The 72089-nt window shown below is 40.7% G+C and overlaps 1 protein-coding gene across 2 annotated transcripts; it reads left to right on the top strand.

The window, feature by feature from the left end:
- The first annotated feature begins 17178 nt into the window (after window positions 1-17178).
- On the top strand, window positions 17179-45284 carry znf598 (zinc finger protein 598). 2 transcript variants are annotated; one of them, XM_072268630.1, is made up of 12 exons: window positions 17179-17483; window positions 21104-21216; window positions 21778-21907; window positions 25242-25453; window positions 26110-26327; window positions 30377-30473; window positions 32533-32717; window positions 34093-34162; window positions 34610-35343; window positions 38034-38184; window positions 40031-40175; window positions 42239-45284. In XM_072268630.1, exons 1-12 carry the CDS (start codon window positions 17271-17273, stop codon window positions 42584-42586), a joined length of 2616 nt encoding a protein of 871 aa, XP_072124731.1. In that variant the 5' UTR covers window positions 17179-17270; the 3' UTR covers window positions 42587-45284. The 2 variants fall into 2 exon arrangements, 1 of the variants encoding a protein (XP_072124731.1); XR_011887246.1 differs by lacking the exon at window positions 38034-38184 and having other exon boundaries at window positions 42239-42325.
- The last annotated feature ends 26805 nt before the right edge of the window (window positions 45285-72089 follow it).

Genomic DNA, 72089 nt, shown 5'->3' with positions numbered 1-72089 from the left:
GGGGGGGGGGGGCAGGTGGAATCTCATTGAAACCTAATGATTATTGAAAGGTCTGGGTGGAGTGAATGTGGAGAGGATGTTTCCTATAGTGGGGGAGTCTAGGACCAGAGGTCATAGCCTCAGAACTGAGGTATGTCCATTTAGAATGGAGAAAAGAAAATTTTCTTTTGCGAAAGGTTGGTGAATCTGTGAAATTCTTTGCCACATATGTCTGTGTAAGCACACCATTGAGTATATTTAAGGCGGTGATTGATAAGTTCTTGATAAATCAGGATATCAAAGGTTACGAGGAGAAGACAGAAGAATGTGGGTTGAGAGGCATAATAAATCATCCATAATGGAATGGCAGAGCAGACTCTTTGGCCTAATTCTGCTTATGGTCCTGTTATAATCAAAGATCTGACCATTGTGGAGGTAGCCAGCTTCCAAGAGTGAAGCAGGATACAGGAAAACCACTGGGAGGGTAGGTGTTCCAGAGCGATGGCCAGGTGGAATGCACCAGTCTATCTGTAAATAGGCACTGAATCATAGACTCAGGAAGTAACAGATGCATGTCATTAATGAAATGGAAACACCAGCAGTTCTATTCCAGGAGGTCAAACTTAAAGTAAAAGATAAATCTACTTTGAAAGCTAACATACCACCTCAAAAACTAATCTAAGAATTCAGGGGAGATTTCTGAATAGAAGATTTGGAATTAAGAATTTGATTTATTGTCACACGATGTGAGATACAGTGAAAATCTCATCTTGCATACTGCTCATACAGATCAATTCATTACACAGCGCATTGAAGTAGAACAAGGTAAAACAATAACAATATAGAATAACGTGTAACGGATACACAGAAAGTACAGTGCAGGTTCTCAATGCGGTTTTTGAAATTACTTGGTTAAGAGACTGGGAGTTGTGAAAAAATTATACCAGAGTATTTTCTGGATAGATAGCATAAGTTTGATGAGTTGAGTCTCAACATTTAAAAAATACATGGGAGACACAAGAGATTCTACAGATGCTGCAAATCTTGAGCAACACACACAAAGTGCTAGTGGAACTCAGCAGGTCAGGCAGCATCTATGGAGAGGAATAAACAGTCGCTATTTTGCGCTGACACCCTTCATCAGGACTAGAAGGGAAGGGGGAAGAGCACACTAAGGTGGGGTGGGGTGGGGGAGGACAGGAATCCAAGCAGGTATGTGATAGGTGTCTCCAGGTAGGGGGGGGGAGGTGGGATGAATGAAATGGTGTAAGAAGCTGGGAGGTGATAGGTGGAAGAGGTGAAAGGCTGAAGAGGGAATCTAACAGGAGAGAACAGTAGACCATGGAATAAAAAGAGGGAAGTGGAGAACCATAGGGAAGTGATGGACAAGTCATGGGGGGGGAGTGAAGAGAATGGGTGAGAGGACCACTAGAAGGAAGGAAAACAAGAGGGTGGGAGTGGGGAGAATAGAGTGAAGCAGTTACCAAAAGTTGGAGAAACTGATGTTCATGCCATCAGCTTTGATGCAGTTTGGGGGACCACTATGGTCGAGATTCTTCATTCTGCCTGCTGCAGGAGCCAGGATCTGCTAATAGGTACCCATTTCAATTTGACTTCCCATTCCCATACCAACATGTCTGCTAATGGCCTCTTCTGCTGCCACAATGAGGCCAAATACAGACTGGAGGAGCAACACTTCACAGTCTCCACCTGATGGCACGAACATCAATTTCTGGTAACCACTCCCTTCTTCCTCCTCGCACCCCGCCCCTTTGCTTTCTCTTCTGATAGGGCATTCTGATAGCTCTCTGACCCCCTTCTCTTCTGCTCCCTCATGCACATTACTTGTCCATCACCTCACTTTGGTTCCCTCACCTTCTTCCCTTTATTTTATGATCCACTGTCCTCTCCTATCAGATTATTTTTTCTTCAGGCCTTTACCTCAGCCCTATTCCCTCCCAGCTTTCACAAATCATTCCCTTTCAACCCTCTCCTCTACCCACCCACTGTCCTCCTTACCTGGAATCACCCATTACCTGTCCCCACCCCTCTCCTTCTTATTCTGGCTTCTGCTGCCCTTCTTTTTCTCTCCAGCCCAAAAAGTTAACAGTTTTCCCCCACCTTCTTTTTCTGCTTTCTGCCCCCTTCCTTCCTAGTCCTGATGAAGGGTCTCAGCTAGAAACGTCAGATGTTTATTTCCCTCCATAGAAGCTGCCTGACTTACTGAGTTCCTCCAGCATTTTGAGAATGTTCCTTAAAAAACTACACCACTGCCCCTTCATGGCAAATGACTGGTACTGCAGCTGACTAACAATATTATTTAGTGACTGCAGCAATATTTTCATGACTAATATAAGATCATTACCAAAAAATAAATGAGAAATAAAGTGATAAACCGACAGTCCAACTTGGAAAAGAGGGTTCTCAAGGATCCTCGTGCATGCAAAACCATACTTGAAGTAGCTGAATAAAAAATCCAAAAATGCACTTTCTTATGCACCAGGGCCAAATTGAACAACTGGATAAAGTTCACAGTTGTGCACCGCTGATTTATAGTCCTTGGATTACAGGATGAGAACAAGTAATCTTTTTTTTTAAAAAAAGTTCTGAGAAGACTTGTTAGGCTGTCCCTTAGGATCAAGGATGATTGTTTTTTCCCCAGGCTCCTTTTGAGAAGTGGAATATCCCTGCATGTGAACTTTTTAACATGGAGTAGCTACCAGCTGGTTCTTGACAAAGTGAGTTCTTGGTCCAACAGCTAGAAGGTCCAAGCAAATTGGACCCAAGTTCTGTTGGTCAGACTTCAGCAGAAACATGCCTTGAGCAAACAATGACACGGACAAACACAGGAATGTGATTTTGCGCAGACCCTTTTCCTTGAACCTTGCCCCTGCAACACACAGACCTGATCTCCTCCTCCCTACCTCTACGTCCTTTCCACTAGCTACCTAACTTTCAACTCCTATATTCAAGCCCTGACCTGTTCATCGCTTGTTTACAATGGTCTAATTTCCAGATGCATTGTTTTTCTTGTTACACTCCCCCAGTTTGCCTTTCCAGAAACCTAATGCAGCAGCTAATGAGATGTCTCACTCCAGTGTAACCTGGCATGACATAATCTGTTAAGTTTGGCTCTCAAACATCAGGCAAAAGGAACAGGCAGATTTACACAAGCAACTGCATCAGATATTTTCATTCTTGTAATCTCCTTATTTCTACTTTTTAAGCTCATTATAGGGCTCTGGTAAATTAAGATATTACTTATGCACTATCACTAATATTTTATTTTTATGTTCTAGGTGCATGCACTACACAATGCATTTGACATGTGTTTATGCCAGTGATTCATTAATTGGCTTCTCCCTTCCACTTTCCGAAAAATAAAACTCTGATACTCATTTCCTGTCTCACATATTCTATACTACTCAGGCCTTTAGTTACAGAGACCCCGAATTCTGGAATACATCCTTATATTTTTCTGCCTTTTTTCCACTTCAAGGCCCTCATTAAAATCTGTGTCTTTGACCAAGCTTTTGATGATCTGCCTCCACATCTCCTTCCACAGCTGGATTCTGGAACATTTTACTAGGTTCACATATAGAGAGGCCACAGGAGCTCCCTGATATACAAATATTGCTTAAATCTGTATGTTGCTTTGTTTGCAAGTTGAAACATGCCAATAATATCTTTGCCTGGTGGCATTTATCCAACTTCATTGCCTAATTTTGCTGATATTGCTGAGGACACGGTGCGATAGAGCAGTGTAAGAAGTGCATGGAGTAAAGCCAGATCTAACATATAGAGAGGCTTTGAGGAAAGAGAAGCAGAATAAACGGTGTAAAGGTAGTAAGGTAGAAGGTACCTCAATGCAGGAAGCATCAGGGACAAAGGTGATGAACTGAGAGCTTGGATACATACATGGAATTATGATGTAGTGGCCATTACAGAGACTTGGTTGGCACCAGGGCAGGAATGGGTTCTCAATATTCCTGGATTTCAGTGCTTTAAAAGGGATAGAGAGGGAGGTAAAAGGGGAAGAGGGGTGGCATTACTGGTCAGGAATACTACAAATGTTTTACAACGACAGAAAGGGTGGGTAATGTAGCAGGATCCTCTTTTGAGTCAGTATGGGTGGAAGTCAGGAACAGGAAGGGAGTAGTTACTCTATTGGGGGTATTCTATAGGCCCCCCGGTAGCAGCAGAGATACAGAGGAGCAGATTGGGAGGCAGATTTTGGAAAGGTGCAAAAATAACAGGGTTGTTATCATGGGTGACTCTAACTTCCCTCATATTGATTGGCACCTGATTAGTTCCAAGGGTTTAGATGGGGCAGATTTTGTTAAGTGTGTCCAGGACGGATTCCTGTCACAGTATGTGGACAGGCTGACTTGGGGGAATGCCATACTAGATCTAGTACTAGGTAATGAACCGGGTCAGGTCACAGAGCTCTCAGTGGGTGAGCATCTGGGGGACAGTGACCACCACTCCCTTTCCTTCAGCATTATCATGGGAAAGGATAGAATCAGAGAGGACAGGAAAATTTTTAATTGGGGAAGGGCAAATTATGAGGCTATAAGGCTAGAACTTGCGGGTGTGAATTGGGATGATGTTTTTGCAGGGAAATGTACTATGGACATGTGGTTGATGTTTAGAGATCTCTTGCAGGATGTTAGGGATAAATTTGTCCCAGTGAGGAAGATAAAGAATGGTAGGGTGAAGGAACCATGGGTGACAAGTGAGGTGGAAGATCTAGTCAGGTGGAAAAAGGCAGCATACATGAGGTTTAGGAAGCAAGGATCAGATGGGTCTATTGAGGAATATAGGGAAGCAAGAAAGGAGCTTAAGAAGGGGCTAAGAAGAGCAAGAAGGGGGCATGAGAAGGCCTTGGCGAGTAGGGTAAAGGAAAACCCCAAGGCATTCTTCAATTATGTGAAGAAAAAAAAGGATGACAGGAGTGAAGGTAGGACCGATTAGAGACAAAGGTGGGAAGATGTGCCTGGAGGCTGTGAAAGTGAGCGAGGTCCTCAATGAATACTTCTCTTCAGTATTCACCAATGAGAGGGAACTTGATGATGGTGAGGACAATATGAGTGAGGTTGGTGTTCTGGACCATGTTGATATTAAGGGAGAGGAGGTGTTGAAGTTCTTAAAATACATTAGGACGGATAAGTCCCCAGGGCCTGACGGAATATTCCCCAGGCTGCTCCACGAGGTGAGGAAAGAGATTGCTGCGCCTCTGGCTAGGACCTTTATGTCCTCGTTGTCCACGGGAATGGTACCGGAGGATTGGAGGGAGGCGAATGTTGTCCCCTTGTTCAAAATAGGTAGTAGGGATAGTCCGGATAATTATAGACCAGTAAGCCTTACGTCTGTGGTGGGAAAGCTGTTGGAAAAGATTCTTAGAGATAGAATCTATGGGCATTTAGAGAATCATGGTCTGATCAGGGGCAGTCAGCATGGCTTTGTGAAGGGCAAATGGTGTCTAACAAGCCTGATAGAGTTCTTTGAGGAGGTGACCAGGCATATAGATGAGGGTAGCGCGGTGGATGTGATCTATATGGATTTTAGTAAGGCATTTGACAAGGTTCCACACGGTAGGCTTATTCAGAAAGTCAGAAGGCATGGGATCCAGGGAAGTTTGGCCAGGTGGATTCAGAATTGGCTTGCCTGCAGAAGGCAGAGAGCCGTGGTGGAGGGAGTACATTCAGATTGGAGGATTGTGACTAGTGGTGTCCCACAAGGATCTGTTCTGGGACCTCTACTTTTCGTGATTTTTATTAATGACCTGGATGTGGGGGTAGAAGGGTGGGTTGGCAAGTTTGCAGATGACACAAAGGTTGGTGGTGTTGTGGATAGTGTAGAGGATTGTCGAAGATTGCAGTGGGATATTGATAGGATGCAGAAATGGGCTGAGAAGTGGCAGATGGAGTTCAACCCAGAGAAGTGTGAAGTGGTACACTTTGGAAGGACAAACTCCAAGGCAGGGTACAAAGTAAATGGCAGGATACTTGGTAGTGTGGAGGAGCAGAGGGATTTGGGGGTACATGTCCACAGATCCCTGAAAGTTGCCTCACAGGTAGATAGGGTAGTTAAGAATGCTTATGGGGTGTTAGCTTTCATAAGTCGAGGGATAGAGTTTAAGAGTCGAGATATAATGATGCAGCTCTATAAAACTCTGGTTAGTCCCATTGACCTGTACCTGCGGCATAGCCCTCCACTCCTTTCTCATTTATGTACCTGTCCAAATCTTCTCCGTGGATTGTCACCTTGTCGTGGTGGAGAAGCTTGTGTGATCCTGTGATCCTGAGAGCGATGCCGTCTGGAGCTATGCTCCTGGTAGGGTCAACCATGGCGGTAAGGTCGAGGGTGAGGTCCCTGACAAAGAACAATCCAGCCAAGACCTCAATGGTGGAACAGGCGGACAAAGTTACTTCAAACTGAATGGCTGTGAAGGTGGATGAAGGCTGCAACAAATCCATCAGCTCCAATCGTCGTGGTTTCCATGCCATTGGAATCAGTTGGTTGATTTGTGAAGTATTGTGTGCTTCTTGGGGTGCAACATCAAGTACACATTAAACAAATACACTCACAGTCGTCTTCGCTCTGTGGGCCACTTGATCAGCAGGATGAAGAACATCATCCTCAACCTCGAGGGATAGCCACGACAACGACCACCTGTCCAAATTTATCTTAAATATCACAATTAAACCCGCAAACACCACGTGGCAGCAGCTCATTCCACACTCACACCACCCTCTGAGAGAAATAGTTACTCCTCAGATTTTCCTTAAATATTTCACCTTTCACCCTGATCTCTGGTTCAGATCTCACTCAACCCGAGGGGAAAAAGCCTGTATATGCATTCACCCTATCTATACCCCTCATAATATTTGTATTCCTCTAACAAAACAAATATCCAGGTTCAATTCCTCAAGACCTGGCTGCAACCAAGTAAATTTTCTCTGCACTCATTTAAGCTTATTGATACCTTCCCTGTACATAGGTGACCAGCTCTGCAAACAATTATCTAAATTGGGCCTCACCAACATCTTGTATAGCTTCAGTATAACATCCCAACTCCTGTACTCAAGGCCCTGATTTATGAAGGCCAATGTGCCAAATTTTCTCTTTACGAACCTCTCTATCTGTGATCCTACTTTCAAAGAATTGTAGATCTGTATTCCCGAGTCTGTTTCCTCCACTGCACACCTTAGTGCCCTACCATTCACTGTGTAACCCTGGCTTGTCCTTCCAAAGTGCAACACCTCACACCTGTTCGCATAAAATTCCATTTGCCATTTCTCAGCCTATTTTTCCAGCTGGTCCAAATCACTTAACAAGCTATGACAGCCTTTGTCACTCCAGTAATGGTGTTATCTACAAATTGGCTGATCTTCACACTCCAAATGGAATATAGCCCCTAGCATGCCTGCTTCATAATTGCATTCACAGGTTCGGCCCAGAATAGACCTTTCGAGATGCTGACACTCAGGAACTTGAAGCTGCTTAACTTTCCACTGCTGATCCCTCAATAAGAACTGTTGTGTACTCTCCCGATTTCCCTTTCCTGAAATCCAGAATCAATCTCTTAGTCTTACTGACTTTGATTATTGCAACACCATTCAACCAGCTGATCTATCTCACTGCTGTACACTTCCACATCACCATCTAAGATTCTGTCAACAATAGTTGTGTCATCAGCAAATTTACAGATGGTGATTGAGCTGTCATGACTGTATACAGAATAGAGCAGAGGACTAAGCACACATCCTTGACGTGTGCTTTTATTGATCGTCAATGAGAAGGAGATGTTATTTCTGATCTGCACTGACTGTGGTCACCACATGAGGATGTCAAGGATCCAGTTGCAGAGAGAAGTACAGACACCCAGGATTTGAAGCCTGTTGATTAGTATTGAGGAGATGACGGTATTGAACTCAGAGCTGTAATCAATAAACAGCAGCCTGATGCAGGTATCTCTGTTGTCCAGGTGGTTCAAGGCCAAGTGGACAGCCAGTGAGATTGCATCAGCAAACTGCAGCGGGTACAGGTCCTTGTGTAAGCAGGAGTTAATCCTAACTATGACCACACTCTCAAAGCACGTTATCACAGTAGATGTGACTGCTTCTGGGCATTAGTCACTGAGGCAGCTCACTCTGATTTTCTTGGGTACTGGTCTAATCGATGCCCTTTTGAAGCAGGTGGGATCCTCCAACTTCAGCAGTAAGAGTTTGAAGATGTCCTTGAAAACTCCAGCCAGCTGGCTGCAAAATGTTTTCCGTGCACTGCCAGGTACACCATCGGGCCTGATGCCTTACGAGGGTTTACCCTCTTGAAACATGTTCTTATATCAAACTTTGAGACAGATATCACAGGGTTGCCTAATGCTGCAGGGATTCGCACAGGAATAGTTTTATTCTCTCCTTCAAAGCCTGCGTAAAAAGCATTCAGCTCATCAGGGACTGAAGCATCATGGATTCTTATGATGTTAGGTTTCGTCTTATAGGAAGTAATGGCTGCAAATTCTGCCTTGGCTGACATGTATCCAATTTCATCTCTAACTGCACAGAGAATTGCTTTTTTTACTCTTAAAATAGCCTTCCAAAGGTCACACATGGGCTTCTTGTAGAGTTCGGGATCACCAGTATTTAACACCACAGATCTATTCCTAGCAGATTGCAAACCTTCGGGTTCATCTATGGCTTCTGGTTTGGGTATGTCTAGGACTCTCAAAGGCACACATTCATTCACACAGGTCTTGATGAAGTCAGTGGCAACTGTGGCATATTCATTCAGATCCAAAGACAAATCCCATATGTGGTCTAGTTCACTGATTCAAAGTAGCCCTGTAAGCACTTCGCTTGATATGAGTGTGACGAAAGAGGGTTACAAAAAGTACACATAGACTAAGATGTTAACCGTCCTGTGCTGGCACCGGTGGGATCAGCAGTTGATCTGCCACCCGTCTTCAGGAGAAAGAGAGAGAAGGAAGAAAATGGAGCAGCATTTGGAAATGTTAATGAAGAGACAAGAGAGTTTAACGGAAGGAGACACCGGTCTGAGAACTGTCAAGATCGGCTCCTTTTTGAACCCTGAACTGTTTGAAGTGATGGACAGGCGATACCCGAGCAGGGGGATAAAAAGGGACAGGTTCGCTAAGGCAGGACACACACGACACCACGAGGTAACGAGACCCTGGAAGCGGTGCGCCTCCCACAAGTCGGTGGGTGTTTTGGAGGGCTGATTGCAGGACCAAGCCATAGACGCACAGGGTGGAAAGGTACGATCGGCGGGAACCTGGTGTGTGTCCGCCCTTGCCTGGGTGCCAGGTTCACTGCAGAGGAATGATCGTATCTGAAACAGAGGGTTCACAGTCAGTGACCTCAGAAGACATTACAAAGGGCTCACCCGAAAGCTGACTGTGAGGAACATCGAAGGTCTGTTTGGAATCCAATTTTGAATATTCATTCTCTACTCTCTCTCTCTCTCTCCCACGGCACGGCAGTGATTACTGTGAACTGAGCTGAACTCAATTGAACTGAACTTTGCGTCACTTTGAAACTGGTCATTTACCCCTAGACGACGATAGAGCTTGATTGATCTTATTATCCTAGTTCTGTGGACATGTGTGTTTATCATTGCTGAACTGTTGCATTTATTATTCTTTCGATCAGAGTACTGTGTTGCTTACTTCTTTAATAAAACTTTCTTAGTTCCAGTAATCCAGACTCCAACTGAGTGATCCATTTCTGCTGGTTTGGCAACCCAGTTACAGGGTACGTAACATGAGGTACTCATCTCTGGTGCTGAGGTCCTCAGTCTCTAGCTGTACGCCGGGAGTAGAAGTACAGCTAGGTGATTGGACTTGCCAAAGTGTGGGTGTGGGATAGCATGGCAAGCATTCTAGATGGCGGTGTAACAGTGATCAATTGTGTTGGCTCCTCTGGTTGAACAGGTGATGTGTTGGTGGAAGTTCGTCAGAGACTTCCTCAAGCTGGCCAGGTTGAAGACTCCACAATGGTTGGGAATGATTTGTGCCTGCTGATCACGGTACTCAGCTCCTTCAGTGCGAGCCTGACAATAGCCATGGGTGGAAAGTACACCTCAACCAGGATGATGGCAGAAATCTCCCTCGCCAGGTAGAATGGATGACACTTGACACAGTGATACGCAGGCAAGATGGCACTGGTGAACCATGGTGACATGTTGTTGGCTTCTTACAAAACTTCTAAACATAGCTCTTTCGAACTACTTTCATGTCAACCTGCAGCATGTAATCTCCCTTTAAGTAATGTACTTTTAAACCGTCTTAATGAACTAGCGACTTCACAATCTTCTGAAGGATTTGGCAGACTTAATTCTCTGGCACACTTTAAACGGACGAAGATACATCGCCATGGCTGAAAGAGAGGAAGGAGGGGAGGACTCCAAGGCAGACTAAATCAAAGGGGCATGAAACTTCCTTTATCCAGCATCTTGTTAGCAAATGCACAGTCACTGGAGAACAGGACTGAGGACCGAAGATTAAGATCACTGTATCATAGGAAATGCTGCATTCTCTGTTTCATGGAGATATGGTTCACTCAGGACACGTGGATACATCGATAAAACCTAAGGGCTTCTCAATACACATTTGGACCAGACTGCTGATTTGGAAAAGCAAAGATGGTGGTTAGTGGTGGCGGGGGTGGGGGGGGGGATCTGTATTTCATAATTAACTCTTTGTGGTGCTCGGACACAGAGGTCTTGTCACACTCTTGTTCCCCCATCTGGAGTATTTAATGATCAAGTGCTGATCATTCTACTTACCAAGAGAGCTCTCCTCTATGATCCTGACCGCAGTTTACTTACTATCAATGGCCAATGTTAAGCAGGCATTCAATGCATTGAGGGCTCCCATCAGCAAGCAAGAAGCAGCTTACCTCAACATCTTTCAAATCAATGTCAGGTGTTAACTCCAAAACATTAAACTAATTAGAAGGAAAATATAGAAGTCCGAAATGTGATTCTAACTTCATGCTTTTACACATATGACCTGGTGGTGTGATGACGTATGTCAGTTACATACTTTTACATATAACCCATAATGAATTATTTAAATGTAATGCCCTGGGTAAGATTTTTACTGCTATGCTGTGAGGTATTTTTATTTTAGCAGTTTTCTGTAAAAGCATTGTGTCCTGCCAGAAAAAGTGTCTTGGCTTCAGCTAAAGACCCATGTTGCCCACCTCAGGAATGTTTTGTCAGCCAGTCAGAACTGGCTGGATATGTGTTGGTACTTTCTGTCCAGTGGGATGTGAGAAAAGATTTCAGAGAGCTGGGCAGGATGAGATTTCTGGAGCCAGGTTTGGGGTCTTTTGGCGGGAGGTGCGGAGAGAAGAGCACAAGGGAAGACACCTGGAGGGTCCCATCTGAAGGGGAGACCCCAATGCAAGGAGTGCTTTGTCTGATGAAGGGTTCCAAGAAGGGACATTCTACTTGTGGTTAATGATGGGAATTCAGTGTTGTGAGTAAAGTGATACACCCAACTGCTGCAGAAACGAGCTCCAATGTTTATGTGTGCATTTAGACTGGTTAACTGTAATGGGCCCTTTTACTTATTTTCTTTTCCTGTTAATTGTTTGATTAAGATGAAAACTGGTAAATTTACTTTCTGTGTAATTTTATACTGTTGTACAATGTCATTTCTTGGTGAACAATAATTATGTATGGGCAGTATTTACACAACATTTGCTGCAATCAACATTCCTTAATTGGAAAATCCCAACGCTGTAGTTTGGTTGAACCTCAAATCATACCGACCCTAGACGTATTTTGCTTATGGAAGGTGGCCTTCTCACCACTGACTCACATGGCTGTTGGCAGAGTTAGCTAACGAACCAAGCTGGTAGACGAGCCCCAGTGAGAGGGCGGCATAAACAAACAAAGAATGTTTAATCAACAACATATTTACAATATTACTCTAATATTACTGAAATATTAAATATATAACACTCCTTCCTGCTTAGCTCTGAACTCTAACTCAATATAAAATGCATCTCAACTATTTACAGTACACTGTATAATACAACTACTGTGCTATATACAGACATCCACAGTTTAGTAAATTTTAAGTTGTCCTATTCTGGCCAATAGACTTAATCACTATGGAGGATTTCTTACTGTTATGGGATAACAGGTTTCCTGACAAGGGAGGTCACTCTGCTTGGCAGGTGAGACTTGCAGCTGTGAGAACAATCTCAGGTTCTGGGGGATTCTCCGTGGTGGTTGTAGGAGTTGACTCTGAGACTGCAGGAAGTGGTTCTGACAGCTCCAGATACTTTTCTTCTTCTTTTCTCTCTGGGTCTGCTTCAATCCCTGCTTTTCTCCTGGCCCTGGCTCTTTTCTCTCTTTATCCCACTCTTTTTCTTTTTTATGTTTCTTCTCTCTTTCACACCTTTCTTTTTCTCGCTCACGTTCTTTCTCTCTATCCCTTCTCTCCTTTTCAACTTAGTTTATTTTCTCCTCTTCCTTTCTCTTCTAGCTTCTTGTATCTCTGAATTTGCTGATTTCTCAAGAAATTAGGTTTCGTTTACCCATGTCCATGGCACCATGTCATCCTCCTCTTTCTTTTCCTTTTCTTCTTTCTAGGATGTGCATCTTGATCTTGGAAAGGATCATTTAGTTTTTTCTTATTAAGCCTTCTATTGCTCCTTTTATGATCTGATCTCTCCCCTTGATTTCCTCATCCACAACATCATCTGATGAATCCTCGGTTTTCCTGTCTCCATTTTCTCCTTTACACTCGACCACTGTGATTAGGAATGCCTACTGTTCCATGCCCAGATCCCACTCCAGGAAATCTGATCACTTGTCCATCCTCCTCCTACCTGCATATAGGCAGAGACTATCATGAGCAAAGCCCTCCCTACCATTGAACACATCTACATGGAGCGATATTGCAGGAAAGCATCATCTATCATGAAGGACCCCCACCGTCCTGGCCATGCTCGCTTCTCGCTGCTGCCATCAGGAAGAAGGAACAGGAGCCTCAAAACCCACACCACCAGATTCAGGGACAGTTATTACCTCTCAACCATCAGGCTCTTGAACCAGAGGGGATAACTTCACTCATCCTCACTCACCCCATCACTGAAGTGTTCCCACAAGCTGTGGATTCACTGTCAAGAATTCTCCATCTCATCTTCTCAATATTTAATGCTTATTTATTTATTATTATTTTTTTCTCTTTTGTATTTTCACTGTTTTTTGCCTTTTGTACATTGTCCATCGTGTTGGGTGCGGGCCTTTCATTGATTTGATTGTATTTCTTGTATTTACTGTGTAATGCCTGCAAGAAAATGAATCTCAGAGTTGTATATGTTGACATACTGTTTATGTACTTTGATAATAAATTTACTTTGAACTTTGATGTTGAACGTCAGGGGAGCAGGACTGAGACAGAACCGCAACATCTCAATGATAGATTTAAATAATTTAACCTCTTCATCACATAGGATGATTGCATTTCTTACTTTAATGGCTAGAAGATCCATTTTGTTGAATTGGAAAGAGATTAACCCTCCTACTGTATTTCATTGGTTTTCACAAACTATGGTGTGTTTGAATTTGGAGAAAATTAGAAGTGTGGTTTATGACCCTTCCATTCAGTTTGAAAAAACTTGGAGGCCATTCATTCAGCATCTTCATTTGATGTAATTTGATCATTTCCAAACTTGTTTTATCTTTCTGTACTGTTGGTGGAGAGGAATGGAGTCGTCGACACTAAGGTTTTCTTCTTTCCCATTTTTAAGTTGTTAGTACTGCCCAAGTCTTTTAGTTTAGTTGATGAATTCTGCTTTCCTTTGGGGATGGGATTTGTTTTTTTTTGTTTTGTTTTTTTTTCTTTTTCATGTTTTTTTTTCAGTTTTTTTTTTGCTTTGTATTATCCGTTGTTAGTTCTATATGATTGGGAGCTTTGTTAATTTACACTATTTGGTTTTGCAATTACTTTTTTAAGTGTAACAATATATCTCCTACTATTTGTATTATTGCTATGTTTTGTTTCTATGTTTTGAAATTAATAAAAAGATTGAAAAAGAAAGAACCGCAACATCTGTGCACCACAATGCGTTAATCATGAAGCAAATGCCACTGCCTCTGCCTTTACCTGACACTGCTGTCCAGTCCATGTGGTGGAAGGTGAAATCCTTGAGCTGAAACGTTGTGTCCAGGGTGCTGGGGGTGAGCCACGTCTCTGTAAAGCAAATTACACAGCAGTCCATGATGTCCCTTTGGCACTGCACTCTTGCTCTGAGTTCTTCAATTCCATTTTCCAGACTATATTTTAGCCACGAGGATGGTATGGAGTGGGGGCCTCAGGCCATGCGTTTCAATTTTACCTGCAGCCCCGGTTCTGAATCATCTATACAAAATGCTCTGATCATCCATATAAAGTTGTACACCTTTATCAATATCCTGGTCACCTCTAGCTGCAAAGACTACAATCATTTTCCTATCTGTCAAAAAGATTCCAATATATCCAAGTATTCATGTCACACCAAATCCTACTCACACATGTCCCCCCATCCTATATTGCTTCACAATTGCCCAGAACAAAACAAACACATCTATGCATTTAAATCTTTAAAAAAGATTTAATCCACTCTTTAAAAAAGGAGGAAGGCAGCAGAAAGGAAATTATAGACCAGCTAGCCTGACCTCAGTAGTTGGGAAGATAATAGAGTCAATTGTTAAGGGTGGGGTGATGGAATACTTGGTGACACAGGACAAGGTAGTACAAAGTCAGTATGGTTTCCTTCAGGGAAAATCCTGCCCTACGATCCTGTTGGAATTCTTTGAGGAGATCACAAATCAGATAGATAAAGGGGATGCAGTGGATGTTGTACATTTGGACTTTCAGAAGGCCTTTGAGAAGGGGCCAAACATGAGGCTGCTTACCAAGTTAAGAGCCCATGGTATTACAGGAAAGTTAGAGTATTGGCTGATTGGTAGGAGGCAGCAAGTGGGAATAAAAGGATCCTTTTCTGGTTGGCTGCCAGTGACTAGTGGTGTTCTGCAGGGATTGGTGTTGAGACCATTTCTTTTTATACTGTATAAGTGATTTAGATAATAGAATGGATGACTTTGTTGCCAGGTTTGCAGATGATATGAAGATTGGTGAAGGGGCAGGTAGTGTTGAGGAAACAGGTAGGATGCAGAAGGACTTAGACAGATTAGGGGAATGACAAGAAAGTGGCAAATGAAATACAATGTTGGAAAATGCATGGTCATGCACTTTGGTAGTATAAATGAATGTGCGGACTAATTTCTAAACTGGGAGAAAATGCAAATATCTGAGATGCAAAGGGACTTGGGAGTCCTTGTGCAGAACATCCTAAAGGTTAACTTGCAGATTGAGTCGGTGGTGAGGAAAGCAAATGCCATGTTAGCATTCATTTCACGAGGTCTAGAATACAAGAGCAGGGATGTGATGCTGAAGCTTTATAAGGCACTGGTGAGGCCTCATCTTGAGTATTGTGAACAGCTTTGTGCCCCTCATCTTAGAAAAGATATGCTGGCATTGGAGAGGGTCCAGAGGAGGTTCACAAGGATGATTCCAGGAATGAAAGGGATGTCATATGAGGAACGTTTGATAGCTCTGGGTCTGTTCTCGTTGGAATTCAGAAGGATGATGGGGGAATCTCGTTGAAACCTTTTGAATGTTGAAAGGCCCAGACAGAGTAGATACGGGAACGACGTTTCCCATGGTGGTTGAGTCTACGACAAGAGGGGACAGCTTCAGGATGGGGGGGGGGGGAACGCCATGTCAAAACAGAGATGCAGAGAAATTTCTTTAGCCAAAGGGTGGTGAATTTGTGGAATTTGTTGCCACATGCAGCTGTGAGGGCCAGGTCATTGAGTGTATTTAAGGCAGAGATTGATAGGTTCCTGATTGAACATGGCATCAAAGGTTACAGGGAGAAGGCTGGGAACTGGGTTGAGGAGAAAAAAAAAGGATCAGCCATGATTAAATTGTGGAGCAGACTCAATGGGCCAGATGGCCTAATTCTGCTCCTATGTCTGATGGTCCTATAAATCTTGTCATCACATTACCCTCAAATATCAATTAACTTCCCCAAATCCTCTTCTTGTGAATGCTCTCACCCCATCCTCTCAACAGAATCTTATAATCTGTCTCTGCACTCAATTAACATGTATCACCCTGCCCACTTCTTCTGCCACCTGATTCCATCAGCCCATCATCCCCTCACCTACCAGCCTCCATCCCAGCCCCAATCCTGCTCATACTGCTATATATCTATTATCTTTCCTCTTCATTCAGTCCTGGTGCAGAGCCTTGACACAAAAGATTAAGTACATGGTTTTCAAGCTTATTCCACCCCCAAGTCTGTTTTGTAAAGCAGCAATATAAATGCTTCACTATATTGGGATCTTTTTGAAGGATAGGAAAATAAAGCAGAGAGTATAGTATTATGATGTGTGCAACAGGAGGACACAGATAGTCTCTGCTTTATTATTTTGAACATTATTGTTACTTATATTAATATTCTGTACTTTATTAGTTAATTTTGCACACTGCTAAAGTGTTTTTAAATGTTGCTGCTCTAACAAAAGAATCTCCCATTCCGGATAAATAAAGTACTTATTACTACCGCTACTATTATTATTTTTGTTGTGATTCACAGCATCAAACAAACGTGAAGGTCAGAAAGTGAGAAATTGCTTATTTTTAGCTGGGTGCAAGTTTAAGAGGCGAGAAGATATTTGTCCAAAGTGCGACTAAACGTAGGAAAAGTCAGCCATGGTCAAATTGCATCGAAAAAGTTACTTGCAGAAGCATCACGTGCGCATGGTATCAGGCATGACATTCACAAGAAAAACATAAATAACGTTGACAGAGTGCAGAAGGGAAAGAATAGATTTTGCTGATTGTGCGACACATTATGACTGTTAACATGCAGTATGAATGGGTTGACAGTCATTGCTCCCTGCAATTGGGAGCCATTGCCTCATCCTGTTCTACTTTTCCTTTGCCCCACGTGCCGCATCCATTAACCCCGGTCCCCGGCTCCCGTTTCCCTCCGGCCCGGAGCAACAGACCACCGGCGACCACCCCCCGCCCCGCGACACCGCCGGGTGCCACATTCCCCGCAGAGCGCTCGCGTGCCGGCTCGCGTCACGTGTCGTGCGACGTCAGTTCCTATGCGTGCCGGTGGAGGTGACGTCAGTGACCGGGGAAGGGTGAGCCGGTAAGGAGGCCTCGAGAGAGAGAGCGGGCGGCGGCGAGTATGGCTTCCAACAGTCAGGGTGCTTCGAAGGATCGTGCCGCCCCAGCCTTGGCAGGGCCCGGGGCCGACAAGAGCTGTGTCCTGTGCTGCCAGGAGCTGGATATTTACGCCGTGGGCAAGTGCGATCACCCGGTCTGTTACCGCTGCTCCACCAAAATGAGGGCCCTGTGTGGGCAGAAGTACTGCGCCGTCTGCCGTTTGGAGCTCGACAAGGTAATGGGAGGGAACGTGGCTTCGCGGAGGGAAGCAGGGAGAGTTGGACCTTAGGGGGAGTTTAGGCACCCCCGGCCCCCAGCCTCCACCGGCACAGCATCGGGGCAGAACCCGGCGAGCCCACAGAAGGGCCTCGCTGGTGGGTGTGCGCATGCACCCCAAACCCTGGTTTGGGGCCCGTCTACTTGTGATCCTGGGCGGGTGAATATACGAATCTGGGAGAGAGAGAGAGTCTGCTGAATGTCTTTTGTTTTTACATTATTCGGTACTAAGTTGTCTTTCTTTCAAGTCTCCCGCACCGCGATCAATGCGTTGTCCTGCACCGAGGTCACTCCCTTTCTATGCTGTCATTTGGAGGCTTCTCGAATATGGGAAGTGGAGGTGTAAATTTAAAACGATGTTAAAGTTCTCTGGTGCTCAGGATGATTAAGCCTATTTCGTTCTGGCATTAGTTGGTTATTACTGGTAATCTCTGGATTCTGAGCTCGTTTATGTTCTCTTAAGCTTGTCTCCTTGTGACCCGCAACTTTTTGAAATTAACTTGCGTTGTGTAACGTGTCCAAGCGCAGTGTCATATTAACCAGCATTGCAACATGCCCAAGTACATAGTCAAATGTTTGTAATTTTTGGGCTTTTCGTTGATTCTATATTGAGTATCTCCAGCAAGAAAACGAATCTTAGGGTTGTGTATGGTGACGTATATGTACTTTGATAATAAATTTACTTTGAACTTTTGAACCTTGAAGATTGACGGATTTTGAGTTTTTCGTTTTCCCAGCTAGAGTAACATATTGAAAACCAAAAGGTAGGCTCTTAATGTTAAGTTTTGCATTACAACTTTAAATCGGCTGATCATATAGAAGGGCAATCTATCGCAATGGTGTGTTTATTTTTAAATTTCATTTTTTGATGCTGTGAACTTAATGCTTTTTTTTTTGCACCTATCCCCATTTGGACTGATGCAGACACCATAACAGTGCTCAAAGTTCACGCTATATAGTTCCTAGTGGGACGTATGGTGCTTTTTTTACAGCTTGAAATATCCAAATATCAGTTTATCTGCTGACTTAAAGCTACCTCATATTCCGCACTGGAAGATTGAGTGGAATAGCCAAGTAGTTGGAGTTATAACATCGTGTAGCATGTAAATGGGCCATTCAGCCCAATGTGTCCATGCAGACTAGTGGACATTAAATCCTTCTCCCAGCACCTGGTTCACAACCTTCTTTGCCTGAGTGATTCAAGTGCTCATCTAGACACCTTAAATGTTGTCAGTGCCCCCCCCCCCATTTATCATCTTCAAGCAGTGGTTTCGAGTGTAGTGAAGATCTTCCTCATATCCCTTCTAAATCTCTTCCCCCTTTGACCTACCAGCCTTCTCCTTCCCACCCTCCCCCCACCTTCTTAAGAGACCCCTTCCCTCTTCAGTCCTGACGAAGGGTTCCGGCCCGAAACGTTGACTGATGGTTGCCACGGATGCTGCCTGACCTGCTGAGTTCCTCCAGTGTGTTGTGAGTGTAGCTATATTCTCTAATTTTATTTGCCTCTGATATAGGAGGTTTCCTGCAGTCTGCCATATCTATACTGCTCATTTTTATGTAGCTTAGTCATGTCACCTTTAACTAACTCAGTTCCAATGAAAACAGTCAAGTTTCTTCAGTTTTTCTGAACTGTTCTATCATGGGCAACATCCTGTGGATTATCTTCTGGGTCCTCTCCAATGCTATCTCATCCTTTTGATAGCATGGATATCAGAACTGCATGCCATACTTCAGCTGGGGTCTGACCAGTGTGGTTTCCCTCTTTGATTCCCTGTCAAATGAAAGCCAGTATTCCATATGCCTTTCTAACCTATGTTCTGTACGTAATTTGCTCTTTTTCAAGGAACTATTGACATTTACTCCAAGGTCTCTATTCCTTGATACTTTCCAAGAATTTGCTATTCATTCAGTGTTCCTAAAATACATCACTTTGCATTTGTCTGAATTAAACTCTATCTGCCATTTTCTGGCCCATTTTGCCAATAAGCTGATCTCTCTGCAGCATAAAATGACCTTCCACTCTGACAGCAACTCTGCTGATCTTTGTGTCATCTGTAAACTTGTTGATGGTGCCTACCACCTTTTTCTGCTCCCTTTCTTGAAAAGGGGATCAATTTGCTGTTCTCCAGTAATCTCCATATTTGTGTTCAGTGAAGATATATAAGTCTCAGCTGGAGTCCCAGCTCTTCTAACTTCTTCCTCTTGTAGCAGCCTGGGATAAATTACATCCAATCCCGGGGATTTATCCACTATTAAGAGATAGAACATTTGTCTCTAATGGTTCCTATTTTTGCACTAGGTATTCTTTTGCCTTTAACATAATCATAGGACACTTTCACATTTACTTTAATACTGTCTGCTGATTTTTTTTTTTGTTACTTGTATTTGCCTTCCTAATTTTTTAAGAACCTTCCTATACTTTTGTGCTCTGGGCTGTCCTGTCATTCATTCCCTCTATCTCATGTTTGCTTTTTCTTTCTCCATCCCTCAACATCCAATGTTCCATGCACTTGTTATCCCATGGCTATTACTATTACCGGAACACATTGGCCTTGAACTCTTGCTATTTCTTCTTTCATTGTTTCCCATTATCCAGTTACAGATGTATCAGCAAGTAGATGCTCTTTACCAGTATATGAATTTCAGTTCTGTATTGAATTTGAAATTTTTAGTTGGCAGGTACAAAATGTAAAAGCTACTGTTGCTTTTCTGTAAGAGAGTAACCTCCCAGTTAATTGTAGAAAGCATTTGGATGTTAATTTGGAAATATTTGCCATGGTATTTTCTAGAATACAGAATAATGCAGAATGGTGGATTTTTTTTCTGTCATTGACATCCATTTATGGCCGAAACTCTATTCTGACCAAGCAAGTTTTGGGGTGGCTGGAAAAGGTTTGGGGGTAGGGGTTTATAAATCTAAAGTAAGCACCATATGCCTGGCAAAACGAGACAAATCATGGATCCTGGTGTTGTAATCTCCTAATCTTTTTTTTCAGGTGGGCTTGAAAGATGTCTCATAAATTTACTTCAAACCCTAGAATAACTGATAGACATGTACTGTATCATTTTTGCTTAAAGTCTAACATTTCTTTCTTAATGTATGATGTCCAAAACTAAGTATTTTTCTAGATAGTTGTAGTTTTTGTTATGAGCCTCTCCAGTACTACTCTCCTAGATAACCTATATGGTAAACCACAGAAGTTCTGAGATTTCGTTTAAAAGAAAAATACAGCAGAATCCAGAAATATTACGGAGATTAGTACTATTTTGCCTCAATTTTCATTGGGCTCTGTGTTTGGGTACAAACATAACTAGAGTTTCAAAGTTTATTGATGCCAAACAAGGGTATTGTTGATCACCCATGCAGCAAAGTGAGCGACCCCAACATAGGCTGTGAAACTACTTGATGTTTGATGTTCTTTTGGAAATAGATTGAACGTAGTATATCTGGATACTTCTGAACCAATTTACTGTAACAGTGCTGAGTAGAGATGAGCTCATTTTAAAAAAATTCTGCAAACCCAGTCATTGTATTTATATTTATAGTAAAAATACTAATATCAATCATGTTCTTTGCAGGTTGTATTCGTGAATAAAATTGCTCCATTTTCAACAATAGTAACTCATCAATTCCACCATGAAAAGAAATATGGCATTTATATTGCTGATGGAAAGATTCATACCCAGTTCAGGTACTTCAATTTTCTTTTTTTTTTAAAAAAACTAGTATACTAGTGACTCTCCAGCAGTTTCTAATGTTGGTCTTTTATTAAGATTTTTCATGGCATTTTTATGTGGAACATGCCAATTTTTGTTAATTCACTTCAGACACTTTCTCCTAGCATATTGGATCTCATGGAGGAGAAAATGAGCAGCACATAACCATAAATATTTTTAATTTAATAAAAATAAGCTGAAAATTGAACGTTAATTTTATGGTGTTTGGACCTTGCAGCATGGTGCCCAGGCAGTCTACATGGTTCAGAAAAAGAAAGTACATTGTGTGTACTTGCAGCTTGCCTTTATCAGTTGCTGATTTGGATTAGTCAGATATTACATATTAAAACATAAGTACTTCCTGACGAAGGGTCTCGGCCTGAAACGTCGACTGTACCTCTTCCTAGAGATGCTACCTGGCCTGCTGCATTCACCAGCAACTTTGATGTGTGTTGCTTGAATTTCAAGCATCTGCAGAATTCCTGTTGTTTACTTTATGTTCAATGTTTTCTGTTTTATTAATTTATTTCTAATAGGAAACTCCTGCAGCATGACTGTGCAGTATGTCTTGAGTCAAGACCCTTCAATACTTTTGAAGAACTAGAACATCACATGAGGAAACAACACGAAATGTTCAGTTGTAAACTGTGTGTAAGACATCTCCAGGTGAGTTATTTGATCGGAATTTTGAGATACTGGTTTCCTGTCAGCCTTTTTTTTTAAATTGCTTTTGTGCATTTTTATTTTTAATATTTATGTCTGGGGTGTAGAATTTTCTGCCAAACAAGTATCCGTCCATCCTGATCTCCCTTTAATTATGGTGATGTGCTGACTTGAATTATTACAGTTTTTGCTGAAGATAAACTTGGGATGCTTAAACAGGTGAAGATGAATAAATGGTCAAATTGGGATTGTGCAGTTGTAATGTTTCCATGGACCTGCTGCCTTTGACCTTTTAAGTGCCAGAGAATGCTGGCTTGTAAGCTATTGTCAAATAAAACTTGTTTTAATTGTATCCTGTGGAAAATCTCTCATTGAAAAATTAGAATATCCTCTGCCAGTTATGCATTCTACTTTCTCTTAGATTGTTTGGGGTTTCTTGGGATGTTCAAAAGTGTTTAAGTAGCCATTTCATCTCGTGTTTATTTAACAAGTCACCAGTATTTACAATTGTGTTTGGCAGGATCATAGTGATTTAGTTGTAGAATTGATTAACTAGGTGCCACACTTTTAGATATACCTGGTTCTGTTTGTGGCAATGCTGTTGTTGAACACGTTTTCCTCACAGTGAAGTTCAAATGTCTGTTCTTCACAAGAACTTGTAACATCTCACTCTCTGTGCATGATGGTTCTGAAGTTCAAAGGTACAATTTAATGTCAGAAATGTATACACTATACATCCTTAAATGCTTTTTCTTCACAACCATCCACGAAAATAGGAGTGCCCCAAAGAATGAAGGACATTTAAATGTTAGAACCCCAAGGTTCTCCCCCCCCCCATAAGTGGCATCGAGCAACAATTTCTCCTCCCTTCTCCCCCCCCCCCACCTGCAAGAAAGAAAGCAACCATTGGCACCGCCACCGAGCACTCAAGTGTGAGCAAAGCAGTAGCAAAGACACAGACTTGCAGTTACCCCGAAGACTTCGAGTTTCACCTGGTATTCGACATACCACAGGTTCTCTCTCTCCCTAATAAGGGAGAAAGAGGTGTCTCCATTTTCCCAGTGAGCGGGGAGACATAACAAACAACTCGCTGATTTACAATGTTAAAAGTCCATAACGTCGCTTTTTTCGAGCTCTGTGTCTGAAGATCGCAAAGATCCCGGGTCTCCATGCACACAGCAGATATTCTGACACCCTTGACGACATATGAGTCTCCTGTCGTGACACGACCCTTGATCTACCCGTCTCCAGAGCCCCAAGATCCTAGGCTTCTGAATTTGAGCTGAACTCGTAGGCCGAGCCTTTGATGTGCTAAACAACAGCCAGTTATGGAACCCTGAGAGTGGGTCCCATTCCTGCAAAGAACCGAAGTCAGTGTGTCACTCCAGGTCAGGGTCTTCAAAAGAACCCTGAAAGAGAAAAATAGAGATTTAAAGATGGAAATGGAGCTGTTTCCGAAGCTGCAACCAAATGAGTCGCCGTTAGGCACCATTAACCCTCCTAAGCTCCACCTTCTGTTATTGGTAATTTGACTGTTGGATTACATTTGTTCAGTAAGATCTTGCTGTCTGGATAAGTCAATAGCTACTTTTGTTGAAGGGTGAACAAATGAAGGGTGTCATCCTGAAACATGGACTTTTTATTCCTTTCTATAGGTACTGCCTGACCTGAGTTTCTCTGAATTTTGTGTAAGCTGCTTTCGTCAATCTTTTCCTGATGGCATATGAAATTCCCAAGAGTATATTCTGTGTCCTTGTTATACTACTTCCCATTGATTTAGCACTTTAGAGAGGGCAATGATTTGTTATCCTACTTATTTATGACTTGAAACTAGGGAACTTGGAGATGCTAAAGGCTACTCTTTTCTGCTGAAGCATTAAAATTCCAATGAGGCTTGAAAAGGTATATGTGGAGATTTTGTTTCCTGTGGTTAGGGTGTCCAGAACCAGGGATCACAGTCTCAATGTTGAAGATTAGCCATTCAGGACAGATGTGAGAAGAAATTTCTTCATCTAAAGGCTAATAAATTTTTGGAATTCTCTAAGAGCACTGTGGAGTCCCAGTTGCTGCATATATGCAAGTTGGCAATGGATCGAATAGGATGTTAAGAGATATGTGGTGAGTATAAGAAAGTGGCACAAGTTTCTTTGAAGAGAAACATGATCTTGATTGCCAATACAAGCATAACAGATAAAATGGTCTATTTCTCTTTTTTTTTGTTGTTTCTTGTAATAGAAGAAACCCAAAATGGAAATGGGTCTGACAAGTTCAAGAAATTGGCCAGGAGATGCATTTTTGTTGCTTTCAATTTTGACATCTAACCCTCAAATTGCGGTTGACTGTCCCAGCTATGTCCAATGCTAAGTGGTCAGTCTGATTCAACTCTTGTGACTTTTTTTAAAAAAAATATTTTGATGGTTTACTACATGAGTGGTAATCTCTGGGTTGAGAGTCATTTAAGTTGGTGAGTTTGGATTTACATTGGCGAGTTGGACAAATGATGGCAAATTTTCATCCCTGAACTATAGTGAACCAGATGGGTTTTGTGCCATCAGTTGGCTTCGTGGACACTGAGTAGTTTGTTTTAATGAATATTTAGTTAAATTGCTGAATTTAATTTCCCCTTGTGAAACTAATCAATTGAGTCTGATGGATAGAATTAATATTGCCAAACAATGAATTATTTTGCAGTTGACCCATGTTTTGTAACTTTCAACCTTAAATTTTTATTTTCAGCGTTGAAAGCTTCTTAGTTATCAGGTATGGTTTAGTGTTATGTGATCAATTCAACTTAACTGTATTTCTTATCTAGTTTCACATTGAAAATGTAAGAAGTGCTTGAATCTTGAAATGGAAATCAGTTTCAAGGCTTTTATGTTCAGTCTTCAGAAGAATTAACTGATTAACAATGCTGAAATATTACCAAAACTGTATATCACTGTTTTAACTAATCTGCTTTTGATCAAAGTTACAAATACCTTTTTAAGGTTTAACTTGGATGTAAGTGGTCTTATTATAAAATTGTTTGCAATTAAATGTTATTAATTCAGTGCTTTGTTTTAGATGTTTTTAACTTGTTGTATAGGGCCTTTCAACTATATACAATTTATTAATGTACAATAACTAGTCATTTAACAAAAATCAAATGTTAATTACTTCCTAAATTAGAAGACAAAAATTACATGGCATGTTTAAGAGATCTTCAGTAAGAAATTAATTTCTGATTAGTATTATTTTATGCATTTATCATATTAGTTTGCAAAGCAAAACTGATGCCTTTCCATGAAATTGCTACTAGGTAAAATAAATTATTTCATTTTAATTAAATGCCTTTCAGATTTTCACCTATGAACGAAAATGGTATAACCGGAAGGACCTTGCTCGTCATCGAATACATGGTGACCCAGATGATACTTCACATCGTGGCCATCCTTTGTGCAAATTCTGTGATGATCGTTATCTAGATAATGATGAATTACTTAAACATTTGAGGCGGGATCACTATTTCTGCCATTTCTGTGACTCTGACGGTGCTCAGGAATATTACAGGTAAGTTGGATAAAACTGTGGGCAAACTACAAAATGAACTTTTAGAGACATCAACAAACTTGCTGATGCACAGTTCAACATGGTTTATCCCAGCAGAAACTTGATCTTTTCATCTAGTTATACAGGGTAGGTATTTGCAACATAATGACTTTTATTATAGACTAAAAGGATGAGCAATAAGGGGTAGAAATACCATGTAGATTGCATTTACTGTAGAGGACCTGTATGGAAAGAACCTTTTACGCAGAATATGATCATGCTCAGTGTTAATATTGTTGAAGTCTGTGTGTTTAATATCATACAATATGAACTGGAGTTTTGGTTTGCTTCCTTCAGCTGCAGAATTCTCAACATCCCACTTGAGCAGAAACCTAAATTTAACCATCTCTTTCCTGAAAGTGCCCACTTAATTCAAATGGACCTAGATGTTGAATGTTTTGGGGTTATCACTGAACTCTATCTTGCCCTTGTTTTCCAGAGGGGTTCTGTTGTTGACCATTAGCAGTAAAACCTTAGCTAATTGTTTTTGCTGTTTCTTCAATGTATACAACTAAAAGCAGTGTGCTAAATAAACAATTTTCTATTCTGTAGTGCCCTTACTAGTCTATATTATTTCATGAACAATCCCAAAAAATTTACATTTAATTTTCTTGCAGTGATTATGATTATCTTCGTGATCATTTTCGGGAGAAGCACTATCTATGTGAAGAAGGACGTTGTAATACTGAGCAGTTTACTCATGCTTTTCGTTCTGAAATTGATTACAAAGCACATAAAGCTGCTTCCCACAGCAAAAACAGAGCAGAGGCCAGACAAAATAGACAGATTGACCTGCAGTTCAATTATGCTCCTCGACATCAAAGGCGAAATGAAGGTAACAGTGTGTGGTAGTTGACCAGTACAATTGCAAATTGTGGTTCAATTATTATGATTTTCCTCATGATTTCAAGTTGCCATTAAGAAAGGAGCTGAAGAATCCCAAAAATACACATACTTGTAAATCTGTTGAAGTAAACAGATGCCATCTGAGCATTATTTCTCTGCTGAATCTGGATTTGCCATGGGAGCATCTTTTCTAATCACAAAATTCTCCCTTTTTTTTCTGTATCCATCAATAGCTCTGTTTGTATTTCCACAAGTGACGATAGAATTGCACAGCATAGAAACATGCCTTTTGGCCCTACTCATAACATGCTGACTAAGATGCCTGTCCACACTAATCCGATATCCTCTTAACCTTTCCTATTCATAGACTTGTCCAAATATCTCTTGAATGTTGTAATTGTACCTGCCCCTACCACTTCCTCTGGCAGCTTGTTTCACATACCCCATCACCTTCTGTCTTGTGGGGTTGGGTGGGAGGAGTGGTTAGAAACTCCTCTCCTTATAACTCAAACCCTCCAGTCCAGACAATATTCCTATGAGTCTTTTGTGCACTGCCTCGAGCTTAATAGCACCCATGACCAGAATTGCAAACAATCCTCCATCAGCAGCGTAACCAACAAGTTGTACGACAGTAACGTGATGTCCCAACTTATTTATTCCTTAGCCATTGAAAACAAACTTCACTAATTTACTAACCGACCTATGTCCCACTAGTATTCTAACTTCTTGGGCCAGCTGGGATTTATCGGAGGCCTTGCTAAAGTCCATGGAGACAGCATCCACCACCCTACCCTTGTCAATCTTCAATCTAATTTGATCTGCCATGAACAAAGCTACATTGAGTATTGCTAATTTGCCTTCACATATGCAACCAAATCTCCTCCCTCAGAATCCGTTCCAGTAACTTTGCACAACTGATAAGTGGCCCATTGGCCTGTAATTCCCTGGCTTGACCTTGAAACCCTTTTTTTTAAAAAAAAAGCTTTCTTTCAGTCTTCTGGTATAACACTGTTGGCTAAGGGCAAGCTTCTCCCTTGCTTCACACCACCACCTCAAAAATATTGCTTCAGGGTATCACTTTCCTTGAACTTGCTAGGTTCCATGAACTTTTCCAGACAACACAATTGAAGTATTCATTTAGATCCTGCACATCTTTATTTATTTATTGAGATAGATCGTGGAATAGGCCCTTCAGACTCTTTGAGTTGTGCTGCTCAGCAACCCCCCCCCCCCCCCAATTTAATCCTAGTCTAATCATGGGACAATTTACAATGACCAATTAGCCTACCAACTGGTATATCTTTGGACTGTGGGAGGAAACTGGAGCACCTGGAGGAAACCTAAGCATTCGGGGGAGAACATACAAACTCCTTACAGATAGCAGGATTTGAAATTGGGTCACTTGTGTTGTGCTAACCACTACACTACCGTGCCACCACACATTGCTACACTGATCCTTCGAAGGACCTACTGTCTTGTAATTGCCCAGTTGCTCTAAATATACTTGTAGAATTGGATAAGATTCTCCTTCACCTTTATCTGCCAAGGAAATCCCATGTTCCCTTTGTCCTAACTTATATCCCTTGCATTCCTCAAGGGTCTTGTTTGATCCCAGCAGCCTATACCTTGCATATGCCTCCTTTTTCTTGACCACAGCCTTAATATCACCCTTACTGTGATTCCCTAATCCTGCAAGCCTTGTCCTTCACTCTAACAGGAACATGCTGGCCCTGAAGTATCTCATTTTCAAAAGCTTCCCACTTGCCAGACATCCTTATATCTTTAATAGCCTGTCCCAATCAATTTTTGCTAGTTCTTTTTCTAATGCTATCAAAATTAATCTTGCCCCAATTTAGGGCTTTAACTTTTGAACTAGCGCTATCTTCTAAAACTGTCTTGAAACCAATAGAATTATGGTACAAAATACTCTGCCCCCTCCTCCCTCCCCCCCCCCACTAACAGTAGCCACTCAGCCAGCCTCTTCTTAAGATGAAGCTGACAAATGCTTTTCTTTAACAGAGCCATCTACATATTGTTTCAGAAAACTTTCCTGTACACTTAACAAATTCAGCTCCATCTAATCCCTTAGCATGGTCAATCCCAGTGATTATTAGGGAAATTGAAATTACCAGCTCTTATTCTGTGATTTCCTTGCATATGGCTGCTTGAATTTCTGCTATTAGGGAGACTTGTATAATTCCTTCAAAGTTATCACCCATTTTATTATTTCTAAGTACTACCCATGTAGCTTTGCTAAATGTTACCCAATCCTGCTTTTCTTCCCCCAGAATATTCTAAGTACTGCTTATTGAATCTGAAAACTACCCACAAGCTATTAAACACTGATTTAATCCTTGTTTTCAAATCCTAACCTCATTTTTGCTTGTAATACCAAACTGGTTTTATGAAATAATCTTTCACAATACACTTGGGGCCCCTTTCTGAATTTCTGTTTAATAAGTTAATTTTATTACAAGTCTCTCTTGTTTTTTTTTCATTCCTAGTTATCTAAGTGAATCTGCATTACCTCTTTCCTTGCCTGTTGATCTTCAATAATTGCAGTGCCCAAAAGTACAAAGTACTACCATCTGCAGATTAAACAATATCTCATCATTTACCTCATTTTTACATTAAATGCCACTTCATTGGAGCTAAAATGCATATAACTTTTTGTTTCGACCGTGTGCAAGTTGGATTCAAGAATTCAGTGTTGCATTTTTGAGTGGATTATGTTTACACATCATTATTTTAAATGTAATGTAAATTACGTTGTGCTTCACAGGTGTTTTCTAAACTGTTGCTCTTTCTGACTATCCATTGCCTAATGGGTGTGCTCCAGTGTAGGTCCAGAAATTGCTCCACTTATTTTTTTAAATTGAAATGCTTTCTATTTTTGCATAGAAACAATAGTTTGTGATTAACTAAGAATATACCTGGAGTTCCATTTTGTGTTACATTTGCATTAGCCTCTCCAGAACTAACTAAATTACAGTCCTCTTGTGAAATTTCTGGAGCTGCACTGTTGTAATCTTGGTAGTTTATTGTTGGTAATTTAAACCATAAGGGTCTTTCTGATTTGATTTATACTCTTTGATCTTAGATTATTTAAAGGGTACATTGAAACAGTTGGCTTATTCCTGCACGTAGTTAGTTTGTCTAAAAGTACTCCATCTGTTGATTAAATAGTATCTTGTGTAGACTCATCATTTACCTCTTTTACATTAAATTTCACCTTAGGGTTTTAGAAATGGGATCATATTTTTCTTTTGCTACTTTTTATTTATTCATTGGTATGATTTTTGTATTTTATTTTACTACTTCATCCATTACTGCTAAAAATGTAATTGATTAAAGAAGTCCCTTGAATTTGATGCTCATAAGCAGGTTAAAAATGAGGCATATTGCCTGAATCATCCTGGATTCAGCTTGATAGCAGTGACACAATTGCCTGTGCTACATATGCCAGATGCAGAAAGCCAGCAGGGCTAAAAGTTCTCATCTCAGCACAGTCAAAGGCCTTTGCCATTTTAAATATCTAGGAGTAAGATGTTCATTTATTTGAACAACTTAAATATAAATGTTTGCAATTTCAAAAAAAAATGCTTTAAAAGAACATGTAATTTAAAACATTGGCTTTATTGTCTTCATGACATTGATAGTTCAATTCAGTGTTTAAGTTGGTGTCAAAATAGGATGTTAGATGCAGAGGCACCTGATCTGGCTTGTCTTGGTTCACTGCATGTAACCACAGAAGCATGGAAGTCTAAAACCATACCACATATTGTAGAAAGCTGGCAGTTTACTTTGGTTTTGAGCCACTGTCAATCTGCATTTCCAGCAAATTTCCTAGTGATTTTTGCATGGATAGCTGATACCTAAGGCAAAGGATGCTCAACTCTAATAATGGACTTTAACAATTTATGTAAACCCAAGGTCACTTTTTGTGCTCAGGAAATAGAATGATGTCTTTTTGAAATAATAAATATTTTTTTCTTGTTTTGGTCAGTGCTCATTCACAGCTAATGTTACTTTCTGTAGGTATTTTGGGTGGAGAGGATTATGAAGAAGTGGATCGATTTAATAGAAGAGGCCAAAATAGAGGACAAAACCGGCGAGGCAGATGGAAATATAACAGGTAATGTGTGATTAACAAGGTGTTGTAATTTCAAATCTTGTCCCTTCTGAAGATCTTTGTAACCATATAATATATTGGGATGTGCTTGGTATTGCTCTGAGTACCTTCACAATCTTTTAGATCACTGTTTATTTTTCCTTCTGTGTTTCATTATTGAAGCTATGAGTTAAAAAACAAAAAAACTGGCTGCAATACTTGGTAGCAAGACTCTGTTGGCCTTTTTATGTTATCAACACTACCTCATCATGATTTAGGTAGAAGACCCCTTGGCAAAACCCTCAGTCCTGAATTGGCACCTATTAAATTAGTCATTGTCCAACTGAGCAATTTTAAACATGGTGTTCTCTTTGTTATAACAAGTACAGATGACTGCTGGGCTGACTGCTGCTTAATTCACTCTGTCATTTTCCTCAGCCTCAAAACAGCATTGACAACTGAAATGCTACTGCAAAAAAAAGTTAAGATCTTGTTGGCCTTGCAAACAAATTCTTCTTCAGTCATTCTAGGGACTCCTAACTCCCTGAGCCTCAATGCCTGGATTACACGTAAATCCACCATAATTTGTACTTGTGTGAAGGTTTTTGGATCAACTACCAGTGACCAGCAGGGATTGGTTTTGTTGAGAATGTTCAGATCTAGGAATCAGTTCCCAAACTGCAACATAATATTGGATTGAATTCTCTCTAGACAACCAAAAAAAAGTGTGTTTTAAAGAACAGATGGTGTCTGGAGAAAATGCCAAAAATCCAGCATCTGCCTAATAACCATGACATGGTTTCATTCAGAGGGCAGTGAATTTTGGAATTTTAGACGTGGAAAGGATGTGGGAGTGGGGGAGTGCAGGACGAGAGCACAACCTCAGGATAGAGGGGCGTCCATTTCAAAAAAAGAGATGTGGACAAATTTCTTAAGTCAGAGGGTGGTGAATTTGTGGAATTTATTACCACAGGCAGCTGTGGAGGCCAGGTTATTGAGTGTATTCAAGACAGAGCTTGACAGCTTCTTGATTGGACACGGCATCAAAGGTTACGAGGAGAAGGCTAGGGAATAGGGCTGAGGAGGGGAAAAAGGATCAGCTATGATTGAATGGCAGAGCAGACTCAATGGCCAAAATAGCCTAATTCTGTTCCTACGTCTTGTGGTCTGAGAGGGTTGTGGAAGCTTTGTAGCCGATTGATAGATAGTTGGATACTGAGTGAACCCGGGGATATTTAGTTAATGCAGTAAAGAATTGGTATCAGACAAAATCTTATTAAATGCTACGTGTATTACTACTTCAGTTTCTGGTTTTCTGTAACTATGCTATTCATTTACCTAAATTTTTCTCCTTTTATTTCACTTTCAATGACACTTTTTCTGTCTCCAATTAAAATACCTGTGCTGCCCTAGACCAGCACTAAAATCCTAATGACTAGGCAGAAGGGCCTGCACTCTGTTTTTGCTGCATATGTTGAGAGTATAAATTATTGGTATGATTATTGGGATAGTCCTATGTTTAAATACCCATTTGGTAAGATTTGCCACCACTTGTACAACCAAAAAACTCATTATGGTCAGCACATACTAATTAAACATTAGGGAGAGTAATGTCCAGCTCTGCCTTTGTTTTTGTTTTGAAATATTCTTTGCTAATTAGAAATTATTTATTTTCTACATCGTCCTCATCAATGTACATTTATTGGGGCATGAGTTCAATCTTCCAAGGCCCAAGCAGTAGCAATTTTTTTTTTCTGAAGGGTGAATACTCTGAGGTGCTCATTGCTGAGACATTGGTGGGGGTGGGTTCTATTGATATCGAAAATACAGTGGTAGAAAATCTATTTGAGCTTTTATTTCTGCTTATGAAGATTACATTCTGGAGGTTCTAAAAGTGACAAAATAGGGCAAAACAGTATATCAGCATTGGAAAAATTGAAGAATGGCAAGAGTGATGATAAATAAAATGGTATGCAGTTGATCTGAATAAAACATCTAATAAAGGAACTGGATGTTATAACACTAGTTTCTGTTTAGTTCTCCATTGACATAATTTGTAACTAATTAATCCTTGGTTTTCCAGGGAGGAAGAAGATCGTGAGGTTGCTGCAGCTGTTCGAGCATCTATAGCAGCACGAAGGCAAGAGGAAAAGAAGCAAGCTGCTTCAAAGGAAGCAGCTGATAATGGCAAAAATAATCATGGTGAAAAGGAAAAGGATGACGCATGTAATGCTAAAAGCGTAGTTAAGTCAACTAGTGAGACTACAGGTTTGTTTCAGCTCCGCATATACTTCTGGTTTTCGGTAGATGGTGTAATTGACAGGCCTTGCTGCTGTTTGAATATCTTTCAGATGAATATAGCAGGAATAAGTAGATACTCAGGGATTTCAAACTAATCAGTATGGTATTGGGTTAGATGAAAGGGTAAATGAATAGCTATGGTTCTAAAACCAATGAGAGATAAAAGCAGACATGCACAAATAATGAATTAAGCAAAGGAATGTTTAAAAGACTTATCTCAACTAGGAAAAGGAATAAACAATACAATCTTTTTTTTAAAAAAATGGCTACAAATACTCAACAGGCCAAGCGACCTAAATAGCTATAGAAACAGTTAACGTTTTCAAGTTTATGACTTTTCATCATAACTTCTGGTGTCATCAAGATTAAAGTCATCATCCTGAAATGTCACTATCTCCCATGCCACAGTTGATAGCTCGCCTGAGTGTTCACAACATTTTCTACTTTTGTTGCAGAACATCAGGGTGTGTGGGAGTATAAGGTACAAACTCAAAGTTGGAGATTAGCTTTATTTGTACATGTACATCAAAACATACAGTCAGTGTGTTGTTTGCATCAGCAACCAACACAAACCAAGGTTTTGCTAGTGAGTCAAGTGTTGCTATGCTTCCAGTACCAACATAGCATGCCCACAATTTACTAACCTATACACCTTTAGAATGGGAAAGGCAACTGGAGCACCTGGAGGAAACACATGCAGTCATAAGGAGAACGTACAAGGTCCTTGTAGGCAGTGGCAGGAATTAACCCTAATTGCTGATGTTGTATAGTATTATGCTAACCACTATGCTACCAAGCACCCTAACCTAGTCTTAAGCAACGTGCATCCCAGGCAGTATATCGAATTAGATAAACTGGTGTTATTGTGGCTAAGTGGCCTAATATTCTCATCTTCCATGACATTGATATAAATTAAAGCATTTTCCTTTGATTGCCATATACTTAGGTGCAGGTTTTGAGTTTGTAAGTCTAAATCTTACTGTTAATGTATTGGGTCAATATTAAACTGTTTGCTCTCATGTACTCCAGCATAACTGATTACAACCACAACAAAGGTACTGTAACTAGTAGTATAGTGGAAGAAAGTTTGCTGCCTTTCTGATGTACACCATGCCTGTTTTGCAGAATATTATAAAGTTCAATCTAAAATTGCAGTAAAGAAATTCAACAATTTAATTAATCTAAATATCCTTGGAACAGATAATGAATGACCTGTGAAACTGCCTAAAATTTAAGCTAACACTTAATTAAGCCCAAGTCATTCATAAGTATGTTATTTAAAACAAAGATTGTTGTACAGTTGTGAAGCCACAAATAAATTTCAATTTGCCCTTATTTAAAGGTGTTAAAGAGTCTGCTAAAGGTCTGTCAAAGCAGGAGAATTTCCAAGTGACTGCTCCACCTAATCCAAGGTATATTCAACCTGCTCAAAATTCTCTTCTAGTCGTGTTGTGTAATTAAAATTATTTCTAGGTAATTTCATATGTTCTTCAGCAATATTCAAATGCATGTTTTAGTGGTACTATTTGTTTCATATTTGAAATGAAAAGATACAAGGTAGGGTGAAGGAAAGAAATAAGAAATGATTTGTTGGGCAGCATTGGAATATGGCATAATCCTGGGGGAGGGGGGGAATAAATTTTTATTTAATAGATTAGAGAAAGGGTGTTGGGGCATAATCACAATGTTTGAGACAACTGGCCGTGTTGTACAAATTAGTCACTTTTTATTCTACAGAGTAACAATTATGTTTAGAAAAATACTTCATTGGCTCTGAAGTTTGGAATGTCTAATGGTTTTTAAATAAATACAGGATTTTTTTAACTAGTAGGATTAATTGGAATTTTATCTTTTGGCAGTTCTAATCATGTGATTCCTGTCCGTCTAAATGAAGAAGAGTTTCCTAGTTTGTCTGTCTCAACACGCGCTAGTAGCACAGGTCTTACTCCAACTTACACATCTGCAGCTAAGAAAAATACTACTTTTCAGGAAGAGGACTTTCCTGCTCTTGTGTCAAAAATTAAACAGCAAAAACCCACAGCATCAGCAACTGCGTGGACTAATGCTTCTAGTAAAAGTGTTTTGAAAACAGTGCATTCCAGTAGCAACAATTCTAATCAAGCTGTTAAAAAATCTTCAACGAATCACAGTACCAAAACAAAAAATAAAGCTGCTTTAAAATCTGATGGGGAGGATGAGGAAGATGGTACTGGCTTGACAGCCCAAGAGTTCAGAAGTGCACCCACAATGTTAGATATTTCCTCTCTATTAACTCATTCAACACAGACTGTCTCTAAAGTTGGTAAAAAGAAAAAGATTGGGGGAGAAAAGCAAAATTCATCACCAGCTCCAATTACTGAACCAAATGTAGCTAATGTTCAAAAGGAGAATGTTCCAGAAATTAAACAGAAGACCTTGCCAGTCACCCATGTATTGAATGGTCACACTGACAAACTATGTACTGTAAATGCAAACACATGCACAATAAAGGAACCACCAGGGTTTAAGAAGCCTGAAGATAGTTTAAGTTCTTTACCTGAAGAAGATTTTCCAGTGCTGGGAAACCCAGTTTTACCGAAGAATCCACCTCCAGGTAACTATTTTAGGAGTGATCATGCTATAGTAGATTATATTTTGCCCACTAAGTATGTTTATGTAAGTGCGAGACTGCAAATTCTGAAATCAGGAGCAACACACAAAAAGCTGGAGGAGCTCAATAGGCCATGGTGGTAAATGATCAGTCGACATTTTGGTTGAAGTCCCTTTGTCTGGACTGGAGTAGTGTAGATGAAAGGCCTCACCCAAAATGTTGAGTTGCCATTTACTTCCATTGATGTTGCTTGTCCCACCAATTCAACCAGCTTCTTGTGTGTTGCAAGCAAATTTTGTGTTGGAGTTGAAAACATCTTTGATTCTGGGTATGGAAAGTCACTTACTTAATTTGAGTAAATTGGTGTAAAAAATCTAGCATTCTTGAACTTGCTGTTTCATTTATCAATATCATCAGTCACTGCCAAGATTGGGAAGCATTTCTGGAGATTTATAAGTCAGATACATGGCTTTAGGATCTATGGTCTAGGAACTTGAACATTATTCTACTTCATTCATAACTATAAAGTATCTTGCTATTGGGTTTCTATGCAGATAAATCTAGCAAAATATTTAAAATCTGACATTGCAAGCTTTGGTTTGGGATAACTTTCTTGGATAAGACCTGTTCTTTATATGAACACCTTAAACAATTGTCCTTAAGTTTTTTTTTTGATCATTATTGTCATAGTTTTTTAGATTCCTAAATGCATTCTTGTGAGTATTGTTGGTACAGAAAATAAATCATTGCTCATTTGTGATTAATCTGTATCAAGTTTTGCTAGATTATTCCAGTAAGATGACCATGGTTGAATCAACCATATTGCTACATCGTCATATATAGTTCATACAAGAAAGTGTCTTTACATTCATAAAATACGTTATTCATTCAGATGAAACTTGCCCTTTTTTCTTTAAATCAGTTGATTGATTTGCTCCCTTTTTTTAAAGAATGGCTTTTTGTGATGAATTTCAGTGAACTTTGGTAATTGTTTTTTGTGGATGAGTGATTGAAGATCACAACCCAGCCTTTGAACGTGGGGTTTTCTGCTACTATAGACACTGCTTTTTAAAAAGTTAATGTATCATATAATGGCATGATGGGTTAACTGGATAACAGTTTGGCTGAGTTGAATAATTTGCCTTGAGTTGGATTGTTGTATTTAAGCTCCATGGAAGATTTTCATAGCAGAGACTGCCAATCTGTGGAAGTATTAAGAAAGTACTAGAAGTGTTTTTTTGAAATAACTAAGCAAGCTAAACTGGGAATATTTAAATACGGGCCATTTTATATCTCTCCCCTGCTTGGCACCAAATGAAACATTTGAAAATTGCTGGATCGGGTATGCAGCTTGGAATTGTTGCCTTCTGTCTACTCATGCCTGTTATCTGGGCTGGATGTGCAAGGGACTATCTCATTGGCCCTCCACATCGCAGGATTCAGGAACATGTTTTAGAAAAATGACCAGGCTTTGGGTGGCTGAATGTGAAGGTCTTGCCATTGGAATACCTTTGATAGTTTCAGCAAAGCCGAATGTGAAACTTGTAATTTATTTTAAAAGCTTTAATGCCTCTGACATTTCATGCATATTTTAAGTTATTGAAATAGAAATAATTAGGACAATTTAAAACACATAATTTTTGAAAATGTAGCTAAATTAGTATTTTCCCCCTTGCCTCCTAATCCATAAGTTAGGAATCCCAATTGGACCCTATTAATTTTCACACCCATTCCCATCTCTCACAGTAGATGCTGTAGAATCCCTACAAGTTTCATTTCCACATTATCCAGCATTGGAGTGAACTTGGAGCTAATGCTGCATATTTGTGACCAGATCCTGGGCTTTCTGGATTCACAGCACATAGTTCAAGTCAGCGGTTCTTGTAGCTGTTTAAGAATGTTGAATATTGGTAGTTCCAGTCAGAAGTGCTAGGGAACCATTAATTTCATAGCTGTAGGGACTTTTCTGCTGCTGCTTCAGAGTAATTCATTAAATAAATAAGATTGAGAAAGGGTCACCTAGTTAAAATGAAACTTGGTCATCATATGTTCAACAGGTAATGAAAATCACCATTTATCAATATAGAGCTTAAAATATCCAGATACTGCACAGTGATGCTAAAGAACTTTAAAAAAATCATTTAACTGTAAATGATTGGAAAAGTTGTTTACTGTCCTCCTTGCTGTTGTTGATAGTTAATGTGCAGATATGTTATCGTGAAAGTTCTCCAAGCCTCAAATCTGCCATCATTTGAACAATGTGCTGCATTGTTTTAAATGTGTTTCAGGTTTGAAGTGGATATTCCTGAAGCTGTATGTAAACTGCAGCCATTTTAAAAACATGATCACTACAATTTTATTTGTAAAAACTAAATGCTCCTAGTCAGAATTAGAGCCATCTCTTTATCAAGCAGATGTTCTAAGGATTGTATACTGGAGGAAGGGTAAGTGCTTGTATTGATATTTGGCAGTCAGTATATGTGGATAGGGTGAGTTTCTGAAAAGGCAGCTGGAGTTGAACTCTAGGTAAATATGTTAGTGGGTCAGTGTAGTATGCAATGATGCTTTGCTTTGGTACCAAACTACTGTAATGACAAATATCTAACAACAATATTTTCTTTTTACATTAGGATTTCAAAAATAAAGCTTTAGCTAATTTCAGACATTTAATTCTGAATTTATTTTTTATCCAGGTTTTAACAAGTTATTACCAGTGAAGAGCCCACCATCCAATCTTCCTCCTCCACCAGGATTGTCTGCCCCTGTTAGTAAACCCCCTCCTGGCTTTACTGGTGTCCCTCTGAATTCAAACATCAGCGAGCCTATGATTCCAGCACCAAAACAGTATGTAAAATACTTTCCACTGAGGCAGTTCTTTTGTTATCCACTGCAAAACAAAAATCAGGGGTTCAGTACTGGTGGATCTCCCTGCCAAAATAGCACAAATCTTTTCATTTCTGGAGGTGCTTTAACTTGTTTAAATTTAATTTACAACTAATCCCTACTGCAAATAATGTATTTGCAGTGTATGAACATTAATCATTTGTTACAAAGTAAAGGATTGGTAATTTTTTTTTTTTTGAAAACTCCTGAATAGTAAAGTCCTGTTGCATGTGCTGAGCTGTTCTGCAATAAAAGCTAGTCTACTACCACTGTGGGAAGATTTTGCTGACACGCCTGCATTTGTGTGGAAAGTAGTCGCTTTGCGATGTTCTGTCTCAGTGATGTTTTGAAAATACTGCTTTGACCTCAATAAGTGATTTGCTTCTGATTCTATTGAAGACAGTGTGAGTTAGAAATGGCAAATTGAGGTGACCAATTACTTGCAGAATGCTTGGGCAGTAGAATTTTCTGCTATTATTTAAGCTTAAGTAAGAAATGATCATGTCTTACAAAGAGCAGCAGTTTGTGAATATTTGCATTTTGACCATCACTTCACATTTTGTAGTCCAGGGAATGGTGGTTGTTGCACTATGAATTTTCTAACTGCTGATTTCATTCTTCATCTTTGTTGCTTGGAGTAACGGAGTGGAAGCAGAATGCATTGCTTGAAGAAGACATAGATTGGCCCATTTGTAATTGGTACACATACCAGTGCTCTGCTCTCCAACCATTTGGTATAGAGAAGCAAGTTTTATATCCTGAGTCCAGTGCCATAATGAAAGCAAAAGTTCAGCTGTGAAATTTAACATACAGTTGATGTACTGTGTGTGTGTGCAACTTTTGTTCCTTTTGTCAAATAAAAGGCTTTTTCTTCCATTTCATTTCTGCTATGCTAATGGATTTAAGATTTTTGCTATTTAGCCCCAGATTACCAGGCATTAGGGAATCACATTTGAGGGATGAGATCTGTTGGACATGTTGCTATCCACTACTTAATTTAAAATAAAACATCTGCTGATGGTGGCTTCTGGACTGTGGGCAATTGTTAGGAAAATAACAGATCGAGGCCCTTGAGAAATAACTAGGAAGAAAATAATTGACCTGATATCAGAAATTCTGAATTAAAGTTCTATCGGATAAACTTTAAATTTCTATAATTCATTAACTCTTAGCAAGCATTTTAATAAAACACATCCACTTAATGGTAAGCATGGGAGATTCTGAAGCTTTGGTGTATAAAAGTTAATCCCCCTGCTCACTGAAATACAAACTGGAAATATTTAATTAAAATTGCTAGGGCATTTCATAAATGCTTTGTGCCCATGTAAGAAAACATACAGCTTGGATACATTGAAGTATAATGAAATATTTCTTTTTTGCATTATTTTAGTGCAGCTTGTCAAGAATTTTCCATTTTTCTAAATTTGTGAAATATTGCCTATTTAATTTCTGGTTTTTATTAGAGTAAAATTAAATGTAGGTAGTTTTACCATCCTTGTTGACTATTTCTATGACATGTAGGCTGGTTTGATGTGTAGTTCATTCAGTGGTGTTTACATTAAGCATAAAGGAAACAACAGAAAACACCACTTCCAGTTTAAAAATTTTGGGACATTCTAGGTAACTGCTTGCTTATCAGTGATGCGATAAATGTCCAGAGATGTTCCTATGGTGGCGGGAATGCATATAATGTACTGGTGGGATAATAGTAAGAAATGAAGATGGGTTGATAAGAGAAGCAATGATCTCTGATTTCTTTTTCTTAACTCTTAGCAGATTTTTAAAGTAACCACTTTTTTTAATGTAGGTCTTCACCTTCATCAAATAATTACCTCATTCCGGAGAACTTTCAGCAGAGGAACGTTGAGTTAATCCAGTCCATAAATACATTTTTGCACAATGATGAAACAAAATTCAACAAGTTTAGGACTCAGTCTGGGCAGTTCAGACAGGTAAGCTGCAGAAGAATGTTGAAACGGCAGAACATCCCTTGGCTTCATACTGTTCTTTAGAAGAAGACACAGCATATAATTTTCTTCCATCAGTAACTAAACTACAATTAAAAACAAGATGCTGAAATTGCTCAGCAGGCCAGTCAGCGTATGTGAAAAGGGAAACAGTTAATTCTTCAGGCCAAAGAAGATTTTCATTTAATTTTTTAATTTGTTTATTTTACTGGGTTAGAGTAGGAAGCATGGGTGTGGGAAGCACAAAAGACTGTAAGATTGGAAAGCATGTAATGGGACTTAATGGAGGTTAAAAATTGGGCAGATTTTTATAAATGGCATCAAATCAGCAATCAGCTTTGTGTTCACAAGGCAAATTCAAAGTTCTGTTTTTTGGATATAACTTTGATTTTTAAAAAAGCATTAAGATGGATATCTAGACCTAGTGAATCTTTAAATTTACTGCTGTGAATTATTCTGATTTTATCATAAATGAAGACAGGACAGTAAAATAGGGCAGATAGGAGCAAGTTAAAGCCAGTTTTATCACTCACTGTAATCATCTATCTCAACACCATATTCTTGCATTATCCCCGTATTGCTTAATGTTTTCTATATCTAGAAATCTTATTGAGTATGTTCAGTGATTTGGTCTTCTAAGGTAGAAAATTTCATCTTCATGAGTGAAGTCACTTCTTCCATATAGCAAGTACAGAAAAACACAGATAATCTGCTATCTGACCATTCAAACCCCTGGTGGTTTGGCGTTTGGTTCCTGAGCTCCTCATTCACTCAGTGGGGCTCTAATTCTTTCTACCCACCCTACCCAACACTCCTGAAATTCTCACTGGAATGTTAATGTGGAATTTTGAATAAAATAGGAAGTGAACAAAAAGCCTTTGAGTGCTAATTAAAAACATGGTAGTACAGTGGCTCGGAAGTCCAAGTGAACCTGAGTTTTATGATATATACTCAAAGTTGCATACAGTATTCCACGACTTGGTTTTGCCAAGCCCCTGTGTTTATATTTTTTAAAACTGTAACTAAACATTTTTGAACTTAGCTGTACAATTTATTGGATTGAAGGCCAACATACCATTTGCTGCCTTTCTTGTGCTTGCTTCATCTGCAGGTTTGCTTTGTGACTGCTGCACATGGAAACACAGAAGCCTTATTACATAAGTGTTTCCCAATCTGCCAATATTTTAATAATATGCTATCTTTAAAAAAGCAGATAACTTTATTTATCTGGATTATAATGAATCTGCCATGCTTTTATCTGCTTGCTCTACATGCCTAATTCATTTTGAAACCCTTTTTTGCACTGCCCTTAACTTCTCAATTCATCCTAACCCCACCAAACAAATCTTTCTCCTTCACCCTGTCACCCCCACCCTCCAGCTAAGTTTTGTTGTTGGCAAACTTAGATTAAATTGAAGACCAAGCACTGATGCCTTTGGACTCTTGCTATTACTGCCTGCCAGAAATATTCCTGAAGTTTCGTTTCAACTAATCTTTAATATATGCAGCATATTATTACCAAACTATGTTTTAATTATACTCTTTTCTGTGAGATTATTTGTTCTTCCTTTTTCTGCTAGTTTCCTTACAAAAAAAATCCAATAGGCTTAGATCTCCCTTGCAAAACTGCAATGTTCATTTGATCGATTTCCGTTGTGTTTTGAGTTTTATCAAATCATTTTGTAGTGAGCTACATTTTCTTTATAGTCATTTGGGCTAAGTGGCATGTAGTTCAGTTTGTTTATGTTAAAGGGTGGAGTTACCATCTTCCTAACATGAAGCTGCCATTGCAGAGTATAGAATCTTTGGAGGGATGCCATCTCAGAACCTATTTATTTGTACTAGTGTAACTTTGCTTTCTTTAAGCTCTAATTAAAGTTGTTTTCTTGAATTATGGTGGTATCTTGCAGTTCCTCCAGCAAAAATATTTTAAATGTTTGCTGCCTACATTGCTATATTTACTGGGTTTTATCTTGAAATATTAATCATATATTATGCTGATAATTGGTTAACTTTCATTTTTACACTATCCTGTTCTTGCTTCAAAGGGTCTGATTTCTGCCACAGAGTACTATAAGAGCTGCCGAGAAATTTTAGGAGAAAATTTCCTGAAAATATTTAATGAACTGCTGGTTTTGCTGCCAGATACAGCCAAACAGCAGGAGCTTCTATCTGCTCATAAGGACTTGAGAATGCAGGAAAAACCAATATCAAACAAATCAAAAAAGAACAAGAAAAATGGATGGCAAGCGTCCGTTACTTTTGAGCTCGACTGCCAGGTGTGTCCAACATGTCATCAGGTGCTGACCCAGAAAGACTTTGTTACTCACAAAACTTTGCATTTTGAGGATGATGAATTTCCCACCTTACAATCCGTGAGCAAAATCATCAGTTAAAAAAATCAGTTCTTGTATTGAAGACCCAGGAGGAAAACCCTATTGGACCTGTAATGATGCTCATAGATGGTATTTGGATACAATTATGGGCATATATTGCTTTAAGGGAAAACCTGGGGAATGTGATAGTATGGTATCTGGGTGAAAGGAAGGAAATAGTATCTCTGCATTCTAGAAGCCTTGATAAAATACCAAAACCTGTTGCTATACTATCATAGAAAGTACACAATGGTGCATCATTATACACTTAAATGTTGTTGGAAACTACTTCATACAATTGCAAAATGCAGTAGTGAAGTAAGAAATGTAACAAAGTGTCACTTTGGTGCAAAGGTATTGAGTTGAAATTGGCTGGTTTAAAAGCAGGTAATCTGAATGCTTTGCATAAACATTCACTGATGTACCCTTGACAGATCAAAAGTGTACTAAAACATTTGAATTTGGTCTATTAATGTAAAACAATGTTTTGGAATTGGGTTTGCATGCAGCTCAGTGCAGCATCTTTTTGTATCGTTTGTAGATATTAATGCACTAAATTTGTTCCATTGAGTTTCCCATTTGACAACTGAAGTTTCAGGATATAATATAATGGTTTTGAAACTAGGATCAAATGCAGGATATTGCATTGCTGCATCTTTTTTTTCTTCTGAGTGCATCAATTTGTAGCTCAGAAGCCAGTCCTACAGTTAAGACTTTATATTCTGTATTTAAGCAGCACCCCTTGCTGTCGGTGCAATGAATTAAATTTTGATTGCATTTCCATAAACTGCATACTGCAATAGAAATAGGCTCACAGATTATTAAATTTCATCACTGTTCAGTAAATTGTGGAGTCCTGTGAGCTGAACAATGGAAGTAATGATCAACAGCTGAAAAGCTGAGACTTCAATAGCTGAAGACAGTTTATTCTTGAATAACTGACAGAGGCAATAGCATCCTGATCTATGGTGATTAGTATATTCATGGTATCCATGGTGGTGGATTGGCTTTGCTTTTTGCTTGTAATATATTTTGGTTAGTAGTGGTTCATGTCTGTATTGCTATGGAAGTACTTTGATCAGTACTTGTATTCATTATGTATCACAACTATATTGTAGTGCCTTTTTTGAGTTAAAGCTTTAAAATAGCATGCATCTGCAATCTAAATTAAAGCTCGAGGTAGTATACACCTTATTGTCAGGAGTCACTTTATTGCCAGTTTTATTACTATTTCATTATACAGTACCACTGTCCTGAAAATTTTCACCTGTGCTTCCATTTAAAATTAATTCTGCTATCTTAACAGATTAAAGTTGATGGAAAATAATTTAACTATGTGCCACTACTATATGTTTGATCTCATTTACTACACTCTTTAAAAGCAACTCTTCTGAGTTTCACTTTCATCTATTGCTGCATTTTCAGTTGATCTCCCACTGAAATTCCTGGCCTTGTAACACGGAAAATTGACTTTTGAATTTTGAAAGAGCTTGCTCACACCTATTTTCATTGTAGATGAATATTTATTAACAATTATGATTATTGTTTAATCTCCAAGGATCAAAGATGGGTTGATGTTTTGGGGCATAGATCCTTTTTTTTTCTTACTGGTACAGTGGGCCACAATCTGCCACCCGGTCTTACCATTGATATCATCAGTTGGTGGTGCAATGTGCTCCAGTTATGTTGAATTGTCTTGTAATTTCCCTTGGAAGATGTACCAAGTTTTAGTAACAAAAACTAAATAATAAACTGCAGTAAATAAGTTTTATTCTAATAAATTTGATTAACCTGTAATTTAAAAGAAATTAAAGTGATCAATGCAAGTGAAGTATTTGCAACAATCTGAATGGGAACAGATTAAAGTACTTTTATTAGTAGTCCTTGAGTGCATTTGGCAGTTTTAAGTAGGTATTTGAGTAGAAACTTGCAGTGACTAGCTATTGCATATGCAGTGAATTACCAGGATGATGCCCCATAGCACTGAAACTCTACCACTAAGTCTAGTGAACTAACTCTAAACCAGCCACCATAATAGGTTCTGCTGAACTGGTCATTATCAGTGTGTCTGCAATGAGTACTATTGAAGAGTAGTATTAATGGGTGAATGTTTGATATTGATGATATGTGGCTTTTGATAAGAAATCATCAGTCTCCTGAACAAGAAGAGACTCAATTTGAATCTTATTCTCAACACTCTAAAACTGACAGAAGAAAGTTATAAACATTTTAAAAACACAGTTGGGAATTTAGATATGAAGGTGGCAAGAGAAGATAGAAGTGCAGTAAATTGATGCAGTTAGCTGCTTTTCTCCTTTTTGAACTTTTGCATTTGTACCAGCTTGAAGCTGAGATTTCTGGTAAATGTTTGCTTCTAGACAACTAATAGTTTAATACATTGACAGACATTTTGGCATAAGTTCTAATGTTTGTAAAACTTTCAATATTTGAATTCATCTACCATGTTATGTACAATGTGCTGTAAATGATCAATAGTGTGGAAATGTATTCCTGAACATTAGTAAACTTTGAAACTAAACTATGCTTCGGTTATTAGATTGTGAGACATCTGGACATGAAACAGAATGGAAAATATATCCATGCAATTCCTGCATTTAATTAATGTTTCTTGATTGAAGGCTGTTTGGCTCAAAAGATATAAACGATATATCCTGGAATTTCTGAAGGGTGCCAATAAAGATTGTTTATGCAATATTAATGCCATTTGCTTGGTGTTGCATTTTACAAAGAATGGACATGTGTTAGTTCTACTTTTAATTACAAAGGGTATACCACATACTTATAGAGATGTTACCTGCAGTGTTGTTAAGGGTTGCTTATGGTGAATTAAAAACTACATTGGATGTGTGGTCTTATCATGGGAGGACATGCTTCATTCACAAAGTGTAGGAACTGGGGAAATGAAATGGCCTGTCAGTACTTGCCATAAATAGCTATTTGAAAACAATTTCAGAATTGCTGTAGTAACTGGTGTTCAGGAATGATTGTGGCACAGTTGGAGAGCAATATGTAAAAGGAGAATCCCAGCAGCAGAGCATTTTAACATCTGAGGGAGGTGAGTAGCACAGATAAAGGGGCATGAAAATGTAACGTGGGTGTATAATATGATGAACTCTTGATTTTTTTGAAGATGTATCAGGACCACAGAAATGAGTCATGGTGGCATAGCCTAAACTCCAGAAATTTTCAAGAAAGAACATGTTCTGATAGCAATCAGGAGAACAATTCTTAATTATTCAAGTCCATGGGTGGCAATCTTTAGTCTCCATTCCTTAATTCCAAGTGGCTTGAACAAAAAGTTCTGACAAATTAAATGTCTCCTGATTATTTTTCCACTTCCCTCTAACATCTGCTTCTGGAAATGAAAGTGATTGCCAAAGCATTTGTTTTCCATTTGCCTTTTAAATTTCTATTTAAGTGTTTGCATCAAGTATGCAAGTCATGATGCAGAAGAAAAATAGCTATTTCGCAAACTTTAGGAGTGTGAATAATGCTGAAACATGAGCTTTGCTACTTTAAGAATTGTAATAGGCAGAGAATCATTGAGCTAGAGGTGCATATATCAGTTTTCAAAATCTCAAATTTGCAACAAATTAGTTGCTTAAGAATTCCATTGAATCTTGCTGGGACAGGACCTCTCTTAATCTCTACATTTTATGCTTTGGATATTTACTGGCATTTCAGTTTGTTAACATCCAGGCAAGATCAGCTAGGCTTGCAGCATAGTAGTGAATAATTCATTGCACTTTGCCTACAGATCTTCCAATGCATGGTACACCTAATGAGGTATTTTATGTCCCAATCTCATGTAATAAATGGAAACATTTTTTTGGCAGCAATGAATCATTTTTGTATCAAAACAAGGTTTTTGGATAATCTGTAATATTCACTGATATTGGACTGCCGGGAGTTTATTCCTTCATTTATTTTAAATTCTGAGTGGAACATATTCTGGTTCAGGACAATCCTGGCAAGCCAGAAATAATGGATGAATCTGGAGATCCACTCTCAAGAAGGCTAGTACTGCATCATTCAGATTGGCTGACCCTGCCCTTCTCAAGATATTGAGATTTTCATACAGTTATTGGGGATATCAAGAGTCATTCCAAATCCTTTACAAGATTTGAGATCATTCTTAAGTGTAACGGTTACCCAAATACTATTACAATAACAGTGAGCTGGGTTTAATTTCGCCACTATCTGCAAAGAATTTGTACGTTCTCTGTGTGGGTTTCCTCCAGCTGCTCTGGTTTCCTTGCATTAGGGGTTAGTAGGATAATTGGTTATATGGATGTAATTGGGCAGTCTGGAAGGGCTTGTTACTGTGCTGTATCTCTAAATAATATAAAATGATGGAATTTTTAACCTCTTCCTGTTTCACTCTGAAGCTTCCATCTATCATTCTGGTACCTAAGAGAAACAAGGTAACATGAGTTGATGACTACCTCCTGGTGATCCTAAGATCCAACATCATGAAGTGCTTTGAGAGACTGGTCATGTCACAAGCTAACTTCAGCCCTTTGGATAACTTTGACCCACTGCAATTTGCTTACTGCAAAAACATTTCCGCAGTGTGATCGAGGGACAGTCGCAGCAGGAGGGGGAGCGAGGGGCTCAGGAGAAACTGAGTGCTGGGAAGCAGCTGAGGAGAGTGTGCTATAAAAGGAGCATGGAGGGCAACTGAAGGGTTAAACAGAGTATTGATTAGAGAGTACTTGAGATTAGATTAGATTATGAGGACATGCAGTCCTCTTATCGTCATTTAGTAATACATCCATTAAGAAATGATACAATATTCCTCCGGTATGATATCACAGAAACACAGGACAGACCAAGACTGAAAAACTAACAAAAACCACATAATTATAACATATAGTTACAACAGTGCAACAATACCATAACTTGATGAAGAACAGGCCATGGGCACAGCAAAAAAAAAAGTTCGAAGTCCCGAAAGTCCCACATCTCACGCAGACGGGAGAAGGAAGAAAACTCTCCCTGCCATGCCCAACCACAGTCCGACTCTGAATCGTCCGAAAACTTCGAGCTCTGATCAGACCTCTGAGTACCGAGCACCATCTCTATCTGAACACTTCGACCTCCGCCTCAGTCACCAGCAGTAGGCAAAGCGGAGGATTCTGGGTCCTTCCCTCTGGAGATTCTCGATCGCACAGTAGCAGCGGCAGCGAACTGGGCATTTCAGAAATTTCTCCAGATGTTCCTCTGTGCTTCTCACGTCTGTCTCCATTAAATCAGAATTGTCCATGGCCCCTATTTAACAGATACGATATCATTTCAGCGGAGAGCTGTGTCGCGCTGCCACCTTCCCTTCCTGCTTACTGTCAGGGACAAGTAAAAGGAGGGGAAACTGAAGGGCGGCCAGCATGTGAGTAGCTCAGGGTAGGAGTGGAGCTTTGAGGCTTTGGCTTGAGAGGCTGAGGACAAGCTTGCTCCCAGTGAGGAAAGGCCGGGTATGTTCCTTTAATTAAATTAACTTGGGAGTAGGTAATGGAGGCAGCAGTTAGGGCAGCCGAGTGCTCCTTTTGCAGTATGTGGGAAGTCAGGGCGAGCACAATTGTCCCTGATGACTGCACCTGTAAAAGGTGCATCCAGCTGCAGCTCCTGACAAACCGAGTTAGGGAGCTGGAGCTGGATGAACTTAGGATCATTCGTGAGGCAGAGGCAGAAATAGACAGGAGTTTCAGGGAGATAGTCACCCCTGAAAGTCAGGAGGCAGGTAGCTGGGTGACTGTCAGGAGAGGGAAGGGGAATAGACAGAAAGAGCAGAACACCCCTGTGGCTGCTTCCATCAACAATAAGTATACCGTTTTGGATACTGTTGGTGGGGATGACCTATCAGGGACAAATTGGAGTGGTCGCGTCTCTGGCACTGAGACTGGCCCCTTAGCTCAGAAAGGAAGAGGGAAAAGAGGAGAGCAATGGTGATAGGGGATTCGATAATTAGGGGGACAGATAAGAGGTTCCATGGGAGAGATCGAGAATCCCAGATGGTCTTTTGCCTCCCTGGTGCCAGGGTCTGCGATATCTCGGATTGAGTTCTTGATATTCTCAAGAGGGAGGATGAGCAGCCAGATGTCGTGGCCCGTGTAGGGACCAATGACGTGGATAGGAAGGAGGAGGAGGTCCTTCAAAGAGAGTTTAGGGGGTTGGGTGCTAAGTTCAAGGACAGGACCTCCAGGGTTGCAATCTCAGGATTGCTACCCATGCCACATGCTAGTGAGGCTAGAAATAGGAAGATAATGCAGCTAAATACGTGGTTAAGGAGATGGTGCAGGAGGGAGGGCTTCATGTTTCTGGACAATTGGGCTTTGTTCCAGGGAAGGTGGGACCTGAACTGGAGGGTGACCAACATCCTTGTGGGTAGGTTTGCTGGTTCTGCTCGGGGGTTTAAACTAGATTTGCAGGGGGAGGGGAACCAGAGTGTTAGAGCAGATAGTGAGGTGGAGGAGGATAAAGGTCATGCGAGAACTGCATGTATAGACAAAAATCAAAGGTTTGTACATGATAGAAATGTTCTCAGGTGCATCTATTTCAATGTAAGGAGTATTGTAGGTAAGGCAGATGAGTATAGGGTGTGGATTGGCATGTGGGATTACAACATTATTGCTGTTAGGGAGACTTGGTTGCAGGAGGGGCAGGACTGGCAGCTTAATGTTCTGGGGTTCTGTTTCAGATGTGACAGAGGGGAAGGGATGAAAGTGGGAGGAGTGGCATTACTAGTCAGGGAAAATATCACAGCTGTGCGTAGACAGGACAGCCCAGAGGGTTTGTCTACAGAGGCCATATGGGTGGAGCTGAGGAACAGGAAAGGTGTGACCACACTAATAGGGTTGTATTATAGGCAGCCCAATAGTCTGAGAGAATTGGAGGAGCAAATCTGTAGAGAGATAGCAGACCGATGTAAGAAACAAAGTTGTTGGGGATTTTAACTTTGCACATATTGACTGGGACTCCCACACTGTGAAAGGGCTAGATGGCTTGGAGTTTGTCAAAAGTGTTCAGGAAAGTTTTCTAAATCAATATATAGAGGTACCAACAAGAGAGGATGCAATACTTGATTTCCTATTAGGGATCCAGACAGGTCAGGTGACAGAAGTATGTGTAGGTCAACATTTTGGGTCCAGTGACCATAATGTCATTAGTTTCAAGTTAATTATGGATAAGGATAGGTCTTGTCCTCGAGTTGAGGTTCTAAATTGGAGAAAGGCCAATTTTGTGGAAATAAGAAAGGATCTAGGAAGAGTGGATTGGGATAAGTTGTTTTCTGGCAAGGATGTGTTCAGTAACTGGAAGGCCTTCAAAGGCGAAATTTTGAGAGTGCAGAGTTTGCATGTTCCTGCCAGGGTTAACAGCCATAGGGAACCTTGGTTTTCAAGGGACATTGGTGATCTGGTTAAGAAAAGAGAGGTGTATAGCAGGTACAGGCAACAAGGAACAAATGAGGTACTTGAAGAGTATAGAAAATGTAAGAAAATACTAAAGGAGGAAATCAGGAAGACAAAAAGAAGACACGAGGTTGCTTTGGCAGATGATGTGAAGTATACAAGTATATTAAGAGTAAAAGGATAGTAAGAGACAAAATTGGTCCCTTAGAAGATCAAAGTGGTCGTCTATGTGTGGAGCCTCATCACGAGATGGGGGAGATCTTAAACAGTTTTTTTTGCATCGGTATTTACTCAGCAAACTGGCATAGCATATATGGAGGAAAGGGAAACAAGCAGTAGTGTTATGGAACATATAGAGATTAAAGAGGAGAAAGTGCTTGCTGCCTTACAGCGAATAAAGGTAGATAAATCCCCCGGGCCTGACATGATATTTTCTCGGACCTTGAGAGAGACTAGTGCAGAAATTGCAGGGGCCCTGGCAGAAATATTTAAAATGTCCTTAGCCACGGGTGCAGTGCCGGAGGATTGGAGGGTAGCTTATGTTGTTCCGTTGATTAAAAAAGGCTCCAAAAGTAAACCAGGTAATTACAGGCTGGTGAGCCTGATATCTGTAGTAGATAAATTATTGGAAGGTGTTCTGAGGGATTGGATATACAAGTATTTGGACAGCCAAGGGCTGATTAAGGATAGTCAGCATAGCTTTGTGTGTGGTAGATCGTGTTTAACGAAACTTGTAGAGTTTTTCGAGGAGGTTACCAAGAAAGTAGATGAAGGAAAGGATGTGGATGTTGTCTACATGGAACTTTAGTAAGGCCTTTGACAAGGTCCCACATGGGAAGTTAGTTCAGAAGGTTCATACACTAGGTATCCATGGAGAAGTTGTAAACTGGGTTTGAAATTGGCTGTGTGGAAGAAGACTGAGAGTGGCAGTGGATGATTGCCTATCGGACTGGAGACCTGTGACTAGTGGTGTGCCTCAGGGATCTGTGCTGAGACCATTGTTGTTTGTTGTCTATATCAATGATCTGGATGATAATGTGGTAAATTGTATCAGCAAGTTAGCTGATGACATTAAGATTGGAGGCATTATGGACAGCGAGGAAGGCTTTCAAAGCTTGCAGAGGGATCTGGACCAACTGGAAAAATGGGCCAGAAAATGGCAGATGGAACTTAATGCAGACAAGTGTGAGATGTTGCATTTTGGAAGGACAAATCAAGGTAGGACATACACAGTAAATGGTAGGGCACTGAGGAGTGCAGAGGAACAAAGGGATCTGGGAGTTCAGATACATAATTCCCTGAAAGTGACATCACAGGTAGATAGGGTTGTAAAGAAGGCTTTTGGCATCCTGGCATTCATAAATCAATGCACTGAGTATAGGAGTTGGGATGTTATGGTGAGGCTGTATAAGACATTGGTGAGGCCAAATTTGGTGTATTGTGTGCAGTTCTGGTCACCTAACTATAGGAAGGATATCAGTAAGATTGAAAGAGTGCAGAGAAGAATTACTGGGATGTTACCGGGTCTTCGGGAGTTGAGTTACAGCGAAAGATTGACAGGTTAGGACTTTATTCCTTGGAGTGTAGAAGAGTGAGGGGAGATTTGATAAGAGGTTTACAAAATTATGAGGGGTGTAGACAGAGTATATGTGAATAGGCTCTTTCCACTTAGATTAGGAGGGATAAATATGAGAGAACATAGAATAGTACAGCACAGTACAGGCCCTTCAGCCCACATTGTTGTGCCAACCCTCAAACCCTGTCTCCCATATAACTCCCCACCTTAAATTCCTCCATATACCTGTCTAGTAGTCTCTTAAATATCACTAGTGTATCTGCCTCCACCACTGACTCAGGGAATAAACAGGACCTTTTCGGAATGGCAGGCAGTGACTAGTGGGGTACTGCAAGGCTCAGTGCTGGGACCCCAGTTGTTTACAATATATATTAATGACTTAGATGAGGGAATTAAATGCAGCACCTCCAAGTTTGCGGATGACACAAAGCTGGGCGGCAGTGTTAGCTGTGAGGAGGATGCTAAGAGGATGCAGCGTGACTTGGATAGGTTAGGTGAGTGGGCAAGTTCATGGCAGATGTAATTTAATGTGGATAAATGTGAGGCTATCCACTTTGGCGGCAAGAACAGGAAAACAGTTTATTATCTGAATGGTGGCCAATTAGGAAAAGGGGAGGTGCAATGAGACCTGGGTGTCATTGTACACCAGTCATTGAAAGTGGGCATGCAGATACAGCAGGCGGTGAAAAAGGCGAATGGTATGCTGGCATTTATAGCAAGAGGATTCGAGTACAGGAGCAGGGAGGTACTACTGCAGTTGTACAAGGCCTTGGTGAGACCACACCTAGAGTATTGTGTGCAGTTTTGGTCCCCTAATCTGAGGAAAGACATTCTTGCCATAGCAGGGGTACAAAGAAGGTTCACCAGATTGATTCCTGGGATGGCAGGACTTTCATATGATGAAAGACTGGATCGACTAGGCTTATACTCTCTGGAATTTAGAAGATTGAGGGGGGATCTTATTGAAACGTATAAAATTCTAAAGGGATTGGACAGGCTAGATGCAGGAAGATTGTTCCCGATGTTGGGGAAGTCCAGATCGAGGGGTCACAGTTTGAGGATAAAGGGGAAGCCTTTTAGGACTTCTTCACACAGAGAGTGGTGAATCTATGGAATTCTCTGCCACAGGAAACAGTTGAGGCCAGTACATTGGCTATATTTAAGAGGGAGTTAGATAAGGCCCTTGTGGCTAAAGGGATCAGGGCGTATGGAGAGAAGGCAGGTATAGGGTTCTGAGTTGGATGATCAGCCATGATCGTACTGAATGGCGGTGCAGGCTTGAAGGGCCAAATGGCCTACTCCTGCACCTATTTTCTATGTTTCTGTGTTTTCCATGCACCAACCACTCTGAGTGAAAAAGCCTTCCTCTAATATTCCCCTTGAACTTCCCACCCCTTACTTAAAACCATGTCCCCTTGTATTGAGCAGTGGTGCCCTGGGGAAGAGGCGTTGGCTATCCACTCTATCTATTCCTCTTAATATCTTGTATACCTCTATCATGTCTCCTTTCATCCTCCTTCTCTCCAAAGAGTAAAGCTCTAGCTCCCTTAATCTCTGATCATAATGCATACTCTCTAAACCAGGCAGCATCCTGTTAAATCTCCTCTGTACCCTTTCCAATGCTTCCACATCCTTCCTATAGTGAGGCGACCAGAACTGGACACAGTACTCCAAGTGTGGCCTAACCAGAGTTTTATAGAGCTGCATCATTACATCGTGACTCTTAAACTCTATCCCTTGACTTATGAAAGCTAACACCCCATAAACTTTCTTAACTACCCTATCCACCTGTGAGGCAACTTTCAGGCATCTGTGGACATATACCCCCAGATCCCTCTGCTCCTCCACACCACCAAGTATCCTGCCATTTACTTTGTACTCTGCCTTGGAGTTTGTCCTTCCAAAGTGTACCACCTCCGGGTTGAACTCCATCTGCCACTTCTCAGCCCACTTCTGCATCCTATCAATGTCTCTCTGCAATCTTTGACGATCCTCTACACTTTCTACAACAACACCAACCTTTGTGTCATCTGCAAACTTGCCAACCCACCCTTCTACCCCCACATCCAGGTCGTTAATAAATAGAGGACATGGCTTTAGGGTGAAAGGGAAAAGGATTAGGGGGATCTTCTTCACTCAGAGAGTGGTGGGAGTGTGTGATGAGCTGCCATCTGACGTGGTTAAACGCGGGCTCACTCTTAAGTTTTAAGAACAAATTGGATAGATACATGGATGGGAGAGGTCTGGAGGGTTATGGACTGGGTGCAGGTCAATGGGACTTATGGAATAAAGTTTTGGCACAGACTGGAAGGGCTGAATGGCCTGTTTTCTGTGCTGTAGTGTTCTATGGTTCTAACAGACTCCATCTCCATGGCTCTATATGCATTTATGAAGCTTCCAGACAGTAAAGCTACCTGCATCAGACAATTGTTTATTTGCTATACTCTGCTTTTGTTACTATAATTCTAAGCAAACTTGTCTCCAATCTCCTAGACCTGGGACTCTAGATTTCCCATTGCAACTGGATCCTTTACTTCACCGTAAGACTGTAATCAGTAAGGATAGGCAGCACCACCTCTGCCACAATTAACACAAAATTGGTGCCTACAATGCTGTGTCTGCAGCTCCTTTTACATTTGTGACTGTGGCCAGATTCTGCTCTAACTCCATGTACAGATTTTGCAGATGAAGCCATGTTAGTGGGTTGTACCTCAAGTAGCAATGAGTTGGAATACACCAAGGAGATAGAGAGTCTAGTGACATGATGCCATGTCAACGATCCTCCCTCAATGTTACAAAACAAAAGCTGGTTGTTGACTTTGGAAGGTGGGGATAGGAGGATGGTGATGCATATGTTCCTGTTTACCTAATGGTGTTGAGGTTGGGAGGACTGAGATTCAAGTTCCCAGGTAAGAACATCACCAATATCTTTGCCCAACCATGTTGATACCACGGTCAAGAAAACTCAGGAAGCTAATGAAATCTGGTGTGTTGCCCCCCCTCCCCTTGACCCTCACCAATTATAGATGTACAGTAGAAAGCATCCTATCTCGATGCACCAATGCTTGGTATGGAAATTGCTTTACCACTGACTGCAAGAAACTGCGGAGAGCTGTGGATACAACTCAGTACGTCATGGAAACTAGCCTCCCCTCTGTGCACCCTGTCAACACTTGTCACTGCCTAAAGCATCCAGCATAAGCAAAGACCCCACCCAATCCGAGCATTCTTGCTTGCCCCGACAACCAAGCGGAAGATAGTAAAACCTGACAGCACATACCATCAAGTTCATTACTGTTTCTATCCCACTGTTATAAGACTATTGAACAGTTTTCCTAGGACAATAGGAGAGACTCATGATCTTGCACTGTACCTGCAATACAAATCCAGTCCTGTTTGAATGTTACCACATCAGTCAACTCTCAATCATCATAAAGTAGTCTGCAGTGCTATCAGGGTCATTTACTCATTCATCAATTACATATTTGCCAAAGCTCAGTTTCAATTTTGTCAACACCATTGGCACCTGATATTTCTGCCCTGCACAAAATACAGACCAAAGTTCCAGAGGCAAAATGCTAAGCAACTGCCTTTGACATCAAAATCCACCTAAACCAGTTGATATCAAGAAGCCCTGATAAAACACCAACAAGCATCAAAGTGAAAACACTCATGATTGGACTTGTACTTTAAATAAGGATTGTTCCCAGTTGCAGAGTATTGGTCTAAGCCTGGTCATTTTCGGTAGCTTTACCAACAACCCTCCACCATAATGCCTGAAATAAGAATGTTGATCATTGCACACTGTTCAGTCCAAGCAGTCTGAACCTGTCCAGAACAAGGTTTGTGTGAAATGTGACCAGTGACAAATGTGCCACACAAATGGTGATGAGAATCCTGCTACCTCTCCTTGACTTTCAGTGAATTGTTCTTCATTGAATTATCCACAATCTAGTAATCAGATCTTTAGTTGTGCAGTGCTGAAAATAACATTGAGAGTCTGAGTATTCTCCATTAATTGACAGGCTTCTGATTAGTGAGTCAGGGGCGTGAAAGAATAGATTGTGCTTGAGCACAGCTTCAGCAATGGTCAAGAATTAGACACCATCTAGGAATCCAGGGTAAAATTACCTGCTTAACTGGCACTTTATCCACCGTAAATAGATTGTGTGTCTTTTACAGAAGACAGAGTGCCAGGTCTTCGGCAACAACACCTCTAAACTCAGAAGACTGATAGGCACAGGTACGCAGGAATGCTAGAATTTTAACAATCCAATTCTCCTTCCAAAGCCCACACTAGTTCTGTTACAGAAAAGTATGTCTGTCCTATTATCGTTACTGAAGGAAATTCCTGGAACTCCCAAACTAACAGCATTGTGGAAGTATCTTTACCCCCAGGACTATTATAGGTAGTTAGGTGACTGCCATAACCATTTCAAGGCTGATAAGGGATAGGCAGTAAGCTATGGCCTTGCTTCCGAAATCCACATTATAATACAAAGTTATATACCGTACAGTATAGAGAAATTTATTGTTTGACGATTATAATCCAGAGACATCATCATTCTCCAAATTTTCAATAGTAAATAATATCACATGGGAGTCAATGTAGGGCGAAGGAAATGATAGACCCACAAGGAAGCAGAACATATAGTAAATTTCAAGCTTCTATACCTGTAACATCCTGGAATTGAGAGTGCATGGGTGAATTTTCCCATTAATGTAATCTAAGGAGAGTTCTACAGCTTACAGAGGCATGCTGTGAGCTGCACATCCAAGTCGTGAGTAGAAAGTGGAAGTGGACAGGGTTTGGAGAAGCAGTTTGCTGGAGGAGGAGATTAGAAATTAGTGAGGCTAAGCATTTTTAGTTTGTCTGAACCATTCAATGATTCTAAATCATGAAGCTATTCTATATACGTGACATCAGCAGAACCTCCAGACTTAATTTATCTTCAGCTTTCTCAGAGATAAAGAGAAGGAAACATATCCATTATCCCTGTTATCACAATATAATATTTTTCTGTTGCAAGAGAAGTTCATTTAATAAAAGGCTTTTAGCTTGATAAAAAAAAATCTCAATATGATTCAAAGGACAGTCATCATACAATAATTGACATTGGGCAACATAAAGAGATTTAAGGATGTTAGGTAAGTTTGAAACAGATTTAAAAGTAGAAAGAGAGCAGGCATATTTAGAAAGTGATTTGCAGGGTTCAGGGCCAGGCTGATGGTTGTCTTAAATACCAAGGAGACTGGTACCAGAGACAAAGGAATTAGAATCAGAATCAGGTTTATTATCACCGGCATGTGACGTGAAATTTGTTAACTTAACAGCAGCAGTTCAATGCAATACGTAATATAGAAGGAAAAAATTAAATAAAATAGAAATAATAATAAATAAGTAAATCAATTGCAGTATACATATATTGAATAGATTTTAAAACGTGCAATAAACAGAAATACTGTATATTTAAAAAAGTGAGGTAGTGTCCAAGGCTTCAATGTTCATTTAGGAATCAGATGGCAGAGGGGAAGAAGCTGCTCCTGAATCGCTGAGTGTGTGCCTTCAGGCTTCTGTACCTCCTACCTGATGGTAACAGTGAGAAAAGGGCATGCCCTGGGTGCTGGAGGTCCGTAATAATGGGCACTGTCTTTCTGTGCCACTGCTCCCTGAAGACGTCCTGGGTACTTTGCAGGCTAATACCCAAGATGGAGCTGACTAGATTTACAACCCTCTACAGCTTCTTTTGGCCCTGTGCAGTAGCACCCTCCCTCCCCATACCAGACAGTGATGCAGACTGTCAGAATGCTCTCCACAGTGTATCTGTAGAAGTTTTTGAGTGTATTTGTTGACGTGCCAAATCTCTTCAAACTCCTAATGAAGTATAGCCTCTGTCTTGCCTTCTATATAACTGCATCAATATGTTGGGACCAGGTTAGATCCTCAGAAATCTTGACAACCAGGAACATGAAACTGCTCACTCTCTCCACTTCTGATCCCTCTATGAGGATAGATATGTGTTCCTTTGTCTTACCTTCCTGGAGTTCTAATCAGCTCTTTTGTCTTACTGACGTTGAGTGCCAGGTTGTTGCTGCGACACCACTCCACTGGTTTGCATATCTCACTCCTGTACACCCTCTCATCACCACCTGAGATTCTACCAACAATGGGCTGTATCGTCAGCAAATTTATAGATGATATTTGAGCTATACCTAGCCACACAGTCATCTGTATATAGAGAGTAGAGCAGTGGGCTAAGCACACATCCCTGAGGTGCGCCAGTGTTGATCATCAGCGAGGAGGATATGTTATCACCAACCCGCACAGATTGCAGTCTTCCGGTAGTCGAGTATCCAACTGCAGAGGGAGGTACAGAGGCCCAGGTTCTGCAACTTCTCAATCAGGATAGTGGGAATGATGGTATTAAGTGGTGAGCTATAGTCGATGAACAGCATCCTGACATAGGAGTTTGTGTTGTCCAGGTGGTCTAAAGCCATGTGGAGAGCCATTGAGATTGTGTCTGCCGTTGACCTATTGTGGTGATAAACAAATTGCAAAGGGTTGCAAGGGCTTCTTGTTCTTCTTAAGCAGACCCTGGTGGTGGTGGGTGACTTAATTTCATTTCAGGAGTGGGAAAAGCCTATGCATTAATAATTTTAAGGTGGGACACCCTTGCATTCCAGCTGCCACATAAGACTTGACAAAATAGAGCTAACATATTTAGGATATGGAAGTCATTTAATCCAGGAAAAAACATATTAAAAAAAACAAGTGGACTTTTCAGCGAGATCTAGTCTGTAACTGATGATGGCATTCCCCTTTAAGAAAATGATCTCCAAAATGTCTGAAACTGCCCTTATTGCAGTAGCCATTTTAAATCCGGCCTCATAAGTTCAGCGCATTCCAGCCCTCAAGGTTTCTGTAACTACATTTCTGACCATCAGATGGCGCTAATCAGCTTTGGCAGCATTTTAGCAATAGTTAAAAACTGGGTCTGATTCCTGTTGCTGGTGAAAATGCCAACATTTTATCCCAACAATGGTTCTGCAAAAAAAAATTAAATAGTTCTATTAATTTTGAACAGAAACAAGGGGAATCTAACTTAAGTGTTTCAGGTCTCAATAGTGCACAAACTGGAATGTCATCATGGGGAGGTGATAGCTTATTTCCACTTTTTTTAATTTTGAAATATTAACCGTTTAAATTCTACCATTGTTCTGGCAATAGACGGTTCTTATAAATTATATATTTTGTTAAAATTGAAATGTTTTTTGTATACAATGAGTTTGGAGATTCATAACCAAAAGCATTTAATAAACATTTAGTAGTGATTTTGATTCTTATTCATCATTTGATTTTATATGATCATAGACTTTATAATTCTTTCAAAGATATTTATGACTTGAAATACCTTTCTTCCTTTCATGTTTCATTTGTGATTCAGCAAACAGTATTCTTGTCTCCAAAGTCTCAGAATGTTAAACTGAGACCCTGTCTTCTGTTTTACTTGGGTGCAACAGATTGTCATCGTGCTTTTCAAAGAAATACGGGTCTCCTTTCCAACATTTATCTCTTGGCCAATTTTGCAAAAGGAGCTGGTTATTATCAAGTTTGTGTTACAGATAAGCTTCCATATCTCTTACAATGGTGGCAGCTTTCAAAATTAGCTTTGGAGGACTTTGAATATCTTGAGTTTGTGATATAATGCAAATCTTCCATTAATGATTTGATGTGCTAATTTCTTTTTTATAAAAGCTATGAGTCACAAACATGGTGAGACTGATAGGCTGAAATGTGTTCATTTCTATGCTAGGATAATTATGGGTAAGGAGGATCAGTACATGGAATTATGTTGTCGCTATTACAGAGACCTGGTTGTATGTCTACAGGACTGGCAGCTCAACATTCCTGGGTTCCATTATGTTAGATGTGATAAAGAGGGAGGAAAAAGAAGTGGAGGGATTGCACGACTGATAAGGGAGAAAGTCACGGCAGTACTCAGAAAGGGCACACAGGAGGGCTCGTCTACAGAAGCAATTTGGGTGGAACTCTGAAATAAAAGGCTGCAATTACACTAAGGGGATTATACTATAGCCCCCTCCCCCATAATAGCCACTGAAAGGTGGAGGAAAAGATAGGTAGACAGATTATGGAAAGGTGCAGAAATAACAGAGTTGTCATAGTGGGGGACTTTAATTTCCTCGGTATTGATTGGAACTTCCTTAAAGCAAGAGGCTTAGATGGTGCAGAATTTCTTCAGTGCATCTAAGGGGTGTTCTTAAAACATTATGTGGGGAGTCCACCTAGAGGAGAAAACATATTGGACCTGGTTTTTTGAAATGAGCCAGGCTAGGTTACAGACATGTTAGTGGGTAAACATTTCGGGAATAGTGATCACAGCTCATGTTTTAAGGTAATTGAGTATGGATAAAATTGGATCTTGTGGGAAGGTACTAAATTGAGGGAAAGAAAATTATGACAGGATAAGACAAGAGCTAAGGGGTGTTGATTGGGAGTAGTTGCTGTCAGACAAGTCCATGTCTGACAGGTGGGAGTTCTTTGAAGACTAGCTGATCAGAGTTCAGGACCAGCATGTTCCATTAACAAGTAAGAACACAGATGGAAAGGGAACCTTGGGTGACGTGATAGGCCCTAAGTTTAGTCAGGAAGAGAAAGGAAACATATGTAAGGTTTAACCGTTGTTGAATATAAAGATATTAGTAAAATGATCAGGAAGGTGAAAAAGGGATCATGAATTGTCTTTGGAGAATCCAAAGACATTTTATAATTATATTAAGAAAAAGAGGACTAGGGATAAGGTAGGTCCACTCAAAGATGGAGGGAAGCCATGCTTGAAGGCAGACCAAGTGGCTGAGGTACAAAATGGGTACTTTCAGATTCAGGTTTATTATCACTGGCATGTGTCATGACATTTGTTAACTCAGCAGCAGCCGTCGAAGGCAATACATGATAACATAGAAAGAATAAGCAAATCAATTACAGTAAATATATATGTATGTATATTAAATACTCAGATTAAAAGTAGTGCAAAAACAGAAATAAATTTAAAAACTGTGAGGTAGTAAACATCGAAACATAGAAACATAGAAAATAGGTGCAGGAGTAGGCCATTCGGCCCTTCGAGCCTGCACCGCCATTTATTATGATCATGTCTGATCATCCAACTCAGAACCCCGCCCTAGCCTTCCCTCCATACCCCCTGATCCCCGTAGCCACAAGGGCCATATCTAACTCCCTCTTAAATATAGCCAATGAACTGGCCTCAACTGTTTCCTGTGGCAGAGAATTCCACAGATTCACCACTCTCTGTGTGAAGAAGTTTTTCCTCATCTCGGTCCTAAAAGGCTTCCCCTCTATCCTCAAACTGTGACCCCTTGTTCTGGACTTCCCCAACATCGGGAACGATCTTCCTCCATCTAGCCTGTCCAATCCCTTTAGGATTTTATACGTTTCAATCAGATCCCCCCTCAATCTTCTAAATTCCAACGAGTACAAGCCCAGTTCATCCAGTCTTTCTTCATATGAAAGTCCTGCCAACCCAGGAATCAATCTGGTGAACCTTCTTTGTACTCCCTCTATGGCAAGGGTGTCTTTCCTCAGATTAGGGGATCAAAACTGCACACAATACTCCAGGTGTGGTCTCACCAAGGCCTTGTACAACTGCAGTAGTACCTCCCTGCTCCTGTACTCGAATCCTCTCGCTATAAATGCCAGCATACCATTCGCCTTTTTCACTGCCTGCCGTACCTGCATGCCCACTTTCAATGACTGGTGTATAATGACACCTAGGTCTCGTTGCACCTCCCCTTTTCCTAATCGGCCACCATTCAGATAATAATCTGTTTTCATATTTTTGCCACCAAAGTGGATAACTTCACATTTATCCACATTAAATTGCATCTGCCATGAATTTGCCCACTCACCCAACCTATCCAAGTCACCCTGCATCCTCTCAGCATCCTCCTCACAGCTAACACTGCCACCCAGCTTCGTGTCATCCGCAAACTTGGAGATGCTGCATTTAATTCCCTCATCCAAGTCATTAATATATATTGTAAACAACTGGGGTCCCAGCACTGAGCCTTGCAGTACCCCACTAGTCACCGCCTGCCATACTGAAAAGGTCCCGTTTATTCCCACTCTTTGCTTCCTGTCTGCTAACCAATTCTCCATCCACATCAATACCCTACCCCCAATACCGTGTGCTTTAAGTTTGCACACTAATCTCCTGTGTGGGACCTTGTCAAAAGCCTTTTGAAAATCCAAATATACCACATCCACTGGTTCTCCCCCATCCACTCTACTAGTTACATCCTCAAAAAATTCTATGAGATTCGTCAGACATGATTTTCCTTTCACAAATCCATGCTGACTTTGTCCGATGATTTCACCGCTTTCCAAATGTGCTGTGATCACATCTTTGATAACTGACTCCAGCAGTTTCCCCACCACTGACGTTAGGCTAACCGGTCTATAATTCCCTGGTTTCTCTCTCCCTCCTTTTTTAAAAAGTGGAGTTACATTAGCCACCCTCCAATCCTCAGGAACTAGTCCAGAATCTAACGAGTTTTGAAAAATTATCACTAATGCATCCACTATTTCTCGGGCTACTTCCTTAAGCACTCTAGGATGCAGACCATCTGGCCCAGGGGATTTATCTGCCTTCAATCCTTTCAATTTACCTAACATCACTTCCCTACTAACATGTATTTCGCTCAGTTCCTCCATCTCACTGGACCCTCTGTCCCCTACTATTTCTGGAAGATTATTTATGTCCTCCTTAGTGAAGACAGAACCAAAGTAATTATTCAATTGGTCTGCCATGTCCTTGCTCCCCATAATCAATTCACCTGTTTCTGCCTGTAGGGGACCTACATATTTCTTTACCAGTCTTTTCCTTTTTACATATCTATAAAAGCTTTTACAGTCCGTTTTTATGTTCCCTGCCAGTTTTCTCTCATAATCTTTTTTCCCCTTCCTAATTAAGCCCTTCGTCCTCCTCTGCTGAACTCTGAATTTCTCCCAGTCCTCAGGTGAGCCACTTTCTCTGGCTAATTTGTGTGCTTCTTCTTTGGAATTGCTACTATCCCTAATTTCTCTTGTCAGCCATGGGTGCACTACCTTCCTTGATTTATTCTTTTGCCAAACTGGGATGAACAATTGTTGTAGTTCATCCATGCAGCCTTTAAATGCTTGCCATTGCATATCCACCGTCAATCCTTTAAGTGTCATTTGCCAGTCTATCTTAGCTAATTCACGTCTCATACCTTCAAAGTTACCCCTCTTTAAGTTCAGAACCTTTGTTTCTGAATTAACTATGTCACTCTCCATCTTAATGAAGAATTCCACCATATTATGGTCACTCTTACCCAAGGGGCCTCTCACGACAAGATTGCTAATTAACCCTTCCTCATTGCTCAAAACCCAGTCCAGAATAGCCTGCTCTCTAGTTGGTTCCTCGACATGTTGGTTCAAAAAACCATCCCGCATACATTCCAAGAAATCTTCTTCCTCAGCACCTTTACCAATTTGGTTCACCCAATTTACATGTAGATTGAAGTCACCCATTATAACTGCTGTTCCTTTATTGCACACATTTCTAATTTCCTGTTTAATACCATCTCCGACCTCACTACTACTGTTAGGTGGCCTGTACACAACTCCCACCAGCGTCTTCTGCCCCTTAGTGTTACGCAGCTCTACCCATATCGATTCCACATCTTCCCGGCTTATGTCCTTCCTTTCTATTGCGTTAATCTCTTCTTTAACCAGCAACGCCACCCCACCTCCCCTTCCTTCATGTCTATCCCTCCTGAATATTGAATATCCCTGTACGTTGAGCTCCCATCCCTGGTCACCCTGGAGCCATGTCTCTGTGATCCCAACTATATCATAATCATTAATAACAATCTGCACTTTCAATTCATCCACCTTATTACGAATGCTCCTTGCATTGACACACAAAGCCTTCAGGCGCTCTTTTACAACTCTTTAGCCCTTATACAATTATGTTGAAAAGTGGCCCTTTTTAATGCTTGCCCTGGATTTGTCGGCCTGCCACTTTTACTTTTCTCCTTAGTACTTTTTGCTTCTACCCTCACTTTACACCCCTCTGCCTCTCTGCACTGGTTCCCATCCCCCTGTTGTGAACTAACCTCCTCATGCCTAGCCTCTTTAATTTGATTCCCACCCCCTAACCATTCTAGTTTAAAGTCACCTCAGTAGCCCCCGCTAATCTCCCTGCCAGGATATTGGTCCCCCTAGGATTCAAGTGTAACCCGTCCTTTTTGTACAGGTCACGCCTGCGCCAAAAGAGGTCCCAATGATCCAAAAACTTGAATCCCTGCCCCCTGCTCCAATCCCTCAGCCACGCATTTATCCTCCACCTCATCGCATTCCTACTCTCACTGTCGCGTGGCACAGGCAGTAATCCCGAGATTACTACCTTTGCGGTCCTTTTTCTCAACTCCCTTCCTAGCTCCCTATATTCTCCTTTCAGGACCTCATCCCTTTTCCTACCTATGTCATTGGTACCTATATGTACCACGACCTCTGGCTCCTCACCCTCCCACTTCAGGATATCTTGGACACGATCAGAAATATCCCGGACCCTGGCACCAGGGAGGCAAACTACCATCCGGGTCTCTGGACTGCATCCACAGAATCGCCTATCTGACCCCATTACTATCGAGTCCCCTATCACAACTGCCCCCCTCTTCCTTTCCCTACCCTTCTGAGCTACAGGGCCGGACTCTGTGCCGGAGGCACGGCCACTGTCGCTTCCCCCAGGTAAGCTGTCCCCCCCAACAGTACTCAAACAGGAGTACCTATTGTCAAGGGGCACAGCCACTGGGGTACTCCCTATTACCTGACTCTTCCCCTTCCCCCTCCTAACCGTGACCCACTTGTCTGCCTCCCGTGGCCCCGGCGTGACCACCTGCCTGCTACTCCTCTCTATCAACTCCTCACTCTCCCTGACCAGACGAAGGTCATCGAGCTGCAGCTCCAGTTCCGTAACGCGGTCCCTTAGGAGCTGCTCATAGTACTCATAGGTTCAATGTCCATTTCGAAACTGGACGGCAGAGGGGAAAGCAGCTGTTCCTAAATCGCCGAGTGTGTGCCTCTAGGTTTCTGTACCTCCTTCCTGACGGTAACAATGAGAAGGTATGGCCTGGGTGACGGGTGTCTTTAATAATGGACCCTGCCTTTCTGAGGCACCGCTCCCTCGAAGATTTCTTGGTACTTGGACGAAGATGTGTTGGTATTTACCAAGGAGAAGGATTTAGAGTATAGTGAAGGAGGAATGGGGCATGCTAATGTGGTGCAGGTTTGAGGTGAAAGGGGAGGTAGTGCTGGACCTTCTGGAAAGCATTTAGGTGAATAATTCCTCAGGTACTGATGGCATATGTCCCAATATTAAAAGAAGCAAGTGAGGAGATAGCTAGGGCTTTGACAAAGATCTTTGTGTCCTCACTAGAAGCAGACAAGATCCTAGAGGATTGGAGAGTAGCAAATGTTTTGCCTTTGTTCAGGAAAGGAAATTGGAATAATACATGTGAATAAGGCCAGTGGTAGGAAAGCTATTGTAGAGGATAGGATTAATGTCCATTTTGAAAGGCATAGGCAGCATACAGACAGTCAGCATGGTTTTCTGCAGGGCAGGTCATGCCTTTCAAACTTCGTTGAGGAGGTGACAAAGGAACCAGATGAGGGCAAGGCAGGACATTATCTACATGGACTTCCTTTGGTAAAGCATTTGATAACGTCACTCATGGAAGGTTAATTCAGAAAATGAAGATTCATGGGATCCAGGGTGAATAGCAAGTCTGGATTCAGAACTGGCTTGCCCAGAGAAGGCAGGGAATTAGGGATGAAAGGCTGTTATTCTGGCTGGAGGTCTGCCACTAGAGGTGTTCCACAAAGCTTGGCACTGGGACCCCTGTTGATTGATATATATCAATGATTTTGATGAAAATGTAAACGGGTGGGTAACACTGAAATTGTGGAGTTGTGTACTGTGTAAAGGACTTTCAAACAATAAAGCAGGATATAGGCAGAGAAGTGGTAGATGGAGTCTAATCCCTTCAAGTATGAGATGTTGCACATTAGGAGGTCAAACGAAAGGAGAAAATATGCAGTTAATAGCTAGCCCCGTAACAGCATTGAGGTTCAGAGGGATCTTGGAGTCCAGGTGCATAATTCACTGGAAGTTGCTTCGCAAGTGGATAAGGTGGAAAAAGAGGCAAATGGCATGCTTCACACATCAAAGTTGCTGGTGAACGCAGCAGGCCAGGCAGCATCTCTAGGAAGAGGTGCAGTTGACGTTTCAGGCCGAGACCCTTCGTCAGGACTCAAATGTCATGCTTGCCTTCATTGGTAGGGATGATGAAAATAAGAGTAAGGAAGTCATGCTCCATTTATATAAAACTTCAGTTACGCCACTCTTGGAGCATTGTGTGCAGTCCTGGGCACCCCATTATAGGAAGGATGTGGAGAGGGTCCAGAGAGGTTTACCCGAATGCTGCTTTGATTTGAGTGTGTGAGCTCTGAGGAAAGGTTGGACAGACTTGAATTGTTCATGACAGAGTGTCAGATGCTGAGGGTTTTTTTTTTAAAATGATGAGGACCATGAACTGGACATGCAGAGGGCATGCTCTTAATGTTACAGGGAGGAAACTTAAAGACAACATGACGAGCAAGTTTTTAACACTGACAATGGTAGGTGCCTGGAATGAGTTACCAAGGCTAATGGTGGAAACAGACAGTTTGTTGGAGTTTAAGAGGCTTTTAGATAGATACATGAATATGAAGGGAATGGAACGATATGGATTATATACAGGAGGGGGATATTTAATTTAAATTGGCATCAAGATCAGCACACCATGGTCTGAATCACCTGTCCGGTGCTGTACTGTTCTATGTCCTCTGTTTTGTTGTATCCAGTTCTAGTTGGTTCATTACAGGAAGCTTGTGAAGACTTAGCGAAAGATGTAGAAGAGCTTTACAAGATGCTGCATGGATTAGAGGATACGAGCTATAAGGCAAGGTTTGATAAACTTGAGTTGTTTTCCCTGCGGTTTTGAAGTCTGAGGGAAGATCTGACAGAAGATTATAAAATGGTGAAAGGGTAGACCATCAGAACCTTTTTTCTGAAATGTCATGCACTGGAGGAGACGCACTGAAGGTGAGGGGAGAAAGCTTAAAGGAGACGTGTGGAGTAAGTTCTTTTCACACAGAGTTGTAGGAGCTTTGAGTGGGCAGCTGAGGGTGGAAGCAGATATAATTGTGGTGTTTAAGAGGCTGTTATTAATTAACTAGAGATATGAATAAACGTAGGGAATGGAAGGATATGGATCGTGTACAGGCAGAAGGGAATTAGTTTAGTTTAATTCATCATCATGTTTTGCACAGATATTGTGGCTGAAGGACTTGCTTCTGTGCTGTGCTGTCCTATGTTCTGTAATCTTCCCATGTTAAATTAAGAAACAAATGCTTACCTGGATTACAGCAATATCTAAATAGAAAATTACCTCATCAGTTGTAATGGTGAATTCCTGCAGTCAGGAATGCTGTAATGTTAATGCAATTTTTTCCTACATTACTGCATTATCACTCACTACAAAAAGCTCATTATTTTAAAATGAAGATTTATTTCAATTATGAATTCTTCAAACTAAATCAAACATGTAAGTGGTTATTAAATGCAGCAAGTAACAATATATTTCAGTATATTTGTCACACAGAGATGAACTGTTGTATATGCTAATTGCATTTGCTAGGGAAAATTTTCTGTAACGATCCTTGTGACAGCGGAGATGAACGAGTCTGTTCGAAAGGGTGCTCTGCTGTTTATTCAGTAGGTCATGGAGAGGATGTGCCTGATTGTCCATAATAGATAACAGTTTGTTTAGTGACCCCTTCTCTTCACCACTAACTCAAGAGGGTCTGGGTTGTAGCCAAGGATGGATCCAGCCTTTTTGTTGAATTTATTTAGTCTTTTTGCATCACCAGCACAGATGCTGCTCCCCCAACATAAAGCAGCAAAGAAGACCGCACTCACTATAACAGACTGGTGAAAGATCTGCAGCATCCTGCTGCTCATATTGAAAGATCTCAGCTTCCTTAGAAATAGAGTCTGCTCTTCCCATTCTTGTAAACAGCCTTGGTGTTGGTTTTCCACTCAAGTATGCTGTTGAGGTGAAAACCCAAGTATTTGCACTCCTCCACCACTTCTTCTCCCAGAATGTACACAGGACTCGTCACAGTCTTCTTCCTCCTAAAATCAATCACCATCTCTCAGGTCAGGTGATTCCTCCCGCACCACTCCACAAACTTGCCCACCAGTCCTCTGTACTTCTCCTCTGATACACCCAACCACCACAGAGTCATCAGAGAACTTCTGCAAGTGGCTAGACTCAGGGTTGTACTGAAGGTCTGAGGTGTACAGTGTGAACAGAAACAGAGACAGGGCAGTCCCTTGTGGGGCTCCAGTGTCACTCACCACCATCTCAGACTGAGGACTACCCAGCCGTACAAACTGGGGTCTATCTGTCAGGTAGTCAGTAATCCAGGAGATAGTGGATTTGTCTATGGTCATCCTTTGCAGCCCCTCACTGGATTATATTGAAGGCACTAGAGAAATCAAAAAATGTGATTCTCACAATGGCACTAGCATCATCCAGGTGGGAGAGAGCCCTCTGAAACAGGTAGATGATGGCATCCTCCACGTCACACATGAGGTTGGTAGGCAAATTGTAGAGGGTCCAAAGAAGATGTGAGGACCAGCCTCTCCAGCACCTTCATCACATGAGACTGAGGGCAATTGGTCTGTAGTCATTAAGTTCAGATGGAGTCGCCTTCTTGGGTACAGGAACCAAGCAGGAAGTCTTCCATAGCACCGCTATCTCTTCCTGACAGACTCAGATTGTAAAGGTGCTGCGAAATACCAGACAGCTGGTGGGCTTGGTTACTTGATTGTGTATTCATTTGATGAAAATGATTTCCCATAAATAATAGATCACAAATGAACGAATTCTGCATTTTTAAGTGTTCCTCTATAACATTACCTACACTTCAAACTACTTGATGTAAGGCACTCTGGGAGTGGTAAAGATTGTGTTTGTGTGCTGACTGTCTGTGGCTCTGTGGCAGCAGCTTGGAATGAAAGCTGGAAGCTACAAGTAACCAGGACATGGATGAAAACAGCTTTGAGAACACTCTGTACCTACAGTACATATGCTGTGTGATGTAAGAGGTAATTTCATAACCAAATAGCTGATATCTTTGATTGAAAGTTTCCCATTAGCAATGCCAGCTTATATCCGTCAGCAGCTTGGCAGAAAATCATATCATTCGTCTGGGTGGTTGAACCATCAAGTCATTGAAGGTGCTCTGAGGTGCCTGAGGTCATACCTGCTCACAAGCCTGAACAAAATATAAGACTCAAAAGCTTCATTAAAGAATCTCCTCTCTAAAGGTGGAGCAGAAGGCAGACAGACCGAGCAATCGGATGTGTACTTTTAATGGTATTTTTCTCTTTGTCTAACTATCTTGGAAAATTATGGTGATTGGGTATGACATTTGAAAGGCCAGCTTTGCTAATGATCAAAAAGGTTACTTTTCAAAGAATGACAATTTTCATTTTAGAAGAAGATGAATTCACTGATGCTGAGAATTGTAAATCTGAGCCACTAGTCATGGAATAATTCCAATGATTGCCAGTCTTAAGAGAAATGGTTGCTTAAACTTTCTTGTATCCCTTGCATCTGGGTGGGATGTACAGTAGATGAACTATTGGCAATAAAAAAAAGGGAGTATGTGGAGATATTATTTCCTCTAGTGGGACAATCAAGACTCCCAGAATTAGAAATGGGATATTTAGAAGCGGAAGCTAGGAAGAATTTGTTTCAAATTATTAACTCTGTTCTCCAAAAAGCTGTTGTGGTGATGAAATTTCCTGAACATTACCTCATTGGGATTTGATTAGTGTACTGTGTGTTTTGGATCCAAAACATACTAAACAATCCAAATCCTAAGGAGGTAATGCCCGTCTTTGCCTATATATTAATAACTATTGCAACAGGTGGTGTTTTGTAGATAAGATATTGAGCTATGATTCTTAGAGTTCAAGTAGGTATTAAAGACTATATCCTTCTTGCATAAAGAGCACAAAATGGTCACCCTGTTCATTGGCTACCATTCTGCCAGTCAATGTTTTCATAAGACAGTTTCAGCCATGACTAGACCACTGATGTGGAGTAACAGTTATTAATGCTGCTCATTGTGCTCTATCTTGTTTTGTGCATTAAGATGTATTAAGTTGCTTTGTAGAACAAAATGTGAATTATTTTGTGAATTAGTATAAAGATAACAAAGAAGTAATTACAGCAATGCAGAGAAACTACTGCAAAAGAAAAAGCTCAGAATGTGAATCACAGGATTCAACCTTGACACCATGGTGTTACAATAGTCAATGACATTTCTGCTCAACTTCGATTCATATTTTCTGCTGAGTGGTTTGTCAATTCACACTTGTTCAGTAGAGTATCATAAATGAAACAAAATTTACACATCTGTTTTGTGGAAGAATGCTCCACTATCTCCGCATAACATTAGAGAAGTCTGAAAGAAACCAATTATAAATGGTAGAAAGGACAGAGATAAACTAAATTAAATCCCATTTTTTTAATTCTAGCTCTAACGACTTTTGAATATGATCTCATTGTATACTTAAGAACCAGAGCTAGTTATGAAACACAGTGCTACCTGTCTTGGCTTTATACTTTTTAAATCTTCTTTAGAGCAGGATTATGAAATAAGAAGATTCCTCTTTTTGAAAAACATTTGAACTCTTCTAATATTTTATTCAATTAAAGCTGATTTTCTCTTCTCCCATTATTCCATACCACATTGTTTAGAGATTTTGCAGGGAGAAACACTCTAGCCAGCATTGATTGCTCCCTGATGGCTCCATTGACAGATTCATTTTCCAGCTGAAAAGTGGTGAATATTTCTGCCATAGAGGCTGCACTTTGATTATAGTTGCTGTCATTTGGTTTCTGCCAATTGATATTTTGTAACAGTGTATTTTAAAGAGATCACGATTCTCTATCGAAGCGCATCGATAAGAATTAAAATCCAATTATTTATTAAATGCAGTAGTTTATATGGGATCATGATTGTTACAGTATACTAATTTCAATAAGTTCAATAGGTACATTTAATGTCAGAGAAATGTATACAATATATATCCTGAAATTCTTTTTCTTTGCAAACATCCATGAAAACAGAGGATTGCCTCAAAGAATGAATGACAGTTAAACTTTAGAACCCCAAAGCCCCCCAGCTCTCCCTCCAACACACAAGCAGCAGCAAAGCAATGACCCCCCCGCCTCCCCCACCAGCAAAAAAGCATTAGCACCCTCCACCGAGCACTCAAGCATGCAGCAAAGCATCAATAAAGACTCTTTCAGTACCCCAAAGGCTACTCATTCACCCAGTAATTCGACATACCACAGGATCAACCTCTCCCTAATAAGGGAAAAAGTGGTGTCCCCATTTCACAGTGAGAGGGGAGACATAACAAATGACTCACTGATTTATGATGTTAGAAGTCTGTTGCATCGCTTTTTCCGAGCTCGGCACCCAGAGAATCAGCCCTGGAAAGGCTCAGGTCTCTGGACATAGAACCGGCAGCTAGTTCACTGCGCCCGATGTTCCATGTTCTGCTGCGACGCCTCAGTCAAGGGGATCGACTTCGAATCAGCCTGCCTCCAGAGCCACGAAAAACCGGCACCCTGAAGGCGCGCTAGTCTTCCAGTCCGTCTCCTTGGGATAACAAAAAGCGCCGGTCGTAAGGCCCTGAGAGTGAGTCCCATTCCCACAAAGAACTGAAGTCAGAGTCTCAAGCACATATCACAACTAGGCGACTTCTGGTAGCCATGGCAAATTCATCTCAATCATCTTTGATCTGGCGATAGAAATAAGTTAAAATACATATATTTCATTCTTGTTTTTGTATACTCCAATTGCAAAAGCTAATATAAACCGTGGAATCACAATTGAGCACATAAGATTGGTGCGAGATCTATCAAGAGAACTCTCAACCATGATTCTTTTTAAACTAACATCATTGAAATAGATAATTCAGTCATAAAGTTATTGCTGTTTTCAGAGCTTGTTGCAATAAATCAGCAGCTGCATGTGCTTGCATATATGATTCCAAAATTGATACACCCACTAATATTTCCTCAAAATGCTATTTACAAACACATAAGTGTAGTTCATAAAAAATAGAATGCAATGTCTGCCATTAAATAAGCCCTCATTTTTTTCATCAGTCGTCTCAATGCATAGCACTGAACTGAAAGACAAACCAATTTAGTTCGGGAAGGAAGTTTGGACAAGGCAAGACTGAGTTTTCAGTCTTTACACCTGGTGGCCAATGATCACTGGCATGACTAATATCACCACGGGCAATTTTCCTCCTACCCCATCTAT

This window comes from Mobula birostris, chromosome 9 (genome assembly GCF_030028105.1).
Source record: "Mobula birostris isolate sMobBir1 chromosome 9, sMobBir1.hap1, whole genome shotgun sequence".
Lineage (NCBI taxonomy): Eukaryota > Metazoa > Chordata > Chondrichthyes > Myliobatiformes > Myliobatidae > Mobula > Mobula birostris.
This window is presented reverse-complemented; position numbering and strand designations above follow the sequence as displayed.

Excerpts from the sequence above, each read along its gene's own strand:
- znf598 (XM_072268630.1), top strand. The coding sequence starts at position 17,271 with ATGGCTTCCAACAGTCAGGGTGCTTCGAAGGATCGTGCCGCCCCAGCC. Across the intron at positions 17,484-21,103 it reads GCCGTTTGGAGCTCGACAAG|GTTGTATTCGTGAATAAAAT; the intron begins GTAATGGGAGGG and ends TGTTCTTTGCAG. Across the intron at positions 35,344-38,033 it reads ACCGAAGAATCCACCTCCAG|GTTTTAACAAGTTATTACCA; the intron begins GTAACTATTTTA and ends TTTTTTATCCAG.